Genomic DNA, 72,089 nt, shown 5'->3' on the forward strand with positions numbered 1-72,089 from the left:
TACTGGGCTGTGGTCCATTCAGAAAGGGGCCACAGAAGTAGTCGGTGAGCGTGCATGTGCACACAGCTCCACTTATGCGTGGTACGGGTGGGAGAGTGCATGCTTGCACAGCTCCATTTGTGCGAGCGGCAAGCACGTGTCTGCTGCTTGCACAAATGTGCACCGCTTCTTCTTCCACCGCTCACACAGAACCATCCCCTTTCCACTCCACCCCCACACCAGTCGGCACAGCCAGAAAGATTGGAGACTGCTGCCTTTTTGAGTATTGAATGTCTTCCTTACATGGAAGCAGCATGGAATTGATAATGTGCTTTGTCAACTCTTTGAAACCACACAGATTTTCTGCATGCAAATCTGTCCCTAACCTGGTCTTTCAGGACTTCCAATGATGTAATCATCACTATCACTAAATGAATCCACCTTATTGCTGGTTATCCTCTTCTATTCTTCCTTCATATTTCCTGCATTAGAGCCTTCTCTACTGAGCTATGATTTCGCACAATTCACCCGAAAATAAGATGGCACAGAAGTAGGCGGCATAGAAGGTCAACCTCAAATATATATTGCTGTTGATAAAAGGTCATGGAATCTCAATGAGGTGCATGTAAAGTATTTTTTTTTGAGTGATGCATTTATTTGTCTCACCAGATGCTGGTTTAGAAATTGTGGGAAGCAGAATATTAAGACCATGGCTGTGTAGCGCTGATACTGCAGTTTCCAGTATGCCAAAGTAGCGTTAGGGATAGGAATTCTGAAAGTGTGTGTCTGGGAAAACCAAGTTGGAAACAAACATGGAACGGGGATTGAAATGGTTTCGGTCAAAGGGCTCTTTAGCGATAACAGACAAAAGATCATTTGCAGAATCTTTTTCCTCCAATTTAAATTTTATTAAAAGAGTTCTAAGGTACTGCGTACAGTACATGATATTTATTACCAAAATTATTAACAAATATACAAAACTTATATATGGAATATTTATTACATCCTTTTATTCCTCTATAATACTGCATTTGTTCAAGTAGGTCACCTACAGTGTAAACTTCCCTCAGTTTGATCTTGACTAGTTTGGGAAAGGCCCTCTAACATCATGTAGATATGAAATTAAAACTTTATTTGGCTTTGACTGGTAACATCTGATTCTTGCATTTGGCACGTGGAAGAAGTATCTACAGTGCAGAAAGGAAGCGTTATTTTTATGATTTGATTTTGAATCGTAGTTTTTAAAAGCTGAGGATAGAGACTCCTCATACATTAATTTGATATTAGTAATAATGCATATGACACATGGGTCAGTCATTCTCCCTTCCACTTCACTTAAACCATTTGCTCTTTAACCTCTTCATTAGGACTTGCTGGTAAAAAAAAGAATCTTCTGCTTTATTAATGTCTTCCTGTATTCTCTGACAAACCTTTCTTTTATAAACAAAGAGGAAGAAATCATTTACTGCAGATGGCTTTCTACACACAATTCCATGTGAATTGAAATGTATAGATTTTTACACGCAGATGTAAAAAAGTTAATAAGTGGTCCATGGAAGTGAGTGCGTGCTTGTGTCTTAAATCAGCAAGATAATAATGTCATTCTAATCCAGAACCAAATGTTCATGGGTCATCTTTGAAAGAAAATAATAAAAAAAAATCCCATGAAATTCTTCCCACCTGTCTTTCTCTCCTGTTTATCATCGTTTACAAATGTAGCTTAAAGTAATTTCATAAAGCTGATCCAGAGAGTGCTTTGATTTATTCAAACTCTTCTGCATTCTCCCTCAAGCATCATATTGCTAATTGTAGGAGGCCATCCCACCAATGTCTCATATCAGACGAGTAAAAGTTTAGATGGCGGCATTTGAGTATCAAGTACTTGGCTTTTTCAGTTACCAAAGAGTCCCACTCCCCTCTGTGGCACCATACATTTCCGCCAGCTTCCTAAAGCGTGGTCCCCAGTCTGTCAGATAGTCATAGCTCTGTTCTGAGTCCGTAGTTACAGACTGTAAGGAGCTGAGCGATTCGGCCACTGAGCCATTGCCCTCAAACATATAGGTCTGGAGAGAATCGAAAGGAGGTGCCCAGAGGTCCATGTCTGCTTCATAGAGTTTGGCCAATACATAGCTGTGAACACTGCTGTCCATTGTGCAGGCCTGAGGAACGTATCTTGAGAGGCTTTCAATCTCTGGCATCATGTCTTGTCGGTTCTTCATGAACGCTTGGGCCTCTCTGGGATTCCACAGGGCAGAAATGTCAAAAGCTTCCGTATCTTCTTCCCCTCCGCCTTCGTCGTCATATCGGACAATATTTTCATGGATATTCTCTTCCTCATCAAGCATGTAAGGCTGCTTCCGGTGTCTTTTCATGGATAGGATCAGTAGCACCAGAACTAAAGGTAATGACCGAAATAGAAATACTTAGACAGCAATTTTTCTTCACTCAAGACAAATCAATATGAAATATTTTATACGTAATGGTAATCAAAAAAGTCTACTCCCCCCGCCTCAAAATTTCTACCGCTATAGACTTACAACAGTTCATTTAGTGACAGTTCAAAGTTACACCACCACTGAAAGAAATGACTTAGGACCGATTTTCACACTTATGACCACCACAGCATCCCTATGACCACATGATCAAAATTCAGGTACTTGACGACTGACTCATATTTATGACGGTTGCAGTGTCCTGGGGTCATGTGACCACCTTTCGCGACCTTCTGACAAGCAAACTCAATGGGGAAGCCAAATTCACTTAACAACCTTCTTACTAAGTTAACAACTGCACCGATTCACTTAACAACGGTGGCAAGAAAAGGTGCAAAATGAGGCAAAACTCACTTAACACAAAGGTTTCACTTAGCAACAGAAATCTTGGGCTCTATTGTGGTCGTAAATCGAGGACTACCTGCAGTGATTAGTATTACAGCCCAACAAATCTCGCCCCTTCCCTTTTTTTGCCTGAAGAATATTAGATTTGTTTGTGAGATGGTATGTATCAGAGGTGGTATTCAGCAGGTTCTGACCAGTTCTGGAGAACTGGTAGTGAAAATTTTGAGTAGTTCGGAGAACTGGTAAATACCACCTCTGAATGGCCCCGTCCCCATCTATTCTCTGCCTTCAGAGTCCCAGCTGATTGAGAGGAAATGGGGATTTTGCAGTAACCTTCCCCTGGAGTGGGGAGGGAATGGAGATTTTACAGTATCCTTCCCCTGGAGTGGGGTGGGAATGGAGATTTTACAGTATCCTTCCCCTGCCACGCCCACCAAGCCATGCCCGCCAAGTCGAGCCACACCCACCAAGCCACGCCCACAGAACTGGTAGTAAAAAAAATTGAATCCTACCACTGGTATGTATACTTACCAAGCAAAACAAAAATGCAAGCTAGAATGGCAATCAAAGCTCCTCTGCTCAGGCTGACAGGGAGTACGTAGGCTTCTGCATTACAGGACATCACAAGACCCTTTTCATCACAACTGCAAACATGAATGGTTACTGTTCCAGTACTGCTTAGCACAGGACGTCCATTATCAGCTATTAAGATGGGAAGATAAAAGGTATTCTGTTCATGTTGCCGAAATCCTGATCTCTTGGTTAAAATCCAAGCTGTGTTGTCTAAAGAGAAGGAGAAAGAGAGAGAAAGAAAGAAAGAAAGAAAGAAGAAAGAAAAACCAATATTTATTCACAATGCTAAAATATCAAATACGCATATTAGAAAACTGATTTTTGGTTTAGTTTTGTAAACTTAACAGTAGTATGTTTATTTTTATCTACAGGTTCAACGTTAACTACTTTTGGAATATGCAATTGTTTGCAAGTTACTGCAGACTTTTGGTGACACACGTTCTTTGGAAGCTGGCTTGTTCATATCCATGCCATGGATATTATTGCTTGTGAAAACATTTATTTATTTGCTCAATTTATATGGCCTCCTGATAGCCAGGTGATTTTGTTCGTGACCTTTGTTTGTGACCTTAGATATATCATTTCACCTGTATTTCAGACAATGAACGTAAGTTGCACATAAGAAAATTGAATGAAAAGAGCAAATTAAAAGATGGCGGGGCGTGAAAAGGAAGGAAGGAGGAGGAGAAAGGAGAGAAAGAAAGAGTGAAATAGTGCATTAAATTTCAGAATTTCAGCTTAAATATCCTGTGCTCTTTTCTTGTAAGTGAAACTATCTGGAAGTTTTGGGAACCAAGATAGTAGATTGAACTTTAGCTGTGATAAAACATTTTAATGTCTTTAACAGATTAACAGAGTTGGAAGGGACCTTATAGGTCAACTAGTCTAACCCCCCACTCAAGCAGGAGACTCTACACCATTTGTGACAAATGGCAGTCCAATCTTGAAAGTCTCAAGTGATGAAGCTCCCACAACCTCCGAAGGCAAGCCATTCCATTGGTTGATTGTTCTCACTATCATAAAGTTCCTCCTCATTTCTAGTTTGAATCTCTCCTTGGTCAGTTTCCATCCATTATTCTTTGTCTGGCCTTCAGGTGCCTCTCTGCAGCAGCCCCTCAAATATTGGAACACTGCTATCATGTCTCCCCTAGTCCTTCTCTTCACTCAACTAGTTATGCCCAGTTTCTGTCTTATTTTATTCTAAGCTATTTATCCCTTCTTAATATGCATATCCATCATTCTGAGACCCCTGTTAAAAATAATGAAGGAAAGTTTATTGGATAAAATACGAGAGTTAACGAAAATAGAGGGAATTAAAATTAGACAATATGAGTACAAAGTTAGAGCTTTTGCAGACGACTTGGTGGTTACTTTAACAAATCCTATAAATTCAACTAGATCTTTGTTGGAAACAATTGATAAATATGGAAAGGTATCAGGATTTAAAATAAATCAGAATAAAACAAAAGTGATAATCAAAAATATGTCTAAACAACAGAAACAAAAACTAGAGGAAATAACAGGATTTGAGGTGGTAAAAAAGGTTAAATACTTAGGGTTTATATTAGCTCATCGAACAAGAAACTTTATAAGAATAATTATGACTTGCTATGGCAAAACGTTCAGAATGATATGAGTGTCTGGAAAAAATTGCAGCTATCGCTATTGGGAATAATTGCGGCTATCAAAATGAATGTGTTACCTAGATTTTTGTTTCTGTTCCAGATGATACCAATAATTAAGAAAGATAAAAATTTGGAGGATTGGCAGATTGGGATTAATAAATTTATATGGCAAGGTAAAAAGGTGAGGGTTAAAATGAAAATAATTCAGGACTCACGGGAAAGAGGTGGCCTAAAAATGCCTAATTTTAAACTATATTATGAAGCAGTAGCCCTTTCAGTAATAAGTGACTGGTTTAATTTAACGGAGGAAAGAATTTTGAATATAGAAGGTTATGACTTGTTATATGGATGGCATGCATATTTATTTTATGAAAAAAAAGTGGATAGGGCTTTTAAGAATCATGTGTTGAGAAGTGCTCTTTTGCGGGTCTGGAAAAAATATTCTTATAAACTAGACTATAAGATTCCTATATGGGCGAGCCCCAGACATGCAATAGAGAATATAAATATAGAACAGAAACAGGAAATGATTACTTATAAAGAACTTTTGTATGCTGAAGGAGGTAGATTGCAATTAAAATCATTACAGGTATTAAATGAAGAAGGGAGGAATTATACTTGGTTTCAATATGGGCAACTAAGTGCTAGATGGAAAGAAGATAAAAAAATTGGTATAATGCAAAGGGAGGAAGCAAATTAGAAATCAGACCCAAGAGCATATAAAGAGATTGTATAATGTGTTGCTTGAAATAGATTCGGAAAAGGATTTGGTAAAGGACTGTATGATAAAATGGGCACAGAATATTCAGGAACCAATAATGTTGGAAACATGGGAGAAAATCTGGGTTAGAAATGTTAAGTTTACACAAGCACAGAATTTAAGGGAAAATTTTTATAAGATGTTTTATAGATGGCACTTAGATCCCAAAAAATTATCATGTATGTATCCTGATATCCAAGCGAAATGTTGGAGGTGTGACTGTGATGACGCTACATATTTTCATATTTGGTGGACTTGCAAGAAAATTAAGGCCTTTTGGATAAGAATTTGGTGGATTATTCAAAATGTACTGAAGAAGAAGATAAAGTTCCTGCCGCAATTTTTCCTTTTGGGAATTATAACGGATTGTACAGGGATTGAGACTAAATGGATTCTGAATTTAATAACAGCAGCAAGGCAGTTGATTGGACAATATTGGAAGAAAAAAGAGTTATCTACAATAGAAGAATGGATATTGAAAGTTACTAACTTGGCTGAGATGGCTAAAATCTCAGCTTTTTTGAAAGACAACACGCAGGAAAGATATTTAATTGAATGGAAAAAATGGATTGATTATTTACAAAACAGATATCAGATTAAGAAATATCAGATTGCCTTTGAATAATTAGGAAGTATTATTTTATGTAATGGGGGGGTTGGGAAATGAAAAGATTTGGATAAGGTTAATTGGATTAGAAGGGAAAATTTTACTCTATGTTTGGTTTATGTATAACAATACCTTGTGATTGACCCGGGAAGCCGGGTGTGTGTGTGTGTGTGTGAAGGGAGGGGGGAAGGGCGTTTGTGGGGGGGAGGGGGGTGGAAAGGGGGAAAATGTTTTTGCTTGTTAAAACTTTTTCAATAATAATAAAAAAATAATAATGAAGGAATTTTTATCAGCCAGAAGAATAAAAAGTTCTGGATCTGAAAGCAATAGCACCAATAGGGAGATCCAGAACTTTTTATTCTTCTGGCTGATAAAAATTGATGTGCCTGAAAACTGCTTTTTGACAACAAACCTCTCTTGTCATTCCTAATTAAGATGCTGAAATACAGAGGCAAAAGAGAGAACCCCCCCCCCCATTTCTTCCTGTCTTATACCTGAATGTTGTTTCAACATAATGCCCCAAGTATTAAATGAACCTATATCACAAATTTTTTAATGATGACTTCTTTCAAGCTCATCAGTAGTTGAAAGTTTAAGGAAAGAAAATAAATAGAATAGAATAGAATAGAATAGAATAGAACAGAACAGAATAGAATAGAATTTTTATTGGCCAAGTGTGATTGGACACACAAGGAATTTGTCTTGGTGCATATGCTCTCAGTGTACATAAAAGAAAAGATACGTTCATCAAGAATTCTAAGGTACAACACTTAATGATAGTCATAGGGTACAAATAAGCAATCAGGAAACAGTATCAATATAAATCATAAGGACACAAGCAATGAAGTTAGAGTCATACAGTCATAAGTGGAAGGAGATGGGTGATGGGAACGATGAGAAGATTAATAATAAATGATTTGACAGTGTTGATGGAATTATTTGTTTAGCAGAGTGATGGCGTTCGGGAAGAAACTGTTCTTGTATCTAGTTGTTCTGGTGTGCAATACTCTGTACCGTTGTTTTGAGGGTAGGAGTTGAAACAGTTTATGTCCAGGATGTGAGGGGTCTGTAAAATAGGAGTCACAAATATGTCCCAGCAAAGCAACATCTTGCAATCTTGTCAACAATTTCCAAATAATAAATCAATAAATAAACTTCATTGCTGTAGACTGATGATGTGAGAAGGCACTTCATTTCTTGAAAAATTATACCTTTCTAAAAATTCCAGTTTTGCCATTTAAATGTAACTAAACTAGTAAAATATGTCATCTTTATCTGACATTGATTTGCACCATTTTGAGTAAGGTTGTTATGGAACAATTAAGTATGTAGAGAAAAAAGCTAGAAAAAATAGGGTTTTTAAAAATTCCTCATGGAGAACATCTATGAAATGTTCTTGGCATCATGTTGAAACGTTTTCCAATAACCCTTGCTTGGCTTTTTGAGATAAGTCCAAGTTAGCTAAATGTGAACTTCTAATTGTGGTGCACATGGGAATACGTTGTGATGGAATCAGTGGTGAATTCCAATTTTTTTTACTACTGATTCTGTGGGTGTGGCGTGGCTTGGTAGGCGTGGCTTGGTGGGCATGGCAGGGGAAGGGTACTGCAAAATCTCCATTCCCATCCCACTCCAAGGGAAGGATACTGCAAAATATCCATTCCCTCCTCACTCCTAGTGGAAGGATATTGCAAAATCTATTCATAAGCAAATGCTCTCACCCAAGATCCAACAAAGGTAGGATTAGCCCTCTACCCATCTCACCACATGGCACCTGAGAAGATTACATCACCCAGAAAGGCTCAACCAAACTTGGACTCAAAACACAGCCTACAGAGTTCCCCCTGCATGGCCCCATGGAAGTCTGACAACCAATCAGAATACAAGCTCAAATTCAAAGCCCAACAGAGGGCATAAAACCAAGGCATTCTCAGCATCTCTGCCCTTTTCTGCTCAGGAACTCAAGCCATGTGATCCCGTCCCCCCATTAAACCATCGTTCCAAACAGTCTCCATGTTTCCAGTGTCTTTTTCCCCACTAAACCCAGATGGACATTTCTTCCAACAGAATCTGACAATGTCCTTTACAAAACCCTTTCCAGATTGAACTGAGGTTGAACTGAGTAGGCTGAAAAGAATCTGTAATTTTTGTGCATGTGTCTTGCTGAACATGCATGGAATAATCACTGCCTGACCACATGCTGAGGCCTATTGTGGATAATTTAGAAATTTAGCAAACTGGTCAGTCCATTTTATAAAGTTTTTTTTTTAAATAATAAATTGAAACAATATGCCAACTCAACTTTCAGACTACGGAGCAATTTACGGAGTAAAATTTACTTTTTCCTTGCTTCTCAGCTGTTGAAATAATGTTCACCATTAGGTGATGCTACAGTGCTGCTTATTTTTATATCATTTTATACATTAATAGCTCATTCATTTCCTCAACTGTTTCATTGAGTTAAAAAAGTAACATCCACTGAACAGGGGGAGGTGTCACCAGGCTCACACAGTCCTAAACGCTTGGGAAGTGTTCGACTAGTGATCTGTGATACGAAATCCAGCATAATTATCTCGTTTGCTGTGTATACTGTCGTTTTGTGTAAATAACATAATAATAATAATAATAATAATAATAATAATAATAATAATAATAATAATAATAATAATAATAATAATAATAATTTAAAAAATGAAAAGTAGAAACTACAACTGGGCAAAAGGAACTTGAGCATGCTCAGAAGCTATTAGAAGTGGGGGAAAACTAGAATTCCCAAAGAAAATGAAGGCAATGGAAGTGAACTGAAAAGGTACTTTTGAAAGGGACATGAGTATATTTGTTACACCTGATTGACTTCTCTAAAAGAAGATGAAACTTTTTCTTGGCTCATGCAGCATTTGTGTAATTCCAGGAAAACAGAAATTGAATTAAGGAGATATAAAGGAAGTGTTGACAAGTTATAATGGCCTTGTTGCACTTTATTTGAACCTGTTAAATTCAAATTCATATTTTCCTAGGACTGCAGTGGTACCTTGCTATTTAACTGCTTTGAAACTCAATGCATTTTGATATGAACATTTTGTCCCAGTATTCATTGTTCGTTCAGTACTCAACGCACAAGCTAGAACATGTTGATGTTAGCTGCCTTGTGAGGTATTACATTATTCTTTATTAGGAAAATCTGCTTGGTACTCATTGTATTTGTACTTACTATGCCTCTCGGAATGAATTAATGATGAGTACCAAGGTACCACTGTACAGAATTGCTTTGTAAGCCAAGAGCCAAAAAAAAAAAAAAAAGGCTTCATTAAGGAGGAAGTGCCACCAGGTGCAGGAAATTTTCCCACACTTTCTTTGAAGCCTCTTTTCTGCTTTGGATTGCATTCCACCCGAACGAAGAAAATCTGAAATAATAGGCAATGACCTTTTCTGATTTAGGAAAAGTCCAGAGAAAGCTCAGGCAGGATTAAGAAAAAGAAATGAAACAATATTCATTTGGACCTCTCTTTCCCTCTGTCTTGTCACCAATTTATTACTGAAAATACCTACAATGATAAAAAGCTTTGGATTTTTGGCCTTCGCTCAATGTTGGAAACAGCCAGGTACACCCGCAGAGAAACTTGTCATACAAAAGGTCATGAATTGCACAGAAATGGAAAAATTAATGCTGAGTTTAAAAGATAAAGAGGTATTGATATTTTACAATGTATGGGAACAGTAGTATAACTGGATAGAACGGAGATAGATTAACGGTAGATAGTTATTAAGTAATAGATAAAATAAGAATGTAAATACACTCAATTTAGTTTTTGTAAATAACGCACGAATTATTATCACATGAAAAACATCACAAATAGCTGTTGTTGAGTGATATAATTTTTTATGTTTTTAATGTAATAAAAGTTTAATAAAGTGTATTTTTTTTTAAAAAGCTTTGGATTTGCGCAACCTTGTTATTGTTTCTCAAAAGAAAAGGCTGTATCACTGCCCTGCCCCCCTCTTTGTAACTTTCTGAAAAACGAAATGAAACATTTATTTAATGGCTACTTTTAAGAAGAAGGTGTCATTTATTATTTGCAATGGCTGGCTCATGAAGCAGTTTTAAATGGAGCTTCTGCAATTCAACCTACTTCAGAAGATATTAATTAGCCAAACAAATTGATGCCTAGTTCAATTACCTTGATTGTCCCTAAGAGTAAAATTGGGGTTATTTGCTGTCTCCGGAGCCAAGCTGTAGTAGAAGTGCTGTCCCTCTTGTGGGTCATCTTGGTCCACTGCACTTACTGTCTGGATCAGCTATAGGACAGAAGAACAAAACAATTGATTAATGACAATTTCAGTGGAGATAAATGCTTTTAAGAATTAATCTGAAAGCAAAATAAACATAGCTTTTAAATACTACAGGAGTAGTAGTTGAAAAGGAAGCAGAGAGCTATGATGGCAGTAAAAACATTGCAGGGATTAGTGGTTAAGAAAAAAACAAAAGTTTTTCCTCAGGAGTTGTTTTGCTTCATGTGAGAAGGACAAATTTGCATGGTCCATGCCTCAATGAAAGAGCACACGGTTTGTATACAGATAATCCGTGCAAAAAAATCAACTAGTAAGGTAAGGCTAGGAAAGAGTATCTATTGTATACTAGCTGGTAACCTGGCATTGCCTGAGTATTTATAGACATCAAAGCCTTTGTCTGACAGGGAACCATTGAGCGGGGCCTTTCTTCCCCCTATCTCATGCTCACCATCCCCGCCCTCTACCTTCTCTATCCTATGTGATCCTCTTTCTGACCCTGTCTATGGACCTGGCACTTTGCCTCAAATCCATTAGGCACTTCCCCATTGCTTCACTGGAGGGAGAACATCATGGCTGCCTTTCCAGAGGAAGCTGCGAAGGAACTGACATCACAAACAATTGCTGCTCTAGGATGCCGCACTTGCTCTCCTTAACAGTCTAGGTGTTCCACAGTTATGCTGGAACACAGACACAGACATACACACACACACACCGGGGTGTCTTACCCCCACAGTATTTATTTCCAGATAGTAAGTCATCTGTGTACCAAGTTTGGTTGAAATTGCTTGAAGCGTTCCAGGGTTATGCTGGAACATACATACATACATATATAGATAGAAGATTGCACTTTTCTACACTATGTTACACTATACTACTCTACATTATCATATTGTCACCCTATCATATTATATATACTATAGATATCCTATTCAATTGGCATCCCCCCCCCCCGCATTTGAAGATTTTTGGGTTTTTGTCCTCAAGCTCTGGTGTGTGGACACTTGACAGCTTGGAACAAGTATGTGGAAAGGCTTCTGAACTAAAATGTGCCTGCATGGATTCTCTCTGGTTGCATACCTCATAAAGCACCTTGGTTTACTGAGGAGCTCCAAAACATGAAGCAAGAATAGAATAGAATAGAATAGAATAGAATAGAATAGAATAGAATAGAATAACAGAGTTGGAAGGGACCTTGGAGGTCTACTAGTCCAACCCCCTGCTTAGGCAGGAAACCCTACACCACTTCAGACAAATAGCTAGCCAATATCTTCTTAAAAACTTCCAGTGTTGGAGCATTCAGAACTTCTGGAGGCAAGTTGTTCCACTGATTAATTGTGCCAACTGTCAGGAAATTTCTCCTTAGTTCTAGGTTGCTTCTCTCCTTGATTAATAATAATAATAATAACAATAATAACAACAACAACAACAAAAGAGTTGGAAAGGACCTTGGAGGTCTTCTAGTCCAACCCCCTGCCCAGACAGAAAACCCTACTTCATTTCAGACAAATGGTTATCCAACATTTTCTTAAAAATTTTGTGTTGGAGCATTTACAACTTCTGCAGGCAAGTTGTTCCACTGATTAATTGTTCTGTCAGGAAATTTCTCCTTAGTTCTAAGTTGCATCTTTCCTTGATTAGTTTCCACCCATTGCTTCTTGTTCTACCCTCAGGTGCTTTGGAGAATAGTTTGACCCTCTCTCTTTGTGGCAACCCCTGAGATATTGGAACACTGCTATCATGTCTCCCCTAGTCCTTCTTTTCATTAAACTTGGTATACCGAGTTCCTGCAACCGTTCTTCATATGTTTTATCCTCCAGTCCCCTAATCATCTTTGTTGCTCTTCTCTGCACTCTTTCTAGAGTCTCAACATCTTTTTTACATCGTGGCGACCAAAACTGAATGCAATATTCCAAGTGTGGCCTTACCAAGGCATTATAAAGTGGTATTAACACTTCACGTGATCTTGATTCTATCCCTCTGTTTATGCAATCCAGAACTGTGTTGGCTTTTTTGGCAGCTGCTGCACACTGCTGGCTCATATCTAAATGGTTGTCCACTAGGACTCCAAGATCCCTCTCACAGTTACTACTATTGAGCAAGGTACCACATATCTGGTACCTGTGCATTTTGTTTTTTGGGCCTAAATGTATAACCTTACTTTTTTCACTGTTGAATTTCATTTTGTTAGATAGCGCCCAATGTTCTAGTCTGTCAAGATCTTTCTGTATCTTGAGCCTAGTTAGTTTCCGCCCATTGCTTCTTGTTCTACCTCAGATGCTTTGGAGAATAGCTTGACTCCCTCTTCTTTGTGGCAGCACCTGAGATATTGGAACACTGCTATCACATCACCCCTAGTTTGTGAGTGACCAAAACATGTGGGAAGAATTTGAACTGTTGAATCTGAGGAAATGGACCGGGTCCTTGCTGCTATGAGCGCTGCAATCTATGTTTTGAACTCTTGCCCCTTGTGGCTGGTTAAGGCTTCCAGGAAAATGGCATGTAATTAGGTCCAACCAGTGATTCACTCTTTGAGTTTTTATTACTGTTTTGTGAGCCCCTTGAACTTGTAACAAATAAGACAGGCAAGTCATTTAAATATGTCTCCCTCTCTCTGTCTCTATACCTTGGGAAGAAGCTTCCAGTTAGTGAAGATAGGATTAGGCCCAATGAAAATCGATTCTTGACTAATAAGCCATAACCTGATAGGTTGAATGCAGATTAATTATTCTTAGAGAAGACATTAAAAATGGGATATCAATTATTTGGGACACATTGATTTCAATATGTTTATTCTAAACCCCAAGTAATTTCAAGTAAAATCCAATATCCTTTCAAGAAAATTTTGATTACATGCACAGAATACACTTTTCTTCTGAAATCTATTTGAGAAGACACACGAATGTATTACAGCAACAATATACTTTTTTTAACCACTGTAAATGTCAGTATTATCTTTTCTCTAATCAATTTAGCTTGCCATACTTCTCACAATACTTCCAATTAGACCTACAATTTTTTAAAAAGGGGTTATAATAATTATTGGAATAATTATTCCCAAAATATTGAAAATGCCTTGAACATAGGCTCATTTACTGATTTAAATATTTTAAATGCATATAAATACATATTTTTATATTTTGATGTATATATTTATATTAATATTAGGTAACATGTAAAGCAAATCTAAAGGTAAAGACAAAAAAGATCAAAACAAGGAAAGAAGAAGAAACAATTGCAAGAAAAGAAAAAAGCAACTTCACTTTAATAGATATTAACAAGTCTATTATCTCTCCTCTCTCTTAACTCTTCCACAAATTCTTTTAAACCTTTATTTATTTCTCATCTGTTTCAATCATTAAATCCATAAATCATTTCATTTTTTGTTCTTTTAGTAATAATCCACAAAACGGTGCCAGTCTTTTAAAAAAGTACTTATTGTTTTCCGCCTGATTATTTATTTATTTATTTATTTATTTGATTTGATTTTTATACCGCCCTTCTCCCGAAGGACTCAGGGCGGTGTACAGGCAAAATAAAACAGATAGTAGAATATACAATTTAAAATACGATTAAAAATTTTAAAATTTTATTTTAAAATTGGCCTGGAAGTATACAATGAACTAAAAACCCCATTTAAAATTAGTTAATAAAAGTTAAAATTTAGTAAAATTCAGTTTAAGCCAGCCCCGCGCGAATAAAAAGATATGTCTTCAGTTCGCGACGGAATGTCCGAAGGTCAGGTATTTGGCGTAAACCCGGGGGAAGTTCGTTCCAGAGTGTGGAAGCCCCCACAGAGAAGGACCTTCCCCTGGGGGCCGCCAGCCGACATTGCTTGGCGGACGGCACCCTGAGAAGTCCCTCCCTGTGAGAGCGTACGGGTCGGTGGGAGGCATGAGGTAACAGCAGGCGGTCCCGTAAGTACCCAGGCCCTAAGCCATTAAAATGTCGGTATTGTTATTACTGCTAGTTCTGACACATTTACAGTTCATTCTTCCATTGTAGGAATTTCATCTTTATGCATATAATAATCTTGCTGGCATTATCAAATTGATATAAACAGATAGCTGAAAAATCCCATGAATTTATGGGAAATAATATTTATATTAATTATAATGTTAATAATGCATATTACTTCTGCATTGATATGTCACATGTGTATATGAAAAACTTTAGAATTCTTTATTCATATATTTTATTAATCTACATACCACCAGGTAGTGAATGACTCTGGATAGTTCATGATAAAAAACACTAAAAACAAGAAAAAAGAAAACTTACATCCCACCAACTCCCCCGTCTCCTAAAATAGGACAAAAACCTAGGACAACTAGGACTACAAAACCAACATTGGACTAGAGCAGGGGTGTCAAACTCAATTTCATTGAGGGCCTCATAGGGTTGTGTTTGACCTTGGGGGGGCTGGGAGGGGGGGCGTGGCCAGGATGGGCATGGCCAGCTCGACGTCACTTGTATACGGGTGCTTGTGGCGGCTCAAGCTCCATTTTTGCTGGCAGACGGCTTCAGGAGGTTGTTCCAGCTGAAAATGGAGCTCAGGAGGGCTGCACATGGGCCGGTCCTTGTTTCCAGGGCAGCCCTTAGGCCAGATCTAAGCACCCCACGGGCCGGATATGGCCCGTGGGCCTTGAGTTTGACACCCCTGGGTTAGAGGGCAGGTGATTAGCAAGGATCCAAACCAGTGGTGACATCCAATTTTTTTTACTACTGGTTCTGTGGGCGTGGCTTGGTGGACGTGGCAGGGGAAGGATACTGCAAAATCTCCATTCGCACCCCACTCTGGGACCAGCCAGAGGTATTTGCCGGTTCTCCGAACTACTCAAAATTTTTGCTACTGGTTCTCCGAACTGCTCAAAATTTCTGCTACCAGTTCTCCTGTCAGAACCTGCTGGATTTCACCCCGATCCAAACTCCTAAACATCTGTCATGTTTAGTCTGCAGCTTGAAGATAATGTGCTATTGGAAAGAAATAGCGGCCCTAGATTTAAAATCCTTTATCAAAATGTATCTACTCAACCTTTAGAAATATCTCTTCGTTGACACCATGGAAAGACTGATCAATATGATTTCTTTCGAACAAAATGTCAATCTATTTAAAGGCAGAGTTACTTTTACATATCTATTGCACCTTCCTCCCTTTTTTGTATATTCTAGATATAAAATATATATTTTAAAATTTCTGCTTCCTTTGCCACAGTTTGGAGGATATAATAAGAAATTAATTTTACTGCTTCTTTGCTGTTCTTTTAAATATTGCAGTGGATTTAATTTAATATTTAAATTAGATAATTAAATTAAATACTAAATTACATAGTATTATATTCTACTGAAATTGTAATGGGAAGGGACATACATGTAGACTTAGCAATATTCTCATTCCTTGCACTCATAAGCTACTGTACCCTTTGCAATCTACTTCAGACGTTTCCGAGACTGCAGCTCATATCTATACAAGATTAGGTTAGGGATAAAGGTCATAGACAATGGTTACCAGTTTTAAATATAAAATACTGTTTCAGCTTCTCACCTGTCCAACTTTTGCATTTTCACAGACAAATGCCTCATAGAACCTGGGAAATTCTGGTACGTTGTCATTTACATCCAGGACTCTTATTGTTACTGAAACACTGCCAACCTGTGAAGGATTGTCTGAAAGGAGATAAGAGTGAATTAATATTAGAGATGTTCTGCCTGAGCATAAATTAATCCTGACTTGCATGAAAGAGCTCTGGAGAATGCACTGCTCAGATATAGAAGATAGTATTTTACTGTATTAAGACTTCTGACTGGTGGCGTCTTAAGACAGCTTTCTCTGTCATTGCCCCTGATCTACACAACATGTTGCTCCCAGAGGTGAAGATGGCCAGTTTGGAGACCTGGGTCTGCCAACTAGCAGGAAGAACAGCGTGCAACCTTGGGATAGCTTAGTGGCTTGAGGGTGCTCCCTCTACCTTTTATCTTGCCTCTAAACTTGTTCTTAATACTGTTTTTAACCCTGTTTTAATCCTATTTTTGGGGGTTTATAGCTTTTGATTGTAAACTTCCCAGAATCAGTGAGATATCTAAATTTGACAAATAAAGACATATACTTTTCAAGTTATAATTTTATCTGTATTTTATCTACTAGATATGTAGATATAGTTAATCAGTCAGTTTTTTAAAAATATTTTTTAATATAAATTGTTCATTGTATTTGCTTCTTGGATGGTGAAATAGTTAAACATCCCTTTGTCTGTCTGATTTATGTTAAGTCCCATAATTTAATTTTGTTAACTATTAAACAGTGATTAGACTGCAGTTAGGCTATTTCAGTAAGGGAAGTGGTGGCTCAATGGCTAAGACACTGAGCTTGTTGATTGAAAGGTCGGCAGTTCAGCAGTTCGAATCCCTAGTGCTGTGTAATGGGGTGAACTCCAGTTACTTGTGCCAGCTTCTGCCAACCTAGCAGTTTGAAAGCACCTAAAAATGCAAGTAGAAAAATAGGGACCACCTTTGGTGGGAAGGTAACAGTATTCCGTGCGCCTTGGGCATTTAGTCATGCCGGCCACATGACCACAGAGATGTCTTCATACAGCACTGGCTCTGTGGCTTTGAAATGGAGATGAGTCCCCTAGAGCTGGGAATGACTAGCACATATGTGCGAGGGGAACTTTTACCTTAGGCTATTTGAAATATTTTTAGATTTTTTTTAAAAAAAACATTTTATTCTAAAACTAATATAACTTTATATATGTTGGGCAGTTTGTGATTTGCCCTTGTGATAATAGGGCTGTGCTAGTGATAGTCATATACACAATGGGAACAAGTGGTAGGATTTATCAACAAGGATTTTAAATAACACAGATTAGTAGGAATGAACCATTCTGAATACTCATCAGTTTCAACTCACAAATATGCACAAAAAAACTTGCATTTTGGAATGTAGTATCCAAGAAAGTGTGCTGTATTTGGAAAACTACACAAATGGAATAATAACTGGAGTTGGGTGACCAATACATTAACAATATTAATGACAGGTCCTTGGGAAGGACTCAATAGGTGGATAAAAAAAGCCAAGTCTAAACATTTGGCTGACTGTGCAACCAATCATAATAATAATAAATTAGAAGAATTGCAACTTTTCAAACCTATTACTTCTATGTAGGGTACTAATTTGATGTCAAAATAGTTTAAATATTTTTCTTGAATTGTACAAACGAAAATAGTTTACTATATATTTTCCACATGAAGGTGTTAATATCTAAATGGGATACTTCAACATAATCTTTGCTGGCCAGAAGCTTATCATCAGCTTTTTGCAAACGAACAGATAATATTATAGAGTTTTAACAGCCTAAGTATCATAACAGTGGGATTTTTTTCCCTACACAATATTCACCATGTGATGTAATAAGATCATATAATAATTTTCCTTCTCAAAATGTGACTGTATCTCATGGGATGTTTAAGTAAGCAATAAATCAGCAGGAACTAAGGCATCCATATTTTAAAGACATTTTCTGTGTCCACTGAGGGTGGTATCAGCTGTTAAATCACTAGTACTAAGCTGGGAAGCAGTTGTACATACAACTCACAGCATAGTGATATCATGTTTGAAAGGGAATTCCACTGTATAGCAAAGTGAGAACTAAGTTTGGAGTAAGTTGTTTTAATTTGGTGATTTGTCCAATTCCACTCATGAGGGAAATGTGTTCAGAAATATTGCTCTAATTCTAAAGCAGAAATGAACCAAAACTTTGGACAGTACTTTTGAAATCCTTGCAAGTAGCTTTTTCTGTCCCAAATTAGGTTTATTTATTATTTATTTTTTAAAGCATTTCGTAGGACAATTAAAACAAACAAACAATTGTTTGCTCAAAGAGGTTTTCAATCAGAGGTTGAATTTATTAGCAATCCCCTGAGTCAGCTAATCTTTGATATTTTTTTCTCCCCTGATAAACTCTCTAATATTCAGAGCCTCTGTTCTGCAACTAATAATTCTTGGAGAGAGTATGTATAGGTAGCTCTTATCTGAACTGTATTTCAGACAAATGTCAAAATCTCCCTTACGCCATAATTCTCTTGAATGTTAACTATTTGAGCAACCATACTTCATACTGCTCCCAGGGGTATACAGATTAAATTCTAACTTCATTAATTTGCATATACACACATGGGTTTTATAAATATGCACTGGCTTCTTAATTGCAGATGGAATTGGGAGGCTGGTTTTAAATCCTGATCAAATGGAGCCCAGGTTAACTGTAGTTAAGATTAGCTCAAATATATCTTCTCACTGAGGCCAGGACACTCCAGAGGAAAGGGAACAGGAGTTGGCAGATACAAGTCTGAAGCTTGGCTTTCATCACTGCTGAATGGAAACTATGTTATTTCTGCTTGGTATAATATGTGATGTCTCCTTTGTTGTCCCTCTTCTGCCTGCATTGCTACTTTCCCAATTGTAACATTGCTAGTGACTTTTCTCTAGGATAATGTGTGACAAAGCCTAACAGATTTTCTATATCTTGACATTGCCCTTGGACAAGGTTTGGAATTAGGGAGGAAAACAAAATTGGAGCGCTGCTACTTTAATACTGGAACAGATAAGGATGACTGTGTTACTGAATAGCTGTGAAGAAGATCAAAGCTGTATCCCAGAGACATGGCTCAAATATGGTGCTGTTCAGACTTGTTGGTGTTATGGTTTAGCTAACATATGTACATTGGAGCTTTCATTAGAAACGCAAAAGGGAAATGATTCTATTTTTCCTTGTTTCTTTTCTTTCTTCTACTATGAGCATAAACATACTTGTTTTCCTTCCAGAAAAGTAAAAAAAAATGTATAACCTTAGAATAGGGGTGTCAAACTGGCAGCCCGTGGGGTTTCAAACTGGCAGCCCGTGGGCCGGATGTGTCACATGCAGGCCACGCCCACCCCAGCTCCGCGAAGGGGGAAAATGTCACAATACATCACGTGATGCTGCCAGTTTGATACCTATACCTTAGAACACTGAGTTGGAAGGGACTTTGGAAGTCATCTAGTCCAACCCATTGTTTGAGCAGGAGAGTCTATACCCGTGATGGCGAACCTATGGCATGAGTGCCAGAGGTGGCACACAGAGCCCTTTCTATGGGCACATGCACTGTTGCCAGTTGCTGTTCTGGTTTACGGTATGCGCATGCGCGTGCCAGCCACCCAGTCTTCAGATTTCCAGGGCTCCGGCATGCTTGAAGACCAGGTGGCCAGTGCACATGCGTGCACTAAAAACCCAAAGACCAGGTAGCCAGTGCGCATGCTGGTCTTTGAGTTTCCGGAGCTCTGGCACATATATGCACAGATGCGCATATGCATTCCAGTTTGGCCACTCAGTGCCGAAAAGGTTCGTCATCACTGGTCTATACCATTTCTCTTCTTGAAAGCCCCCAGTGATATACGGTGATATAGCCTTGCTGTACAGAAACACACACACAGGTAAACACAGAGTCCTTTGGAGTTGGGTGGCCAATAAATTTAAATAAATAATAATTTGATTGCCGTACTCATTTCTACACCTAGCACACTGATATTGTGCCATGAAATGTCTTCTCGATCCAGAGGTCTTGCAGTCATCAGAGCACCTGTTATAATGTCCACATAAAAGAAGCGTCCAGGATCACTGCTTCGATCAATGGAGTATCTGTAGAAGTTCACATTTAAAAAAACAATGTTGTAGTTAGAACCTGCCATTACAAATTGAGGTGTAATTTAGTTTCATCACTATTTTTTTTTTTAGCTCTGTGGACTTAACAGTAATTCAGTTCAGATGCTAATTTATACGTGTAGTTTACTGGCTCAATCACCTAATCCCTGAAAAATCTTTTAACATTGACTTGTGCAGTAGGAGTCGAAGAAATAATGCTAGTTCGCTTTAGATTCCACTTTCTCATCTCCTTTAGCAAAGAAAGACATATATGTGCTTTGCTGGTTGGACTAATACAAGGAAGAGTGTTTAATTCTAGTTATTAAATTTTAAAAAGGGTAAAAAATTCACATCCATATTAAATTAAGAAATATAAAATTATTGAATATTTCTTAGACTTTCTTTGAGAAAAAATAAGAGGCATTGCTCTTTTTTTTTTTTAGAATTTAGGACAATGGAAAACAATTACGATGAGCAGAATTAGCAGTTGGTAACATTAGGAAGAATTAGATATCTTTCTTTGTTTGGTAATTGACCTTTGGAGACATGAAAAGCAGTAAATATTCATAGTGTGTCTAGGGTGGGAAAAAAGCATTATTTAGTACAGTATGCAAACGTGCTAATGAAATAACCACACCAATCACAGTGGGACTTGCTTCTAAATATTCATGAATTTACTCAGGGCAGTAAAAGTGAAATCTTATTCATGCAATACAATTCCACAATGTTTCTACAAATTAAGCACCGATAGTTTCAGTGTGAAATAGGATGGCAGTTTCAAAATCACACAGTTGTGCATCTGCTGATACCAAAACCAAATTCTACAGTGTACTCAAAAAGTGGTCATTTAAGTTTTCATTAAAAATGTAAAACATGAAAATCCATTCCCTAACAAACTCCTCTGAGCATATTTCAGAATCAAGATGCATAAAATAGCTGTTGCATAATCTTGAAAAGACTAAATACACAGTAATTACTGAATCAAGGAATTGGAAATTATTTTAACTCCCAGATACAAGAAATTCCATATTATGCCATGTCAATCCTAAGGGAAACCATCTGCCATCAGCTTCTAAATCCATTCTGATATCCTGGTTAAGGCACCATGCTAGAAACCAGGAGACTGAGAATGCTAGTTCTTCCTTAGGCATGAAACCCAGCTGGGTGACTTTGAGCTAGTCATGCCTAACTCAACTCATAGGGTTGTTGTTATAAGGAAAATAGGAAGAGGGATGAGAAGTATTACGTATTAGTCAGTTATTAGATTAGGGCTATTTATCAAAATAATAAAGATGAGCTATAAATAAAATAAATTAACATAAATTAAAAAGGGTATATTAGAGGATAGCTCATCCCCAATAAATCCCACTCAATAAAATTGAATTTATTCTTGAATAAACATTCATAAAATTGAATATTCAAAATAAATGATCATCTTTAGAACGAGGCAAGGTAATTAGACGAAACTCTCTAAATGCATCATGTCCCTTTTTAACGGGAAAAGTATAGCTTTTACCATTTCAATAATAAAAGATTTTTATAATAACTGAAAACAGAATGCAGTAGCATTCATATTTTATTTTCAATAAAATGCAGCTTCTTTAAAAAATAATCCATATACATTTGTGAATCTTTGATTTTAAGTGTTATATCTTGGAACTTCAATGGATTGCAGAGTTGTAGGCTGTACCTTATAAGATGCACTGGAGTATAAGACGCAGCTTAGTTTTTGGGGAGGAAAATAGGAAAAAAAAATCTGCCTACTAGGTATTCATCTGGCTAGTGTCCTTAGTCTGGTCAGCTTCAGCACATTAGTTTGCTAGTTTTTATTTCCTGCTTGGGGATAAAAAAACAGCTTCTAAAGCACAGCTGATCTTTGGTGAGAGAAGCAATGGGAAAAGCAGGCAAAGCACGGAGATCGCGTCATATGCTAGCGCCTCATTAGGGCTGAAAAAAAACTTCACGGCTGAGAGTCAGAGGGAGCAGGCAAATTGCTTCACTTGCCAGTGCCTCATTAGGGCTGAAAAAAAGCTTCCCAGCTGAGAGTCAGAGGGAGCAGGGGAAGATCGCGTCACTGAAAAAAACACAGCTGAGAGTTGGAGGTAGATCTAGCACCCCCTTAGGGCTGAAAAAAAAAAAGCTTTGAAAAAGCTACATTCAGAGTATAAGATGCACCCAAATTTCCAGCCTCTTTTAGGAGGGGAAAAAGTGCATCTTATACTCCGAAAAATACAGTAATATGAAATAAGCACAACTTTTTGACTAGAATATTAGTTTAATGTTTGAGATATAAGAGCACAATCAAGCCAAAGTTTAAAGTGAGAACACATTTCTTACATTTATTCCACTGGGTGCCAATGAAATTAAACAAGTTTTAACTTTGGCTGGACTGTATCCAAGATCTTTACAATTCCAAATTAATTCTCTGCTTAGCTGACTGTCATCAAGAAAAGCTTGTCACTGTTGGGGACAAAGTAATTTTCAGGAGACTATTCATCCAAGAAACTTCTTTCTCACTTTGTCTTCTAAATCCCCCTCCCCCTTTTTTTGAATTAGTAACATTTTGTGTATGGCATCATTTCTTCCCCAGATTCTTTAAGGAAGGTTAGCTCAGTGAAAAATGGTTCTGAAGAGCCATTTTGGCCCCATTGCTTTTAAATGAATGGATTATGGAATCTGAGTTGAATTGACTTCCTGACTTTACATGGTATTACTTTGCAAAGTACATCATTTACTTTGAATATAGGAAGCAATATAAAATATCATGGTGTTGCTTCTAAGGTTGCTGCTATTTATTTCAGTTTGTCCAGGGCTCAATATTTTTACCTATCAGCATTTAAAATAGGTTCAGACTGCTAAATAGATAAGAAGATAGGATATCTGCAAGCAGATTTTGTATAATGGTATGTGAGAATGACCTTGGGAAACAAAAGGAAGAGCAGCAGAGTAAGCAATGGTGAGACAAGTGGCATCTGAGTAAACATCTCAAAAAGGACCTTCCCTAGTTTCTTGGCAAGGCAAAGGGGCAGAGATGTACTTTGAGCCTTGCAAGGTATTCCAGACATGAAGCATAGTTCTAACCTCATTGTAAAGTTATGTTAACAGAATCTTTCTCCTACACTCCATCTCTGGCTCAGTACTTTCCAATAAATCATAAGGAAACGTAATCTGCACTGGCTCCCGGTAGTCTTCCGGGTTCACTTCAAGCTACTTGTTATCACCTTTAAAACGCTCCATGGCTTAGGGCCGGGATATTTACGGGACTGCCTACTGCCACCATTAGCCTCTCACCGACCAGTGCGCTCTCACAGAGAGGGCCTCCTCCGGATACCGTCAGCTAAACAATGTCGGCTGACGACCTTCAGGGGGAGGGCCTTCTCTGTGGGGGCCCCTACCCTCTGGAACAAGCTCCCTCTGGGGCTTCGTCAACTCCCCGATCTCAGATCCTTCCGCCATGAGCTGAAGACGTTGCTGTTTCAAAGAGCAGGACTAGCTTGAACGTAGTTTTAAATTGGGGTTTTTAAATCAGGGGTTTTAAATGGGGTTTTAAATTTGTATTTAAAAGTTTTAGGGCATCAATTGAATTTAATTTTCTATTCTTTTTTGCTGTTTTATATGTATTATATGTTTTTCTGTTGTTTTATTGGCTGTGAACTGCCCTGAGTCCTTCGGGAGATGGGCGGTATACAAATATAATAAATAATAATAATAATAATTAATCTCACAGATTTGATTATAGAGTGCTTCAGTATTTAGGCCAAAGTCTATCTTGTGATAAATCTATAGAGTATGTACCTATCCTTTTGAATAATTTTTAGAGAAAGCTAGGTTGTGAGTAGTGTGAGTTCAAATAGTGCAAAATTCATTTCAACGTGATTTATAAGTTGATAACGGCTCATATTTAATAAGAGCCAAAATTCAGTTAGTGTCAGGCTAGCACAGGCAGAGTTGTGGCTAGCACATGAGCAGTTGCAATTTGGGTTTGAGATGCAAATCATTGTTTGTGCAAAATGAAAAAAGAGGAGGCTAATTTTGAAGAACTGTAGCAGAATGTAGGAATCAGCTGGTACTCTTTGGATACAGATTTATTCTTTTTTTACTGGTATATAGGATTAATAAATATATCAAAATGTATGTTTAAAAATTTTAATTGTCTATTTCCACTGAGCTGGAACCAATTTCCTCATTTTCCACAGAAATATCGCTTTGATTAGTCAGGATTCAAATAATGTGACTATTTTGTGGGATTCATTAACCACATTAATTGAGACTTAATTGTACAAACACACATACTGTAAAATGTAGAATCCCATCTACTGGGATCACATAACACCTATTTTCTACTTTCGTTGCCAGTTTGTCTTTAATATGTAGTTCATTGTTTTTAACTGTCATAAATGGTTTGGGACTGGGTTAACAAATCATCTTTTTTCATGTAAATCTACTCTATCCTTCAAGATCAGTTTTTAATCTTCTCTTGCAAAAGCAATTCCTACAATTCCTACAATCATAACATTCCCCTCTTTTTCGTTCTAAAAGTTGATATTTTAATTAAAGGATACCAGAAGAAAAAGGAGTGAAACATCTGAATATTTTGGGTTTTTTATAGTAATATATTCTAGATCTGGAATTTATTACCTTAACACACACATACAAACAGGCCTTATAAAATTTATGATCACCCTGGATGTATCTTCACCTGTTGACATATAGACAACTGCATGTTCAACCTTACTGTTGATATCTACACAACAAAGATCCTGTTATCGAAGGATACCTGATTGCATGGAAGTGACCATGAATCAAATTGTATATAGAAGTTTTTTCTATTAGATTTATATATAATCCCTAGTTTATTAATAAACACCATATAACACTTTAACATAATCAGCTACAAAAGATTGTTGTAAAATGACACAATGTATCTGCCAAAGAAGAAAATATTGCTTTGTTGTTTGATTTGTAAAAATGTTGCCTTTTTCCAGAAAAAATTGGTTACCTATTTTCAAAAAAGCCATTTGTTAACATTGAAATACTGGTAATATACTTTTTTCTAATTTCTCACTCTTTCCTTTTCTAGGGATTTGTACATTTTTTTTAGGAGTGTATCCTTTGGGATAGCCTGGTGATAGCCAGACAAGGCCACATACTATGTTTGCCCATCAAAGACATGACAAGAGATGGATTGCACAAACTATGCTATCAGCTAGAACTGTGATGGCAACCTATGGCACGCGTGCCACAGGTGGCACGTGGAGCGATATTGGTGGGCACGCGAGCTCAGCTCCTTTTTGGGCCTTCTGGGCCCACTGGAAGTAGGGAAACAGACTGTTTCCTGCCGCTGGAGGGCCGGGGTGGTGGTGTGGAAGGCCTGTTTTTTGCTCTCCCCAGGCTCCAGAGCCTTTCTAGGAGTTTGGGGAGGACAAATACGACCTTCCCCATCCCCGTGGATGGCCTGTTTGCTGACTTCCGGTCCCACCAGAAGTTGGCAAACGGGCCGTTTCCGGCCTCCAGAGGGCCTCCAAGGAGGTGGGGAAGGCCGTTTTTGCCCTCCTCAGTCTCCTAGAAAGGTTCTGGAGCCTGGGGTGAGCCAAAAATGGGCCTACCAGGCCCACCGTGCTATCGCGTGCCAAAAGTGTGGGGGGGGAAGCACACACAGGCAGGGGGAGCGCACATATGTGCAGGGTGGGGCACATAGAATTATGGGTTTGGGCACGCACGTGACCGTCCCCCCTGCTTTTGGCATGCAATGGCAAAAAGGTTAACCATCACTGAGCTAGAATACTGATTGCATAAACTATGTTTTCATCACATAAAATCTCGTTGATATTCCATAGTGGCCTACAAGTTCCATGCTATCTATACTACAATGGTAGTAGATTAGCTTTCATGTATTGGAAAGACACAGGTCTGAATAAATGTTGATTAGGAATTGAATGAATAATATGATGATGATTTTGCTGAATAAACTGGCCCCGAGCAATAGAAGAATTGCGATATCGTATTCCATTTGTCATTGTGAACGCCTATTAGTCAAGCAAACTGAGAAACTGAGGATTTCATATAATGGACAATTAGAAAGATTAAGGAGAAAAATAATTAAAACCTGATTGAATTGTTGATCACATCAGGGTCCTTGGCGTTTATCATTTGTATGGTGGTCCCGATGTCCACATCTTCAGGCACTTCCACAAAATAAAAACTAGGCTCAAAAACTGGTGGCTCATCAACATCTTCCACACTGATATGCACAGTTGTCGTGTCACGGAATGGACCTAGATTCAAGAAACGCATTTCAAGGTGTGGATTTGCACCTTCTACTTTTAAAGTGTAACTTTTCTTGGTCTCAAAGCTCAGTGGCTGAAAAAAGAGGAAGAAATAGAAGACAAATCATAAAGCAATCTCTGCAACTGAAATGAAGCTTTTCCTCCTAGTTATCAATATCATTTAAAAAAAAAAAGCATTCCAATTGAATTTCTACTTCAATCTTTTAATCTTTTAATTAATCTTTTAATCAATCTTTTAATCGTCTCATAGTTCCCATCACCAATCTCTTTCCACTTATGACTGTATGACTATAACTTGTTGCTGGCAATCCTTATGATTTATATTGATATATTGACCATCAATTGTGTTGTAAATGTTGTACCTTGATGAACGTATCTTTTCTTTTATGTACACTGAGAGCATATGCACCAAGACAAATTCCTTGTGTGTCCAATCACACTTGGCCAATAAAATTCTATTCTGTTCTGTTCTGTTCTGTTCTGTTCTATTCTATTCTATTCTATTCTATTCTATTCTATTCTATTCTATTCTATTCTATTCTATTCTATCTATACTGTGGAACTGTCTAAGCTTATCCATACATGGTGTTGGAGAGATCTGTTTCACTCTGTCATTTAAATGTTTTGGGATCTATAGTTCTTCCCATTCTGTTAATGAAAAAATAATGGCATGGGTTTTGGTAAATTCCTGCTCAAAAGCAAGCCAGGTACAGTTCTAACGAACCACACTGGTTAAACCAGGGGTGAAATCCAGCAGGTTCTAACAGGTTCTGGAGAACAGGTAGCGGAAAATTTGAGTAGTTCAGAGAACTGGCAAATACCACCTCTGGCTGCCCCCAGAATGGGGTGAGTATGGAGATTTTGCAATATCCTTCCCTGCCACGCCCACAAAGCCACGCCCACAGAACCGGAAGGGAATTTTTACAAATTTCACCCTTGGGTTAAACACAATAAAATAACTATTCTACCAGGACTAGAGTTTAGAAAATAATGTTTTATCATCTTTGGTGGACCTGTAAGAAAGCTAATGAAGTTTGGAATCAAATATTTATGTGGATTCAGCAAATTTTGAAAATAGATGTAGAATTGAAACTGGAAGATTTTCTTTTAGGGATGGCAAATAAGCAGCTGGAAAGAAATCTTGGGACTTTGTTTTTATATATGACAATGGCAGCAAGGTTGCTGCATGCCAAAGATGGAAAGATACAACCACAATGGAAAAATAGATTTTGAAATTAATAGAGATAGCCAAGATGGCGAAATGACTGTTTTGCTTAGAGACAATGATTTGACTAAGTTTTTTTTAATGACTTGGAGACTTAGATTTCTTACAAGTCAAGAAGAAAAATCAGCTTTTGACTATAGGACTTCAAGATTCGATTCGATTCGATCGGGTTAGAGAAATATTGTAGCTTTTTAAAATATATAGTTATTCACACATTTGACAATTTATTGTCCAATAATTTATTTGGCAATAATAGTATATTCATTTTTTAATTTTACAATTAAATTTAAATTAAATTTTAATATAGTAAAATTAAGAGAAGAATATTTTCTGACTGTTGCTGTTTTAGAAAGTTGGTTACTAGTACTCTAAGATATTGATATTATTAGATTAAATTTAGAGAGAGGTTATTGAACTGTTATTATCTCCAGACTTAAAGAAAGTTGGAGGTTATCTTTGTTGCAAATATGTTTGCAGTGGCTTATTTTTTGTCACTTTTAATTCGTTTTGATATTCCTTTTCCCATTTATGTTAGTTTGTATTTTAATGTTTGACTTTGAAATTTAATAAAGATTTTATTTTAAAAAAGGATTAGTAGAAGCAATCACATTAAGAATATACCAGAAGTGTATAGTGTATAGGCTGCACATTTTTACATTTTAATGGCTATAATCATCTGTGCTTATATACTATTAATCCCATTGATGTTAATGGAGTTATGCACACGCTTAAGCATTTCAGTGAAACTAATGAGTTTCAAATATATTATGTTTGGTTAGTTTATAAGCCTGCTATTATTATTGCTGAAACTCTTAAAGAGAGAGAGGTCTTTATTACAGAGAAATGGAATAAAATGAAAAGCACATGCTAGGCTCTTCCTTTTGCAGATCAATTTCTGTTCCACGCTGAGCTTTCATGCTTTTTTGTTGGACATATTCTACCTCAGAAGAAAATGACACCAATAATTGTATTGCACTGATACGTAATGTTGTGCTTTTTATGTGTAACAGTAAAAGGATAATTAAAACGAATCCTCGTCAAAACAGCAAAGCAAGTTCTAAGAATGACCAAAGAATCTTCGTAAAAGTGGATGTGGAAATGGAGGTTGTGAAGATCTTATACAAAGTTATGAGGCCTCCAGCTGGTAACTTAATTTCCAAAAATGCAGTGGTTATGTGCTCTTTACTTTTACATAATGGATACTTTGCTGAATATTAGCAAAGTGGAATCCTTTTAATTGGTACAGACCTTGATCAAAACAAAATGCCTGCTAGTTCCAGAAGTTGCCAGTTTAGAAACAGCCTTTTATTTGGAAGAAGTTTATTTTTGTTCTCTAACCATATTTTCACATTCATGCACTAAGCAATGTCAGATCCAAGTTTAATAGAAAATTGTAAGTATGCATTCACATTTCTGTGACAACTACTGTATGTAAGTCGTATGCATATATATGCAAATTGCTTGATACAGTGAATATAACCAAGAATTTGAGAAGTTAAAAGAATACCAGTTCCTCCCAGTCTGGATCATTTCTTTCATCAATGTCCCACTGATAGCTGTTAAGTCTGCCAAAACTTTGCAAACCCTGGTCACAGTCTTATCTGAAGGGAAGACCTAATTATGCTAATCATTTCTTCTGATGGTAATCATGTCCTTTCTGGACAAGATTGCAGGCCTAGTTTGCAAAGTTTGGCCTGGAATCAGAGGTGGGTTTCAGCAGGTTCTGACCAGTTTTGGAGAACCGGTAGCGGAAATTTTGAGTCGTTCAGAGAACGCGTAATAAAAATTCTGATTGGCCCCATCCCCATCTATTCTCTGCCTCCCAAGTCCCAGCTGATCAGGAGCAAATGGGGATTTTGCAGTAACCTTACCCTGGATTGGGGAGGGAATGGAGCTTTTACAGTATACTTCCCCTGGAGTGGGATGGGAATGGAGATTTTACAGTATACTTCCCCTGCCACACTCACCAAGCCATGCCATGCCCACCAAGCAACACCCACGAACCAGTATTAAACATTTTTGAAACCCACCACTTCCTGGAATGCTTACTAGTGACCATGAATAGGCCACTACCTTTCAATCTAGCCCTTCACTTAGACCGTGGAATAAATAAAATGGAAATGAACAGATCCTTCCTTAAACTTACTGCAAAAAAAAAAAGCAATTTGTTTGTCCCTTGGCAAATTAATAGCCTGCATGCAGAATGCCTCACTTGATCAGCACTTAATCTGAAAGATGGAACAAGAGTTATTTCTTGCAATGGTCTGTTTGTGTTTCAGTATGTCAGTAAATCAAATAGCTGGCCAGAAGAGATTTGTCACATATATTCGGAGAGTGCTGCGTTCAAAAGTGTTTGCACACTTTTGAGAAGCAAAATGGATTACCTTTCTCACAGTGATGATGCCAGCTTGGTAATTAAGATCAGTGGTAATATCAAAGACGTCCAGTCCATCCCCATCCACAAAGCTGTATTTCATCTCAGCATTAATACCTTCGTCCAAGTCTTTAGCAAGAACACGACCCACGGTGGAACTGACTGGAGCAGATTCCAGTACACTCATCTGATAATGTTCTGGAGAAATAAACAAGAAAAAGAAAATGATTGCCAACCACAAATCAATTGGGAAATGATCCAAGCGAAGTTAAAACTCCTAAAGATTTCAATGGGAGAATTTAAATAAATGATGTAATAAAAATGAGATACATTTATTATCATAAGCCGTGGGGCTACAATAGCAAGGCGAAACGGTGGTAAATAAATGAGGTGGGTTTTTTTGCATGTGTTTGCAATTGTGTAATCATTCATACCAGTGGTGAAATCCAAATTTTTTTACTACCAGTTCTGTGGGCGTTGCTTGGTGGGCATGGTGTGGCTTGGTAGGCATGGCTTGGTGGGCATGGCAGGAGAAGGATACTGCAAAATCTTGATTCACACCCCTCTCCTGGGGGAAGGATATTGCAAAATCTCCATTCCCACCCCCTCTGGGCTCAGCCAGAGGTGGTATTTGCTGGTTCTCCGAACTGCTCAAAATTTCCGCTACTGGTTCTCCAGAACCTGTCAGAATCTGCTGGATTTCACCCCTGATTCACACACACAGGTCTGTCTCCTGCAAATAGAGCTTGACTGTCTTGATTACAAGAGAGAAATATCTGTATGGCTTTTTTTTTTGACAACAGTATGGAGGTAATTGGTTGCAATTTTCTTTCAGAATTTTTTTTTTTAGCCTACAGCCCTGTCATTTTTGCCTATAGACCTCCCCCCTTTTCTTAGAAAACCCTGAACATTGGGTAAGACTAGGTCCTGGGAACCCTGTAGCTGTTCTGGACTTGGATGCTCTCCTCCCTTCTTTGGCACAATGGCAGGATTAGCCTAGCCTGGGCTGGTGGAAAACATCAAAGGATACCTGTTACAGCAACCAAGGTGCCTGACCCATTTAGAGCCTAGGCCCAAAGTTAAAGCTGCCCAAACAGAAATGTTTTCATAGCCTGTCTTACAGATGCACCTGTGTAAGATTCACTAGGCCCAGCATCAGGCATAGCTCTGAGACTGTCATGGGACAGCTTGGGCAGACTTGTCACCATGGAAGTGACTGCTTTGCTGGTGGAGTTGGTTTTCCTTCTGGCACAGGTGATACTAAAACAAGAGAAGCTGACCTATCTCAGCGGATCCAGGCCACAGAGTAAATAGACACCAAAGAAGTAAGCAGCGCTGCATGGCTTAGGGCCGGGTTACTTATGGGACCGTCTGCTGCCACCGACTGCCTCCCACTGACCCGTGCGCTCTCACAGAGAGGGACTCCTTGGGGTGCCGTCCGCCAGGCAGTGCCGACTGGCGACACCCAGGGGAAGGGCCTTCTCTGTGGGGGCTCCCACCCTCTGGAACAAACTTCCCCCGGGACTCCGTCAACTTCCCGACCTTCGAACCTTTCGCCGCGAGCTTAAGACACATCTATTTATTTGCGCAGGACTGGGCTAGGATGTTAATTTTAATTTAGTTTTTAATGGGGTTTTTGTATTTTAATTATAATTTTAAATTTGGCCTTATTTAATAAGTTTTTTAATTAGTGTTTTATTCTGTATTTATATTTGTGTTTTTGTGTTTTTAATAGGCTGTAAACCGCCCTGAGTCCCTCGGGAGATAGGGCGGTATAAAAATGTGATTAAATAAATAAATAAAAATAAATAAATAACAACAACAACAACAGCAATCATAAGAACAATTTCTTTAGAATGTTTTCAGCACTTTTGTTTGTTTTTCAAACTTTATTAATTCTCAGTCATTTACAGTACTATCCTCTTAAAACCCTGATACTTTCTTCAATAATAGCAGTAGCACTTAGACTTATATACCACTTCACAGTGCTTTACAGCCTTCTCTAAATGGTTTTCAGAGTCAGCATATTGCTCCCAACAATCTAGGCCCTTATTTTATCAACTTCGGAAGGATGGAAGGCTGAGTCAAACCTTGAGCCAGTCAGGATTGAGGGAATTGAACTCCTGGCAAGGTGACCAAAAGTAGCCTGCAATACTGCATTCTAACCACTGTGCCACCATGTCTCTTATTTTATAATACAATTGAAATTACACTACGGAGTGTTCTGCTCCTAATTTCTCCATTTTCAGGGTCACAATCTTCTCATGGTGCCTTTAGTGCCAGGGTTTCTTTATCCCCTGGTTTGACATAAGATGTCGTGGTGGCACAGTGGTTAGAATGCAGTATTGCAGGCTACTTCTGCTGACTGCCAGCAGTTCAGCAGTTCGATTCTCACTGACTCAGAGTTGACTTCAGAGGTGGATTTCAGCAGGTTCTGACCAGTTCTGGAGAACTGGTAATGGAAATTTTGAGTAGTTTGGAGAACCGGTAGTAAAAATTCTGGCCCCACCCCCATCTATTCTCTGCTTCCCAAGTCCCAGCTGATCGGGAGGAAATGGGGATTTTGTAGTAACCTTCTCCTGGAGTGGGGAGGAAATGGAGATTTTACGGTATCCTTCCCCTGCCATGCCCACCAAGGCACGCCCACCAAGCCATGCCATGCCATGCCCATCAAGGCATACCCACAGAACTGGTAGTAAAAAATTTTGAAACCCACCACTGGTTGACTCAGCCTTCCATCCTTCCGAGATGGGTAAAATGAGGAGCCAGATTGTTGGGGGCAATATGCTGACTCTGTAAACAGTTTAGAGGCAGCTATAAAGCACTACAAAGTGGTATATATAGTAAGTCTAAGTGCTATTGCTATGGCAAGTTGCTTTGTTCCCAAACTAATTTCCTTCATTGTCTTCCTTTTCTTCTCTTCCTAACTTCTTGTTGTCATATCTATCATCATTTTTCTTTTGCATCACCCAGGGTGTGTACAATTCCTTTAATTTTCCCCATATTCCTTCTGTTTCATGCCACCTCCTTTTCCTAGAAAAATATGCACAATTTCACATAATGCCGGATCAAGATATTTTGCCAAGACATTTGGGAGGTAAATATTTTAAAGAGCAAGAGGCTTCCATGTTGTTTCAAGCTGTGGCTAAACTCTTTTTCAGCACCTCAGATGATGAATGCTTTTCAGATTATTTTACAAGACTAAATATGTTTCAGGACATATTTTCATTTTCAGGATATCTTTGTATATTTCTTTCTTTCCCACCTTTTGCTTCTTTGTCTTATACTTATAAATTGTAAGCTTTCAGTTCAGGGATTTATCTTGCTGTTACTTTTGACGTGCCTCACCTACTGATAAATCCAAAACAAATACAAACCAGACTTTATTATGCAAAATAAATAAAAATCACTATTTCTGCTTTATACAACGCCTCAAAGATTTTCAGATTATAGCCAATGCTTTCTGGGTAGCAAGAAAATAATAATGTATCAACTGAAGCATGCCTTCAAATTGAGAGATCCATTGAGAAGCTGGAGGACAACAAAATACAAACCATGAACAGTACTTACTCTGTGGAAATCTGGGTGGATTATCATTAACATCAGAGAGAGAAATATTGACTGTGGTTGTTCCGGCTAATCCTCCCAGCTGTCCACCCATGTCTTTGGCTTGGATAATAACTTCATAATATTCTTTTGCTTCTCTGTCCATATTCATTAGTGCTGTCCTAATTAATCCTATGGAAACCACAGAGAATAACACAGGAAAAAAAAAACCCAACTTAATAATCATATGTCAAATTAACTGGAGTTAGCCTTGATTTGAAAATACAGGCAGTTCTTGACTTATGACCACAATCAAATTCCAAATTTCTGTTATTAAGTGAGACATTTGCTAAGTGAGTTTTGCCCCATTATACGACCTTTCTTGCCACCGTTGTTGCATGGATCACTGCAGTTGATAAGTCAGTAACCCAGTTGTTAAGGGAATCTGGCCTTCCCATTGACTTTGCTTGTGTAAAGGTCACAAAAGGTGATCACCTAACCCAGGGGTCTACAAACTTGGCTCTTTTAAGACTTGTGGACTTCAACTCTGGGAACTGAAGTCCACAAGTCTTAAAAGAGCCAAGTTTGCAGACCCCTGATCTAACCTTGGGACACAGCAATGGTCATAAATATGAACCAGTTGACAAGGGTCTGAATTTTGATCATGACTCCATGGGGATGCTGCATTCGTCATAACCGTGAAAAACAACCCTAAATCACTTTTTCCAGTGCTGTTGTAACTTTGAATGGTCACTAACCAAACTGTTATAATTTGAGGACTACCTGCATTGCCTTTTCAAATAATTACTTACAAGATTTCCAGGAAAGAACGATCTTTTTATCAACTGGGGACTGATTTTGTTGATACCATTTCTGATTACTCAAAGCAATTGCTCTGAAGGGTTAGCTCAGACGACAGTGAATTTCTCCAATTAGAGCAGGAAGTCCTGTTTATTTTTGAAGTAGAAGTTAATTTTCAACAGGAAATGTGAAAGAAACATTACAAGCAAGCTTTTCAGTTGGCATTAAGTGGCAATTACTATTTGAAACATTTCATACTTTTTTTTCCTTATCTTCTCAGAGATGCAACACACATTTGCATTTTAACATAATGATTTAAGTCAAATGCTTATTTAATTAATTGTAATGCCATTTCTTTTTAAATAAACATTGTATTTCTGATCTGAACCGCGTGCATAGTTGATGCCATTAGAAAGTCAGTACATTGTTGCTGGATTCATTTAAGAAATTTTGACTGGATGTTCAGGCTGTTACATAGACAATGCTTCAAAACTTCAGTATGAGGCTCCCACGCTGCTTTAAGGGATGCTTACCCCTGGTGAACAATTAAGCCAATTGCAATTAACAAGTATCTCAAGTGAAACAGAATTTGGACCAGCACAATAGAATGGGCAAATCTGCTCTAGAGAATACAAGAAGATGGTAATGTTCATTGAAAGTTTTTCCATCTCTAATTAACATCTGGGTTTGTGGAAACCAGTTTTCTTTTCTGAGAAGTTTACTGAAAGGAAACATGTACAAGGTTGCTCTGAGAAATCCTGCCAAGAGCAAATGATTCTTTTACTGAATCATGTTGCTCTTGGGTATAGAACAGGAGTCAGAAATCCTTAAGGTCTCCTGGCTGTTTCACGGTTGAACAGGATTTAAATGTAGGTTTACAACTTCACCAGTGCTTTTATTTCTATTTTATTTAAGAATGTATGTACAAGTGGCTGCCCCTTTTACATCAGTGAGTTTAGATGGCAAACAGAGGATTAACTCCAACAACAACAAAAAAATAGTAACAGAAACAACAATAACTAATATAACATAGGCCCAGGCCTAAGAATATTAATTCATACAGACCAAACAACAAATATACTTATAGACTGTTTTAATCTTTCAGCCCAAGGCACAAGGAAGCATTCAGGTCTTTGATGCCCTACAAAGGGCCAGAAAGATCAAGATCAGACTGATCTCTTGAGGGATGAGAAGACAATGCTGTTCTATAGGGCAGGTGCTGCAACAGAAAAAGGTACAACCCTTATGTGCCACAAGATGGTATTTCTTGATGGAAGGGACTTGAACTATGCCAATCCTGCAATTTTGGTGAGTTGATCAGAAATCATTTTCCCAAGAGCCATGATGGCAAACCTATGGCACACGTGCCAGAGGTGGCATGCAGTGCCCTCTTTGATGGCACGCGAGCCGTCGCCCCATTTCAAGTCTGCCGCGCATGCACTCGCGCCTCCCGCCAGCCAATGCGGGGGCAGGGGCATGTGCAGGGGGCCCATGCGTGAATGCACGGAGGCGAGGCACGTGTGCATGTGGGGGATGCATGCGTGGGGGCAGGGCGCATGCATGGGGCCACTCACGCATTGCATTTTGGGGGTTTGGGCGCATGCATACCTTGGGCACTCGGTCCGGAAAAGGTTAGCCATCACTGCCCAAGAGTGGCCTGACCTAATATCATGTAGGTGACAACTAATTGAATGACATCTGGAACCTATTGCAGCTTGTAGAACAGAGACATTATGTGGACTCATCATGAAATTAATGCCTTGTGCTACTGCATTCTGAACCAGCTGCAGCTTCTGAAAGCTATTGATGGGCAGCTTCATTTAGAGTGCATTATAGTAATACAGCCTGGAGAGGAGCAAGATACAATTTCTTTTTTTAAAATTTTGCTTTTAGATATTAGTCTACTGGTAACAGTATTACACTGCTGTTCCATCTATATCAGGGGTGGGAAACGATGGTCTTTTTATGACTTGTGGAGTTCAACTCCCAGAATTCCTGAGCCATGCTGCAGTGGTGGGTTCTAGCCGGTGTTACCACTGGTTTGCTTCGTGCACACACTTTGTGCACGATCAGCATTGAATTGCTGAACAGCTGAGGCTCTGCCGTGCCCTTCAGCTGGGCTAAAAATGAAGGAATAAAGATAGGTATAGCACAGGTGTGGGCGTGAGGGCCCAGCTGATGGTCGGAGCGAACTGGTTCGCTCTCACATCAACATTTCCATTACCAGCTCTCCTGAACCGGGGAGAACTGGTAGCAACCCACCACTGCCATGCTGGCTCAGGAATTCTGGGAGTTGAAGTCCACAAGTCATAAAAGGGCCCCAGTTCTTCACCTCTGATCTGTATGATCGGATCTCTGCTTGGCACCTGCCTCTCTCCACCCACCTTGAAAGACATAATAAGCTACAACTTGTAGTGGGAAAACTCTATTTTTATGCCAATCATATTTTGTGTGTGTTTCTTTTAACCTTGATTTCCTCACATACTTTACAGCAATTCTATTAGAGTTTGATACAGCATTTAGTCAAGTTAATAATTCTGTACCCATCTGCCCTTGCTCCCTAACTACTCATATTATTTTGTATCTGTGTGCTCAATACTTTAGAGCTTGGTGCTTTAGTGAAGTACGATGGGGCACATGGTTACTGACCATTTGGCTTTTGATGATGAAGCCCCAGCTGAACACGCCATGACAGCTAAGGATGGATGTAACATTGGGGGATGATTTTGGATGAAATTACCTGTTCTGGAGTCCACAGAGAAATATGGCTGTCCTTGGAGAACACTGTAGACTACTCTGGCACTGTTCCCATAAGTAGGATCATCAGCATCTGTTGCTGTCACTTGGATAACAGAGGTGCCTGACAAAAACAGTGCAGAGCCTTGTTAGATTTGGGGAGAGAAGACACGGAGATCTAACAAGGACCAATGAATTGCAACCTTTCTTATACGAAGATGCTCTTTCTGATCCTTAAGAATGTTGCACTCATGAGTCATTAGCAGTAACGGGAGTGACAGGCATACATTTATTACACATCAAAAAGTGATCTGTAGTGAAACACTATATAAGGTATGAATGCTCTGTTAAATGTGGATCTTTATTTCTTTTGCTTTAAAATGTATATTTAAAGTATACCCATTATTTTATAATTTAAAAAAGAAAAACTGGAGGGAACCTTCAGAAATATTTTTACAAACACCTGTATTTCTGCACGACTATCTGTATATCTGTACTCTTTCTAATCCTACAGGCAAAACAGTGTCACAAAACACAGTTACTTGTAGCTTTATTAGGGTTCCTGTATTGTCAGCTGATGAAAAATATATCTCAACTAATGCAAAGTGCAACGAAAATGAATATACCACTGACTATATTCATCTTGCAATATAATTTTCCTAACGAGAATACAGAACTCTTATTTCTAGAGATGATTTGAACTTAATGTTATATAATACTGTACAAACTTTTTCTTGACGTAGCCGGTCACCCTGGCACAAAAATTTCAGCAGATCATTCACAAAACCTAGATTTGTTCCACAAAGCCAGCCTTTATAACTATCATTCTTCTTCCTGGTTTGTGCTCTGACTTGCCTAAAATTGCAGTCTAGATTGTATATCAATTTTTTATTCTTTCTTTTGCATGGTTGTTGTGCGTCTAAGGTGTTGGACTAGATGTGGAGAGACTTGCAAAAGCTTACTGGATCCAAACTACCTCAAAGAGTGGTTTGAAATAAGAGCAGGAAATATTAGAGGTAATGTCTCAAGCTCTTAAATGAAAGTTGGTATATAAGACAAACAAACAAACCCAACTGTTTTTGTCAAAGAGCCAATATTTATCAACTGTATTTATGTCAGGTTTTAACACATATTACGTTCTTTAAGTTTTCCTTACCCACTGGTGACATTTCAGGAACTGAAGCAACATATGGCCCATCTAGGAATTTGGGTTCATTATCATTGATATCTTGGATTTTGATGATAAATTCAGATTCTGGTTCCATTGGTCTGCCAGTTCGTCTGTCCAAAGCTTGGGCCCTTAAAGTATACTGAGACCTTTCTTCTCGATCTAGTCTCTGAATGGCATGGATATCTCCTGTGGTGTCATCAATAGTAAAAACAATTCCTGCTCCTTCTCCCGAGAGAATATATTTGATTGATCCATCTCCTCTGTCCATATCAGAATGGAGCTACAAAAAGTAATGAAATAGAATTGGTACATGGTACTCATGAGGAGTCTGTTAATGAATTTGCTGCAGGCTGTTTGTGATCATATGATACAAAAGGACCAAGTTTAATTATTGTAATTTTGGCAGCCATTATTATTATTATGGTTGGTCGCACAGTTAGCCAGATGTTTAGATTAGATTTGGCATTTTTATTTATCAATAAAATCCTTCCAAAAATCCTTCCTGTGGTAGGCAGGTATTGCTGATTTATGGTGTTAAACGTATCTTTGCTGTTCCAAGTAAAGCTGCCTTTTGCAATTATTGTTATCATTATTAGAATAGAATAGAATAGAATAGAATAGAATACTTTATTGACCAAGTGTGATTGGACACACAAGGAATTTGTCTTGGTGTATATGCTCTTGGTGTGCATAAAAGAAAAGATACATTCATCAAGAATCATAAGGTACAACACTTAATGATAGTCAATATAAATCTTAAGGATACCAGCAACAAGGTTACAGTCATACAGTCATAAGTGGAAGGAGATGGGTGATAGGAGTGATGAGAAGATTAATAGTAATGCACACTTAGTAACTAGTTTGAAAGTGTTGAGGGAATTATTTGTTTAGCAAAGTGATGATGTTCAGGAAAAAAACTGTTCTTGTGTCTAGTTGTTCTGGTGTGCAGTGCTCTATAGCGTCATTTTGAGGGTAGGAGTTGAAACAGTTTATGTCCAGGATGCGAGGGGTCTGTAAATATTTTCACAGCCCTCTTTTTGACTTGTGCAGAATACAGTATTACTATTATCATCAGCAGCAACAGAAACAGCTTTATGGCATTTGCTTTAGTTGACGAACTGTTTCCTATTCCACATTCCACTGATTCTTAATGATGCAAACTGACATATTGTAAATAATATTTTATAACTGGAGAACTCAATTCTCCAGTTATAAAAGTTATACTCAGAAAAGAGATATATATTCAGGTTCTCTGGGTTAATAGGTTAGAATTAGTAGAGGAGGGAGAAAGAAGAGACATTCATAGCAATGATTAAGTATTCAGATTTATGATTATTCTCAGTGTTTGAGTATAGAACTGAGAATAAATTAAAGAATCATTTTCATAGACTTGTCCTGATATGGAACTGACTGACAAAAGTACAAATAATTTAAAAATTCAAAAATCTAAAACACCCAAATCAGCTGCTGTTCATGAGCAACTGAAACAGGAAAAAATACCAAGTCTTATTAGCTGTGAGATAAATAATAATAATTTGTGATCATCCCCACCAAATAAACAATATAAAAATATACATTACAGATTTTGCATTCCTTTCGTGCCGTATCTTCTCCACCCTGTGAAGTTTTTGTATAAGCTTTAGATTGCAAGTTTTTTGGACTAGAGAGTGCCTTCTTATGATGCTGAAAATGTCATGTCCCTTAATGGTAGCCAAAGCCTTATGCCATCTGGCAACCTTCCATCATCCTCTGCAAATATAGTTGCTATGAATGATCGCCATCGCTCTCCAAAAGCACACTGAAGCTGTCAGGCTGGGCAACTTTGCCGTAGCATAACTATGAAATGTAACTGAAGGGGTGAGCTATAAATAAAAGCTGGCACAATTCTACGGAACAAGATGCGATGAGGGACACTCAGAACAGGGAACACATTAAATGAATGGCTGTTACTAATTCCTACAGAGGACAGGAATGTACGGTATTTAGGAAAAATATTGTAAAAGAAGTGGAATATGCCTACTACTGTCTTGAATGGATGACTTAACTATCATTAGTAGAGGAGGGAGAAAGAAGAGACATTCATAGCAATGATTAAGTATTCAGATTTATGATTATTCTCAGTGTTTGAGTATAGAACTAAGAATAAATTAAAGAATCATTTTCATAGACTGACAAAAGTACAAATAATTTAAAAAGTCAAAAATCTAAAACACCCAAACCAGCTGCTGTTCATGAGCAACTGAACTGAACACTAATAGAAATCCCATAGAGAAGGAGCCAAGACTTCCAATTCCCCCTGGAAGTCAAAGGTTATAAAACATATACATATACATACATACATACACGCATGCGCGCGTGCACACACACACACACACAAATAATATTTGCTTCTAAAAGAGTGATCCTGGCTAAATTCTATCCAAAGCAGTTGCTTCTTTGCATTATATTATTATATTATTATTATGCATTATATACAACTAGACTCAAGAACAGTTTTTTCCTGGGGGCCATCACTCTGCTAAACAAATAATTCCCTCAACACTGTCAGACTATTTACTGAATCTGCACTACTATTAATCGTCTCATAGTTCCCATCACCAATCTCTTTCCACTTATGACTGTATGACTATAACTTGTTGCTGGCAATCCTTATGATTTATATTGATATATTGACCATCAATTGTGTTGTAAATGTTGTACCTTGATGAACGTATCTTTTCTTTTATGTACACTGAGAGCATATGCACCAAGACAAATTCCTTGTGTGTCCAATCACACTTGGCCAATAAAAAATTCTATTCTATTCTATTCTATTTTTTCCAGGACCTGAAGTCCATTCACTATGGGGCATAGTAAAATTTATGAATGTATATCCATTCCTATTATATCTCCATCTCTTTATCTCTATCTCTATGATCTCTGTATTAATTTTACCTGATTTATTTAAATTGTGTTTTAATATATAAGAATAAATTCAAGTTATTCGCACATCATTTTCTTGGCAAATAAAGAATGGGCTGATTATGATATTGATTAATTTGGAAAAACTGACATAAGCGGGATCCATTTTATAACATACTGTACATATAAATATTTACAGGAAGTATAGGAACACAGCACAAAAATTACTTTAAAAGAATAGTAAAATATACATTTTTCTCCCTTTTAATGGCCCTATAATCCCTTGCATCAGGATGGCATTTGGGTGACTGATTGGAGCTGAGCATTTACTGGCTGGATGCCCTTTCTGACACCTATGTGGAGCTCACAGCAGATATTTTCTCTTTGTGCCCAGAGTGAGAAATATCTGCCACTATCTAGGATCAAACTCACAGCCTCCTGATTGTGAGGTGAGAACTCCACCTCTAGGCCACTATGCCGCTCTCAGAAAAGGATACAACAATAAATAGAGTTAAAAAAACATGCATAAGTAAATGCACATATCCCCATCCCCCTCACACACACCTGTCTTAATTAAAGCAAAACTATGCAGCAATGGTGAAATGTAAAATTTGTTACTGTGGGTACTGTACTGTTCTGTGGGTGTGGCTTGATGATGATGGTGTAATGTTACTGGGTAGGTGTGGCCAACTTTTTTTTTTACTTTTAAAAGCATTTTTTTGTCTTTAAAAGAAAAAAAGCCTCTGACGATCAGGCAACTCAGCTGGGATTATCAGAGGAGCCTTTTAAAAGCATTTTTTTTACAACCTCTTCGGCCAAAGACGTTATTAAAAAAATGCTGAGCCGCGCGATCATCAGAGGCTTTTTTTTTACTTTTAAAAGCATTTTTTTGGCCGAAGAAAAAATGCTTTTAAAAGAAAAAAAAACAAAAAAACCTCTGATGATCACGTGGCTCAGCTGGGCATGGGTGGGCAGGCAGGGATTTTTGCTACTGGTTCTTCAAACCACCCACTGCCATTGCTACTGATCAGGCGATCCGGTCCGAACTGGGAGCATTTCACCCCCGTTATGCAGGTTTAAAATATAGGAAAGTAAAAAAGCTTAAATTGTCTTTGCTTGACACTAAGGGAATAGCATAATGGGAAGTTAGGGAAGTTTCTTAAGGGAAATGTTTCAGCAATATGACATGACTCAGAAAGACTATTATCTAATGATGACTTATCACATCTCTGGAGGCATCTAAATACCATAGAAGAAACTTTGAGGTCTGTCTCAAGGAAAGGGCAGGTAAAGGGTGATATGGGAACACCCCATAGCTTGGATTTGGAGAAGTATACAGTTCTTGATCTACAATGCCCTTGATGGTGAAGAAAAAACAAAGCACTGGAGCTAGGAAAAAGCACTAAAATTTTCCACATTATTGTCCTTTTCCTTTCCCCATCACTCCAAATTGCAATTACCTAGTGAATCATAAAAATATACACATGAAATAAGTAATTAAAAAAACCAAAGCTGCTATGTGGTCGACATATTTGATCCCAAAGCTATTGCTTCTTTGCATTGTAATATCCCACTCCTAATCAGTAGTTCTTAGTTATTCAAGATTAAATCTAAAGTACAAAAATAACAATGTGGCAGTGAATTTATTTCACAGAATATACCGTAGTTAAGCTAAGAAGAAATGATAAAGTTATAATGTGGACATTATTAAAAACAACAACAAGATAAGGTAAATACAATTGTTTGGGACATCTTTATGCACTCGCACACTGCTACAGATGATAACATGTTAAGGGAAGTTAATGAATTAACACATTGCACAGTAATTAATTAGTTCTGAGTACACTTTGATAATCTGGGAGGCGAAAACATAGATCAGCAAAATCTATCTTTTACGAAAACAAGAACAATTCAATTAATAACATGCTCACCGTTTCCTTGGAAAAATCGTTGAATAAATATTAAACGTACATAATTTGTGGCTTGATTAAAAAGTTTGTGGAGCCACAATTAGCAACGGAAGACTGAATAGACATTGTGTTTGCCTTTTCAGAGTTCACATGCATTGATAGAAAAAAAAAGTTGAAAAACAAGGAGTAAACACTGCTCTTTTTATTGAATTTAGAAGATGTCTAGCAATGCGACTGAATCTCAAGGTCTACAAAGGAAGACCCATTTGCATATTAATCCTGGCTACAATAACCTCATCCTATACCCTTAGTTGGATTTTACAATTTCTTGCTTTCACTTGTATATAATTCTAGGGTTATTTTTGTTTTTTTACAAAACCATTTGGTAAGTATAAAATAAATAAATAGAAATAGAAATGCAGCTCCTAAGTAGCTCATGAATAGGCAGCTGAAAACCTTAGGGCACTGATGTTAAAACAGTGCACACTGTAACACGTCGGTTTAATTTTTGTTACAAATTATGCGCTGAAACACTATAATGCTGCAAAACAAATTAAAGAAAGCCTCCCAACCTCTCCATCCTTCCTGCCTCTCATTAGAGTGGATTATTTTAGAGCAGTTGGGTTGTTTAGCAAATAGTTTATGCATTTAAAGTATTTATACAGTCACCCATCTTATAGCAATGGCGCCCAATCAAAATTTAAAACATGCATCTTGTCTGTACTACTTAATACCTCTGCAAAACTCTGTCCAGAAAAAAATATATCTCTGAACGCCATAAAATACTTTTAAAACCAAACTCCTTTAAAAACAAACAAAGATATTTTGATTACTGTAAAAATATTTCTGTGGAATGAGGTGAATGAAGAAACAGCTAAAGCTGCAGCGCAAGAGAAGTCTAAATGGGAACACAGTTTTTTCCCCTTAGAACTACAAGCTTCACAATGAGACCAATTCTTTCATGTTAATACTCATCAGTTCAACATCTCTTCCCGGTGTTCCAAGAATAGAATCTACTCATCTGGCACAGACTTCTAGAGGAGGTCCTGTTGAAGGTCCTTGCTCTTTGTAAAATAAATGGGGGATGGACCAATTAATATACCTTCTCAAGAGTGCGCTTTTAGCTATCAGCGTTATTTGGTGAACCATCAAACATAGCAGTAGTTGGTGTTGCTATATTATTTGTGTTGATATCATATATTAAATTGTTGTTCACTGCCCAGAATTTTTATAGATTGCTAAATCTATAAATGAAGACTCTAGAAAGAATGGGGAGAAGAGCAACAAAGATGATTAGGAGGCTGAAGGCTAAAACATATGAAGAACAGTTGCAGGAATTGGGTATGTCTAGTTTAATGAAAAGAAGGACTGGGGTGACCTGATAGCAGTGTTCCAATATCTCAGGGGCTACCACAAAGAAGAAGGAGTCAAGCTATTCTCCAAAGCACCTGAGGGCAGGACAAGAAGCAATAGGTGGAAACTCATCAAGGAGAGAAGCAACTTAGAACTAAGAAATGTCCTGACAGAACAATTAATCAGTGGAACAACTTGCCTCCAGAAGTTGTGAATGCTCCAACACTGAAACTTTTAAAGAAGACCTTGGATAACCATTTGAAGTGGTGTAGGGTTTCCTGCCTAAGCAGGGGGTTGGACTAGAAGACTTCCAAGTCTTTTATTCCAACTCTGTTATTCTATTCTATTCTATTCCAACTCTGTTTATTCTATTCTATTCTATTCTATTCTATTCTATTCTATTCTATTCTATTCTATTCTATTCTATTCTATTCTATTCCATTCCATTCCATTCTACTCTACTCTACTCTACTCTATTCTATTCTAAATAACCACTGCCTGTGAGCAAGACGCCCCCATTTGCTTGGTCTGTAAGCAAAAGCAGGTGAAAAAGCTAAAAGGAAATACTGTTTGGCTATCTCCTGGGCCTTTAGTGTTGAGACACTCGACTTATGTCACAACAGATGGATAAAATCAAACTTTATTTAAAAAAAAAACAGGGAAAGAAAGAATATAAATATCCCCTTTTAAGTAGCATGTAGAAACATTCAGCAGCAAAGGATATGACAAGTATGGAGCTGTTCAACATCAAAAGACCCTCCAGTAGAAAAATGGGCAGAATCTAATGCTTGGAGCTGTTCACAGGATAATAGATCTACTATTACTATAGAAGGAACTCTGATGTAAAGACTTGCTAATTTGCTTAAGACATACAAGGAGTAAGCATGTGTAGAGATCATAATAATCAGTAACAACAGATTAATTATTTAGCTTTGTCTATCCCATGCTGGAGAGGCTCAGAAGAATCTTAGGGCTGCTGAGGTCAAAGAGGGCCAAGAGGGATACTCTAGCTCAGGGGTCTGCAACCTTAAACACTCAAAGAGCCATTTGGATCTGTTTTTCACGGAAAAGAAAACACCAGGAGCCACAAAACCTGGGTGTGCATGGCCAACTCAACATCACTCCCACCCAGTCACATGACCACCACCCCCAGCCAAACCTACATAGGTTTTGTGGCTCCCTGTGTTTTCTTTTTTGTGGAAAACAGGTCTCTGTCTCTCTGTCTCTCTTTCTCACGATATGTGTGTCTCTTCTCTATCTTTCTCTCTGTGTGTCTTCTCTCTCTCTCTCTCTCTCCCTCCCTCCTTCCCTCTCTCTCTCTCCCCTGGGGGAGGGAAGGAACCCCTGAATTGGTGCTAGGTGGTGGGAATCTGACATCCAAAGAGAGAGAAAACCAACAAGTGAGTGCATGTTTGTAAAGCAGCCCCCTGCATCCATGTGCAAGAGCAGGTTGCTGCAAGAATACATGTTTGGCTATAAAAGACAGCTCTTCCTTATTGAATGTGTGTGTTTGCACAAGAACAGACAGCATAATGTAACTTGCCATGCAGGTGCAAAGCCACTTATCTGGGACAAATCAAGCACATAAACAATTCTTGGGTGCCTGGCAAGGTCCGCTGAGCCAGGCACAGATAGAAACAGATTGTTACACTCATCCAGTACTCGGTCTCCAGGATGAGCCAATGCATGAATGGAGTGACAGGAGCCGCAGCATCTCCGAAGCAGATCAGGTGCAGGGCAACCAAGGAATGCGCTGGCAACTGTGGACTCCCCCCCCTTACATCCAAGCCACGACCCACGCGCTTGGCAGCCACAGGCCTGTTGCCTCCCCCGCCACAGGAGAAGGCTGGGAGAAATGCACACATCTTGAATCTGTGCACGTCAGTCGCTCTGGCGCTGCCGCCGCTTCAGAGCCCGCTGAGGATGGCAGACTAGCAGTGCACTGACCATCAGCTGGGAGGAGGGAGAGGGGGGCATCACAGCAATTGACATCTGGGAGGTGAGAGCAAGCCACTAGAAGAAGTGCCCGCAGGACCCAGCGAGTACAGGGATGCTTCACTCCCACTCTGGAATTCTCAGGGCAGGCGAGGAGTGACTGAGAGGGGAGGGTGAGGGGCGAGGCCTGCCAGTGGCAGGATCACCTGATATGGAGCCAAAGCAGAGGGGCAAAAGAGCACATGCAGCTCTAGAGTCATGGGTTGCCGACATCTGCTCTACTTTGTTTTGATTCCATCAGAGGGTAGTCTAAACCAGCGGTCACCAACTGGTGGTCCATGGACGACTGGTGGTCCGCGAGAACATTTTGGTGGTCCGCCGAAAAAATATTTGCATTTTTTATATTGTACTAAATCAGGGGTCCTCAAACTACGGCCCCTGGGCTGGATACATACAATGAACATTTGTGGTTGCTACAGAGAGTCTCCCCCTTCGGGGTCATTTTGTGTGGGTCAGAGGGGGACAGAAATTCGGACTTGGGGTCTGCTTCGGCCTCCTGGTGTGGGGCTTTGGGTGAAGGCTGGAGGGAAATGCTCCTGGTGGCAAAGAACCGGAGGGCCTTTTTCCAGTGGGACTGCATCATGGCCTGAAACTGGCTGACCATTTCAGCCCACTGAGTTCCAGGCACCGGCACCTGTCCTTGCACTCCTGCAAGTCTTCTCTCTGCTTGTAAAGCCTATGCTCATAGTCCTCAGTGAGGTGCTTCTGCTGAGCCTCCTTCTCGGCAAGATCCAATTTGAACTGAGCTGTTTTGCCAACTCTTTCTCATGGAGGCTGCTTAGCTCCAACAACTGCTTCCTGTAGGGGGCCTAAGGAGGCTGGGCGGGGGGGGGGCGAGGAGTGGCTGAGAGGGAGGGGCAAGTACAGGCTGGCAAGGCGCCCCTCGATGTGACATCCAGTTGCCCACGCCCACCCAGTCACATGACCACTTACCCATGCCCACCCAGCCAGTCATTAGGCAGATCATATTAGTGGTCCACAGGATTTAAAATTATGAATTTAGTGGTCCCTGAGGTCCAAAAGGTTGGGGACCCCTGGTCTAAACCAACGTAGTTCTGTATCCCAGTCTGAAATCCAATTGAAAAGAGTCCAGATACCCACAGTATTTCTACCAGTATCCTCTGAAAGAGTGCTAACCATCTTCTCAACAATCTTCCATAAAAATGGAAAGTTTTAGTCTCTGTAGAGACTAAGAAAGATTATGTTGACAGAGATATGCAGGAACTGTTACCTAGATAAAAAGTATTAGGGTTAGTGTTAGTGTTAGGGTTAGGTTAAACATTTTTAAAGTCCAGAATAAGATATCTTTCAGAAACAACTCAGGCAGATAGCTACCTAATTCACTGAACGATAAGGAGGAAGTTAGACTTTCAATATCTGTAATCATAGCCAATCTCAATAGAAGTAGTTTTAACATTCCTGTAACACTGATTTTCTGGACTGATCTATCTAGTGCGACTGGCAGAGACTGACCAATAATTGTCCATCACTGGGGATACAGCAGTGGTTTCTTAAGGACAGGATGGAGCATTGCTTCTTTATGAGGTAGCACAAGCTACCCACTCTCTCAAGGAGGGATTTACCACTGCCTGGATCTCACCATGTGGTCTCCTGGGTTATTTTGACCAGTTTGGGGGGGGCATGACTGTAATTGTACCCACAGATCCAAAGAGTCCTTGGGACTCACAGGTTTGAGCTATTTTCAGCTAACCAAGTCAGACCGGACCAGGCCTCAGTCAACTTCAAAGAAGCTGCATACTCTAGCTCTTAATGGATACAAAGAACTTTATGCAATAGATGCCTTTGCAGAGCACTGGTAGACATTCCTTTGGCCCCTTCTTTACCAGGATTATCTGCAGATGAGATAAGAGCAGAAAAGGAACCATATTTTCTTTCAGTGATTACCTCACAGTAAATCTGAATATGATTTTACCTGTATCTTTTTTTTTAAATTTGCATTTATATCCCGCCCTTCTCCAAAGACTCAGGGCGGCTTACACTATGTTAAGCAATAGTCTTCATCCATTTGAATATTATATACAAAGTCAACTTATTGCCCCCAACAATCTGGGTCCTCATTTTACCTACCTTATAAAGGATGGAAGGCTGAGTCAACCTTGGGCCTGGTGGACTTGAACTTGCAGTAATTGCAAGCAGCTGTGTTAATAACAGACTGTCTTAGTCCGTTGAGCCACCAGAGGCCCCTATCTAATCATATTTGGTCCGTCCTCTTCCTCCAATGCTCTAAGGTTCTCTTTTATCCTTTTATCTCTCATTGTTCTGCAGAGAACCATTCAGAGAGTCCATTCAGGCACAATCTGATATCTGACATCATTGTGCCCTCTTTCCAAGCAGGGACTATGGCCTCAAAAGAACCAAAAGAATCACAGCCTTAAAAATATCCCCATATTCCCTGTGAAACCTTTTTACAGTGAGGAAAGACTACAGAGGACTTCAAAGTTGACAAATAGTGATCTAACCATGACAAAGGAGTATAGTTAATATCATCCAACTCCAGATATCACGGTCACTACCCTGATATAAAAGCAGGTCTAATTATGTGACTATTTATGTGAGCCAGGCTTTTAATAATCCATGTCAGGTCTATTGTTGCTATATGCCATGGACTCCTGGGTTTCCTATGACTGCATATCCAAATTAAAGGAAAATGAAAATATACAGTATGAACATCTGGGCAATTCTGTTGCTAACCAGCCACAGTGGAGAACAGCTTTTTTTCAAGAAAAGAGGTAAATAGAGTCTCTTTCCTTTTCTGTCCTCAGACTGAGGCAGGGTGAAATGCTCTGAAGTTTGCTACTGGTTCACTTTGCACGTGTCTGGGTGCTTTGCATGCCTGTGCACCACAGGCGCTAAGAAGCCTTTACTGAGTCTAAAAAGGTAAGTTGAACAGTGAGAGGGGGGGAACAGTTGTGCCACCTGATTTAGATTCGCTAGAAAGCAGAATTTCCTCACCAGCTGATTGTTGGAACTTTTTTTTCCTTTTTAAAGCATTTTTTTACTACCGGTTCCAATCATGTGGCACAGCTGATTGTCGCACAGCTAATTGTTGGAACTTTATTTTTTTTTATTTTTTAAAGCATTTTTTTACTACCGATTCTGGTGAACCGGTAGTAAAAAATGCTTAAAAAGTAAAAAAAAAAAAGTTCCAACAATTAGCTGTGCAACAATCAGCTGTGCCGCACGATCATCGGAACTTTCTTTTTACTTTTTAAAGCATTTTTTACTATTGGTTTGGGTGAACCGGCCCTAATTGGTAGCATTTCACCCCTGGACTGAGGTTCTGGGAATTTATATTAGTGCATTTTATGACTCATTGAAGGGCCAATTGTTGGTTTAGCCTAAAGCCCTCTTCTACCTGTTGTTCTCTGCTGGCTTAGGGAAGTGTCTAAATTACCTGAACTGACCATGGGATCAGCTCGATGTTGAAGTCTCTCGCACTTAAATTCCCAGATTTTACCAAACATTTTCAGGAACACTGTAAGTCTATGTTTGGCCACCCCTGAATGCAGCCGTGATTGAGAAAAATTATTTTCCTTATGTTTTTGTATATCTAAGGATAATTTAAACAAGTGTTTTTCAATTTGGAAACTTTAAATCCGTATATGGACTTCAACTTCCAGAATTCCAAAGTTGGCAAGCATTTCTGGGAATTGAAGTCCGCACATCTTAAAGTTAACAAGTTTGGGAAACATTGATTTAAGCACTGCTCCCTATCCCAAGGAGGTTGATTCTGATTTCTGGTCCATTTGTGATGAACATAATGGTGGGGCTTAGACTCAAATCTTAACTTGATTCAACCCCCTAAAATTGCTGTGCTTTCCATTAATTATGACTAAAAAGACAACAAATGGCAATTGCTTTTGTTTTCTCCTGTGTGATACTGCATCTATTTAATCAACTTTCAGCCCAGCCCACATTCCATTAAAAGCAATCTGAAATTGAACTAAATTTGCAGAATTATAGCCTCTCATGAGATTGTAACGCATGCCAAATTGAAGACAAAACATGGGGGGCGGGGGTTTATCATCAGAGAGATTTGCCAATAACATTTTATTTTTTGGCAGAATTGAAAATAATGTTCAAGCAGAATTGACTCTTCTGAGGGGATAAATCTGCCAGGTTTCAGATGATCAGGTTCAAGGATTTAATGTTGCTATCCTGGTTAATGAAAAATGTTATAAGACAAATGTCCAAAAAAAAAATGCAAAAAAGAAAGAAAGAAAGAAAGAAGGAAAGAAAGAAACAGAGAAAAGAGAAAGATATAAAGCTGATTCACAGTAGAGTTTTAAAAATAAATACGTCAAATGGCTTGCTGTGATATTCTTCATTTTCAATTCACTAGTGACTCTTTGATCAATGTATGAAAAGTTTTCAGTCCTGTGGCCCTCAGGCTAATGAATTAATCCTCAGACAGCTCTTGTGATGATTTGCAACCCTTGAACTAAAGGATGGAACATAGAATTGTGTCTCTTCTTTTTCTACAAATGGTCACATCTGTTAGATGCAAGTGAGGGCAATTCTAAACTCTCTGTGGTGGTTCTCATCCAGACGCAGCTTCCTATGTCTATATTTTGCTATATAAAAATGGTCTCATTTTTTTAATTAGGATCCCTTTCATATAATTTACTTGTAGATGAAAATTATAGATATAGAAAATTACTTTTTATAACAATTTAGATACCACAAAAATTCCATTCTGAATTTATGTGTGAATCTGACGTACATCTGACATATGCATATCCTGTTGGGACACCTAAAACACTGAAACAAAAGCTCATGTTCATCTTCTGATTTAGAAGAACCATCAGTTTAAAATTCATAAGACTATCTGGGAAGTAATTTGGAAAGAGAATTTAGTAGCATTGTTGTACTTTACTATAATCAGTGGTGAAATCTGAACTGGTTTGCCACTGGTTTTCTGGCCGCACATTCGCAGTGCGCACCAAATGCGTGCTGTGTGCGCGTGCATGCACAGTGTGCGCCAGACATGCACAATGCACACCAAATGCACACTTCACACACACATATGCACAGTACATGCCAAATGCATGCTGCATCACAAGCATGCGCGGTATGTGTCAAACGCGCGCTTCATGCAGAAAAAGGAGGCTTGGGAAGGTAAGTAGAATAGCAAGGGGGGGAACAGCTGTGCTGCTTTCTAGCGATTTCCTGCTTTCTAGCGATTTTAAATTGCATGGCTGATCGTCGGAAATATCGGTTTGGAGGAACCGGTAGATTATTTTTATTACTGGTTTTATTACTACCAGTTCGTCTGAACCGGTGCGAACCAGTAGCATTTCACCAGTGAATATAATGTCTTAAAATATTGTTGTTTCTTACAAAAGGTTTTGGTGAAGATAAATTCAAGGTTTTACAAGATGTGTAGTTTTTGGGAAACTGACCTTGGTAATGCATTATAATGAATGTTTCTACGCATGCTTGTTGCAGCCTGTTAGCACATGAGTGATTTAAAAAAGTTTATTTTACAATAGCATTCTTATCTCACTGCCTGCACACCACAGAAATATACAGTCACGGTTGGAATATACTTTCTTTTTGATTTACTGACCTTTTGGATTTCAGAAAATTTAGTAGAGAAAGACCCCTCCTCCACCTTTCTAGCACCCCTTTCTCAATTACATATGAATTGACTCAGACCACTAATCCATGTAATCCGGTACCCTCTCTTTTGAGTGACTACAGCTCTCCTAGGCTTTCCTTTCCAACTTTTTTTAACTGGAAATGCTACTCAAGGAATCTTGGACCTGAAACAATACACTGAGGAAATCACTCAAATATTCACATGCAACTTCACTAAAATATTTATTTTAAGTGTGGGAAATCCACCATGAAGAAATGATTTATAGGATTTTTAAAGCTCTGAGGAATCACCTGTGAGCTGGCTTGTGACTGTGGTAATGATCTCCAGTTTACGATACTATTAATTTGATCCAGTTTAGACTAGAGATTAAGGTAGGAGGCGAGAAAGTGGGAGACTGAGAGTTCTAGTGCCACTTTAACCATGAAAGCCAGCTGGGTGACCTTGGACCAGTCACTCTCTCTCAGCCCAACTCACCTCACAGGGTTGTTGTGGGGAAAATAGGAGGAAAAAAGGTGTGTTAGATATGTTAGCTGACTTGAGTTATTTCTAAAAAAACAATAAAGGCAGGATACAAATAAAATAAATCTAATTTCAGAATGGAATAAATTCAGAATTTATCAGGGTTATGATAGGAACAAAAATCTCATGGGTTATTCTTAAACTCACAGGCATATCTTAAACTGTTGTCTATAACCCATTCTTTTTGTACTGACAATACAAAATTGACAATAATGCAATGGTTTTTAGTGAAGAGATTCACTCCATTATGTGTTAAAAAACACAGAGCAAATATGAAATGGTTGCTTTGGAAAAATACTAGGATCATATTGTAAAATGACAAAAAACCCATCGTTTAATGGTGTTCTTTGGGCATATCTATTATTTGACCAGATTGCTGGAATTACAAAAAGTGATTAAGTATATGAATGTTTTTTACCAGACAACTTTGCAAACAAGCAACTTATTCTTCAATGTCTCAGAATAAGAGGTTAAAATTGGAGCCGATTGGCAGTGATAGGAACTACTTGGAAAGAGTCACACTCCCAGTAACAACACACTTCTAGCAATGGTTATAAATCACATTTCCCACTATTGACATATCTGCAACTGCAAAGAAGATAGCTTAATTCTGGACAAATTAATCATGATTGCATATTTTATTGGACTGTAAAATAGTTGGCTGCACAGCCCTTTGAAACCCCCATTTTGTACATCTAAAGCGAGATTGCTAAAATAATTCTTTGCAAACCTCGTTTTGAACTAATTTGCTTCATAACTCCCAGAGTTAGTTGCAAATAAACATTTGCATATAAACATTTAATTATTGAGTAGCCTATACAGTTCCCATATGTAACGACACATTTCTGGGCAGTTTTGAAATGCATTTTAAAAAATTTGACAGAAAATTTGACAGAAACAAGTATTTTAAGAGAAAATATAATTTCAAATGTAGATTTAACTACAACGTAAATGATATGGTAGATAAAATAATTGCAGGTTGATGAAAAAAACAGGATCAAATGTTACGAGTAAACACATGTGTAAGTGACCCAGATTAGAAATCCTAGCCATTCCAAACTGGTACTTTCTACATATGATGAAGATCTAACTTCATATTTTGCACATGACATGGCTAATAGAAGTTGTAATCCAGCACATCTTGATTTGGTTTGGAAAAGCTGACCCACCCACATAGAGCAGCTGTTCCTAGAGGTTTTCAGTCAATGTGTGTTGTTCTCAAAATGCCCAATTCAGAGCTGGCTTAAGTTCTTTGTAGGCTGTAACCTTTCATCCAGCCAGCCAGCCAGCCAGCCATCTTTTTAACTAACATAATATATCCCAATCGTATTGGATTTTGTTTCTAAAAAAGATACATGAAGAAGAGTATCATATATACTCTGAATGCTATTGATAATATAAATGTCGAAAACAAGAAAATGGTATTGTTTTCTCTTATTCTGGAAAATGTCTTTGATAATTTTGAATGGCCTTTTATATTCACAATATTTAATATACTGATGAACTGTAGGGATTTTCTTGCATGGGGCATGGCATTTAGCAAGAATAAGAAGCAAAATGGACTCCCTTTTTCCTCCCTTTTTCTTTCAGCTTTTGCAAGGAAGATATGACAAATAATAATAATCAGGAAACAAACTGGAAAATTAAGAACTACATATTGTGTGCAGGTGAAGTTGCACTTACAACTATTCATCCAAGGGATTCTTTAGAATTAATAAGCTATAAGGTTTGGTATAAGGATATTGAATTAATTAATAGGAACAACACTGAAATGGAGTTTCCCTAAAAAAGAAAAGCAACATTTACAGCAAATGGGATTCAGTATTACCATTAAAGCAGTTAAGTACTTGGGAACTCACTTAATAAAAACAATGAATATTTGTAAAAGAATAATGACTTCCAGACTTAGAAAAATATAATTAAAATTATATTAAATTTATTTAACTTTGTCCTGGAAGAACAGCAGTGGCAAAAATGGATATTTACCAAGTTTTAGTTTTCTATTTGTGGTTCGAACTCTTGTATAAAACTACCAAGCCAGCTTCTAACTTACATCACAGAGTGGATTTTATAACCTTATGTCTGGGTTACTTCTACTGAGAGATCAGGGACTTCCAGACAACTTGCATAAATAGCTTTAGTTTATAGAAATAGAAATGCAAAAACTATAATACATTATACAGTCAAAACCATCAGATTAAAACTATGGAATAAACACAGAAAAAGAATGAGCCCAGATTCATTGGCCCTGCCTCAGTGTTAAATATTTATTTAAGGAAGGTGAATATACAATAATGTAATCAGTGGAGAGAGAATAATTCATACAGAATTATGAATTCCTAATTCTTAATAAGACAAAGATGAAATCCTTTAAGACTCTCTCTTCACAATGGTCAGAGTCATCTTCAAATAAGCAGTATAGTTCAAAAGGAATTGCAAAAACAGGGCAGAATACTTGGACTGACTATGACTTGTAACACATAACTCCTAAAACTCTGCAGAGCTTGCTTACAAGCTGATACTGAAATAATACGTAGAAATTAAATAAGTTAAAGAGTGCATGATTAAATAGATGCAGAACTAAAACAGTATAATTGATATGGAACAATGGGAATATCATGAATTTAACCTAACCCTGATACTGAAAGAAAATTGGGTATAAGTTATTTTACTATTAGTACATTATGCCAGTGCTGATCCTCAAAATAGATAACTCATTTTCTAAAAAGCAATAATCTGGTTGGATTACCTGTTCTTATTCAGCAACAATATTGTAAATAAAAACTAGCTTAAAATCCTGGATGAATTACATTATAAGGAAACCATACCTGATGCAAAAGGCTTAAATGATATGATTAATTTCCTCTTTCTTTACTCTCTGGGATCATTTATTTGTGTTCTAATATGATCAAGAACCTTTCATATTAGAATGCAAATAGATGATCCCAAATTTGTTGCAATTTGTTGTTTGCCATTGGTTAGGAACTGAGGAACATACAAATCAACAAATAGGTTAGAGGAAAAATTAATTCCTGCTTTCCATAGCAATTAATATTTAGGACACTATGATTTTTATTTCACTTCAGCCTTGGCTACAGATACTTGGGCAATGGTTGGGAAATAAATTCTGAATACAGAAACAGTTCTTGTTCAGACTTTCAGAAGGAAGCCAAAACAAGCCACTGCAATCTCTCTGTGTCCCTACTCTCACTTTATCAATCTGTACCAGTTTGTGCACTGACACTGAAGCAGTTCAAATACACGCTGACAGAGATTTTGTTAGCAAGATGTCAATTACAGCTGGTAATTGTCAGTGCTGATCTTTAGGAAAAAGGCAAATCATTGACAAGTCTTTCAACACAGCCATTACTCTCAGTTCAGGGTGACATGAACAGGAAGCTCTCAGATATAAATCAGATATCCACAAATATATATATTGCTGGAGAACAGAACAGAAATCCTATATTCTCCCATCTCTCTCAACTAAAAAAACAACAACACACCTCTTTTGTGAAATTCACAACAAAATTCTAATATTCTTTAAACCATTAACCATCTCATGACTATAGTAGATCTCCGATTCCCCATCCCACATACAGCTCCTTACCTTCCCAACGTACAAAGGATCAGTTCCCGTGTATTCTTCCAGAACAAAGAACTGGTTCCACACCCAACTCCTCTTCATTCGTTGATGAAGAAGCAAGTTGTCCGAGAGACTTTGTCCTTGGCCTTTGCTTGGAGGTCTGCTAGTTCCAGATAATACAGTCGTAATGAGGTTCATCATAAAGCAAAAACTGAGTCCAAGCCACTTCTTTGCATTGTCCATTCTGCTTGATGTCCGCATTTTCATATGAGGATTGTCCTCTAAAGAATCCAATAGATAGGTCCGTGAAACTTCCAAATAAAGCCTTTCAGTGATACTGGGCAACCACCTTAAAGCAGAATAATATCCTGTAAAGTTAAAGAAGATCTACTATCAGCTTTTTGAAAAAAAAACTCTTAAAAAAGAAAAAAGAAAGCTAAGCCATGGAGTATTTGATCTACTCATAAAAATGTAGGCCTGTTGCATATAAAGGAAGTTTCTCGTTTGAAATGAAGGCAATAATTGACTAGCTAGGGAAGAAGACCTTGCTAGGAGAACTGCTGGATTTCACTGTATTATTAATTGACTTGGGTTAACAGATACTTTCTTTGGAAATATTTATGACCAAATGTCTTTGATAGTAGTTACAAGGCGAAATTCTGTTCGTATAAATTATAATTCATAACTAATAACTATGCAATGATTTCTCTTTCTCTCCCTCTCCTCATTTGACTTCTGCAACATTTTCATTGTCACCTACAACATTTTTTTGATCAGTGATATTATAACATTTTGATTTAAATTTAGCAGCTGCCATCTATTTTTCACTTTCATTATTTTTTTAGTAGTCAACCTTCAACCGGTTTAAGCCAGCTTCACATTTTGACTTGCTTTTTGAAAAACCAGTGACATCAGTTAATGCAACATTTCTGGAGTTTTGAATGGTTGGTTAATCATTATATTATCCAAAAAAAGTGTCCGAATATTGAAAGAAGCATCTCCCAATCCGTCCAATGCATATAGTTGTGGGCATAGACCTTAGTGAGCCAACCTATTTTCTTCCTCCTTAAATCTGAAAGACTAATTTGGACCAAGGCATGCTGATCTCCATAGGAGGATGTCTCATCAAAAAAATAATAATAATGTTAAATTAGATGGAGACTTTATTCAGGTCTTACTTTGTGACAGTCTTTTCTTTCACTGTTTTGATGGACTTAATGAGGTGGCCTTGCAATCTTTAGTTGGTCAGTGTAATTTAAGAACATTATTCTTTTGGGGCAAAAGTGTCAAACTTTGTATTTTTGGGGGGGTTAAACACATTCTCAAGAAAGATTATTTTTTTAACGTCCACTAGGATCTAACTCTACTCTTTGTTATGAATTAGGTCAGGGGTGTCAAAGTCACATCATCACAGCAGCATCACGAGACGTATCGGGACTTTTCCCCCTTTTGCTAAACTGGGCATGGGCCTGGCCAGTGTGTGACGCATCTGGGCCATGGGCCGGAAGTTTGACAGTCCTGAATTAGGTTACTGATTTGACTGTCAGTTGGATGAAAAGAGAATTGGCCAATCCTATTCTGCTTTTAAGTAATTTACCCCACCCCCGCAAAATAAATATCATTGTGAAATTGTTATACTACTCTGGAAAAGATGCATATATGCAAGTAGCAGTGGTAGCCTAATCATATTTTATAGGCATGAGAAGTCTGAATGGGCACTGCAATATTGCCTTTTTTTTTTTAAAAAAAAGTGACAAGTTCAATTAGTAGGGAAAAAATCAATTGCAATCATTGTTGATTAAATATTGCTGAATATATTTTGTAAACAGGAGAAGAGTAAGTAGAGGAAATGCATTCAACATGTGTTCTGAAAATTTAGTAATATTTCTGGATGCAACCTGGAATCTTTCCCCATTCTTTTAACCTAAGGCATTGCAGCTATGAGGAAAACAACTCCTATGGTCGAACATTTCAGCATCTAAACCTGTGACTTAGGTTGTTTTCTGCTGCTGTGTGCTAGCTGCTGCCATGAGGCAGAATTAATGGTCTGAGTTTTGAAGGTAAAAAGTAAAAATGTCCAATTTCCATATCTGTTAACACAGACAAGTTGTGTTGAGCTACACATGTTTAAAACTTCAGATTTGTAACTATATTAGAACACCCAGTATTTTGATTCTTTTATCAACAATGCAAGTCAGGAAGTCTTACCAATTCGTTTTCTGCCAGAACTGTCAAAATATGATTCACAGTAATATAGATCTCTCTCTCCCTCTCTTATCTCCTCCCCTTCCAAACTATTAGGACTATACAAAACTTCAAAGGAATGCTTTAATTCAAAGAAGATTGGATCAGATTGCCTTTATTGAATCAGATTTACGAATTGAAACAGACACTCAGTCAATGCAGCAAATCAAAGCAGATAGCTTTAAAGATTTGATGGCTTTTCCACTGCTTCTGTAGTCCTTACAAACAATATACAATGATGCTACAGTTTCACTTCCACATAAGGAGAATGCTAAAGTTTGGTGAGAGATGTGACATGAAATGATAGGCTTTCTGACATTGACCTGTGTCGCTGATTAGTGGATTTCATCACCACATCAAACTCTTGGGTTATCAGAGCTCTTTGGTATGGCAAGCCTTACACATTTTCTTGGTTCTTGAGTTGTTGAACAGGTGCCAGTCACCTGCCTTTGATTTGCTTTCCCTTGGGGTAACAGAATGGTGAAGATTTGTGCAATTCCTAGCAGATTTGGGAGCCCAGCTCTATTCTCAGAACCCTGAATATGGACTTAAAGTTGATGAGCCTAGTATGCACTTTTGGCTTTATCTTCAGGTCTATATGGTTGCAAAAGGCTTAAATCTTTTGATAATAAATCAGTGGGCATCAGAATATCATTTAAGGAATTGGTGCAATTGGTTATTACTTTTAAGAATATGACAGTGGTCTTAAAAGGTTATGAATAGGCTGACATCTTTCTTTGAGGCCTATCTCTGACATACTGTATTTCTCAGTGTATCAGTCTGCCTTTGATCATTAGTTGAAATGGAGCATTGTCCAGAAGCCATAATCCTTTATACTATGTACAAATCTCTCTGCAGCATTTGAAAAGCGATATAAACGCTAGATAACAGGGCAATCAAATGATCCTTCTCTACAAAAAACAAAAAACATTGAGGACTCTTTAGTTTGGAAAATAGGTGACAAGCTATGGTATATGAAAGGGGCGTGCATAAGAGCACAAAAGTGCCTACCGTTCCTGTCCTATTGTTCCCTTCATTATATCAAATTAATATAGCTGATGCTTATTTTTTTTAACTTATATATATATATATATATTCTTCATGATATGTTGTTTTATTTATGACAATGTTTGTGTATACTGTTGTGACAAAATGAAATAAAAAAAAATCAGGCACGGCATAAAATTGTGCAGTCAAGCTAACTAGGAGGAGTTTTGCAAGAGAGATGAGAAAGCAGTTTTTCACATAGCAAGGAATTCATTACCACACGAATGGTGATGGCTGCTAACTTGGTTGTTTTTCAATAGAATTAGATAAATTCATGGGAGACACTTCTATCGAGGTCTTTGGTCTTCGAAACTCGGTGTTACTTTGAGGTTGCAGCTTCCAAATATCATTTGCAAGGAAAAAAATATCAAAGAGGGATATGTCCCCCGTCTCCTAATTGAAAGCTTCCAAAGACATTTGATTAGTTCTCTTTAGAGACAACTTTATAAGATAATTAAGATAAAGTTAACTTTAGAAAAATTGAAACATTGTTAATTATATATTCCATTCATCTTGCAAGTAATAGAGATCTCTGATTTCTGTTAAATATAAACTTAACAATGTCCATGCTCTGGAAACTAATTTTTTTATTTAATTGCACCAGGCAACAAAACTGGAAAGGAAAGAAAAATGTAGTAAGCTATTTGCTTTCAGATTCCAATAAGTGTTTTTGAATTTGCACAGCTTAATATCATGGTTTTTGCTAAGGAAGGTTTTAATCTTCTTATATTTTTATAGTGGAATCATTGACTTGATAACAATAGATGTTAAAATATTATGCTAGTAGTTTCCTGGAGCCAAATGTGGCTGACAATGCTCAATAGTCTAGCCTGGGTTTATAAAGTGCCATCGCAGTATGGCACTAATAATATTAGATTTCCAATAGTTTTAATTCAAAATACATAATTACCATTGTTTCTTTCAGTTGAAATCTTATCAAAGTTTCAAAACTTCCAATGTAGATTTGAGTTTATTGTGTATTTTTTTAAAAATCTCATTTATAAACTTTAGACAGGTGTGATTTATTCAATCCATGTAGCACATGCGTTTATTAATGGTGTGTTGTGTCCCTTATAAATGTTCCATTTTTCTTCTTTTCTCCTTAACTTAGTTCAGAACCACTGGATTAGGCAATTAGAAATTCTTTAAATGTTAGAATATTGTAAATGTGAGGCAGAGGGTTAGAATTAAAGAAGATGATGCATTATCCTTCACTTGTTTAATAGATAACTTCAATTCCTTATCATATTTTTGTTAAAATGAGAGTTTGGTATTTTATTTATTTATTCATTCCCTAAATTGTAATACATGTTATTATATTCCATGAATTCAGATAATCAGACTTTAAGTCATTCACATTTAGCACTTATATGGCTAAAACAATTTCTAGAAAGCTTTCTCATCCAATAAATTGGAACAGCTATTTTGGTTAAGATGGCATTTGATTTTATCTGGTAACATAAACATGAACTGAAAAGAACCAATGACTGAAAAACATGGAGAAAAAAATGACAAATAACAGAGGGGTATCATCTCAAACTGATAACAATCAATAATAAATCCTAAATTATTATTCATTAATAATAGTAATAGTGCTAGTATAAATTAGTTTATCTACACCATTGTTTCTAAACTATTAATCATGTATCATATATGCTACAATGTCCTTCCTTTCAATGACTACTTCAGCTTCAACCACAACAATACACGAGCACACAATAGATTCAAACTTAAAGTGAATCGCTCCAATCTCAATTGCAGAAAATATGACTTCAGTAACAGAGTTGTTAATGCCTGCAATGCACTACCAGACTCCATGGTGTCATCCCAAAATCCCCAAAACTTTAACCTAAGACTGTCTACTGTTGACCTCACCCCATTCCTAAGAGGTCTGTAAGGGGCGTGCATAAGAGCACCAGCGTGCCTACCGTCCCTGTCCTAATGTTCCCTTCAGTTGTATTCATTTTATGTATTCAATTCATGCTTATACTTATATATATATATTATTTAATATGTATTTGACAAAATAAATAAATAAATAAAATAAATAAATAAAATAAATATAAACAAAAGAAAAAAAATAAATTTAGCACACGCACTCCTCAACTTACAATAGTTTGTTTAATGATTATCCAAAGTTACAACAGCCCTGAAAAAAGTGACTTATGACCATTTTTCACACTTACGACCTTTACAGCATCTCCATGATCATGTGTTCAAACTTTGGATACTTGGCAATTCATATTTATGACGGCTGCAGTGTGCAGAGGTCACGTGATCACCTTTTGCGACCTTCTGATGAGCAAAGTCAGTGGGGAAGCTGGATTTACTTAACAATCATTGCTGTGATTCATTTAACAACTGCAGCAAGAAAAGTCATTAAATGAGGCAAAACTCACTTAACAAATGTCTCACTTAGCAACATAAATTTTGGGCTCAATTGTGGTTGTAAGATGAGGACTACCTGTGTGAGATGGAAATAAAAACCTAATGATAAGAATAAATTATTGATACAATAATAAACAATAATGAAGAATGGTAGAAGACTTAGTTTCCAAATAACACTTGGAAAATGTAATGTTGGAAAAGATGGGCTAGAAAATTGGAAGGACTCGTCAGAAGAATGAGGACTAGCTAGAATGAACAGGAAAACCAGGAAGTCATAAAAATACTCCTCTCTACCAAATCTTTCCAAAGGTTCTTGATCAGTTGAGAATCATAAACAAAACAGAACAAGAAACAGTAAAACTTGATGTAAAATCTAATTTCCATCTATTGTGCTTGGATACCTCTTGTTAAACTATCCCTTGTAATTAGGAGATTAATCTATCAATCACTCATTAATGAAAACTGCAATAAAACTGCTGGTCTTTGACTCAAACAAGAAAGCAAAACCATTCAATTACACCCCCACACTTCTTTTTCAGAACTTAGTATGTTTTCCATAAATAAAAAAGCAAAAGAAAACTAGTTACTATTACAATATTTTTGCAGTCCTGCTGTCTATCTTTTTGCAGATTTCTGAAGCATCAATTATTCAGGTGGCCTTGAAATAGTTTAAACAATCTTCTGCTTACCTTGGAGAGCCATATTTTTTTCCCGGATCAGCATAATTTGGTTTGGGATTTGGGATTCATCCAAATCCTATCCACAACCCTAATCCCATGACACAAGGATTTTAAGAGCATAAACCACATAGAGGAGGTGCTTGTCATCTTTTTTGCAAGCAGTCATGTTTACTCAACATCTGTGCATGTCAGTAAAGTTTAAGGTAATAAAGAAAATAAATGATCCAGAATTAAACAAATTCTCATTGGAAAGGGAAGGCTTTAGTTTGTTTGCTTCTGCAGGGAAAAATTAATGGCCACACTTCTTAGTGCGTGGTCAGATTCTTCCACCCAAGAAGACATGAATGTAGAGAAATGGCTTTGGTGGGATTTTCAACAAAAGTCCTCTTTCTTATTAAAGAAATTTCATTCAGATTAAATATAAAACAGCCCAAGTAAAGACTTGCTCAAATTGATCTTAACGGCTGGTAACTTCATAGACATATTGATCTGGTTTTCTTGATAGTAACAGAGTACCTCACCCCATTCCTAAGAGGTCTGTAAGAGGCGTGCATAAGAGCACCAGCGTGCCTACCGTTCCAGTCCTAATGTTCCCTTTGATTGTATCCAATTCGTATGGTTATTTCATGCTTATATATACTGTTGTGTTTGACAAATAAATAAATAAATAAATAAATAAATAAATAAATAAATAAATAAATAAATAAATAAATAAATAAATAAATAAATAAATAAATAAATAAATAAATAAATAAATGCTTTATCACAGCTTTCATCTAGAATCTTTGTTCACCTTCCCACCTTAGAGTAGTATGCTAGGATTTTCTGGCAATCCTGACTTTATTTCTATATCATATGATGTAGTGATTAGGATATTGATTTAGGAATAGAAAGATCCAGGTTCTAGTGTATACAGTTTATGTATGTATGTATATATTTATATGTGTGTGTGCGTATGTATGTATGTATGTATGTGTATATACATATATATATATATATATATATTGAGGTTTTCGCGGGTGTTTGTATGTAGGTCTTTGGTTATTCGGGTTTTCTCCCGCGTAAAATTGGAAGTGTCTTGGCGACGTTTCGACGAAGTCTCATTCGTCATCTTCAGGCTTCAGCTTCATTCTTCTGGGAGCAAGAAGCTCCCAGAAGCACGAAGCTGAAGCCTGAAGATGACAAATGAGACTTTGTCGAAACGTTGCCAAGACACTTCCAATTTTACGCGGGAGAAAACCCAAATAACCAAAGACCTACATATACACACACACACACACACACACACACACACACACACACACACACACACACACATATGTATATGTATATATATGTGTGTGTGTGTGTGTGTGTGTGTATTTTCACACCTATATATATAGACATACCCATATATGTGTATGTATATGTCTGTGTGCAACATTCTAAATATTGTGGTATGACTCAAAATATTCACAAGTATGTACATTAGGAAATTATGTAAAATATATATTAGAAAGAATCACTTGTTGAATGTATGCATATTTAAAAAGTTTATAGGGTTTTATGCATTTTTTTTCTGGCCAAATTTTCTTAATATAGAAATAGAATGAAACAAACATGCAATATCAGAATGATAGACTTAGTTATCCCTCCTAGTACAGCTGAGTGAGAAACTGTACAAAGAAGCAAATATAAGGAAATAAAGCTAAGCAATTTTTTAGGATTTGATTTATAAGGCAACCCTCCTGTATCAATCTGAACTTGTTGATAACACTTCTAGATGTCCTTGTTCTGGGTCCTTCTATTGTCCTAGTAGTAGGTGTCAAATTGATGGCAACTATGACAAAAGTATGCTGCCAGCTGGAATGGCACAGAAGCAGCCATATTCTGGACACTCTCTCTATAATTCCATTAACAAAATGGTCATTTTTGAAATCTCATTGATCATAAAAGCTATATGCTGAGCAGTTCAAGAGAAATAACAAACACTGTCAACAATAATCAAACGTGGGCGCTAATCTTTTCAGATTCTACAAATTCTAGAGGATCTTAAGTATTGCATGCAATTTTCTGTATTCTACTAAGAGCAACCTCCATCGAAGAGAGTAGAATTTACTGTCAGAAAAATATTTCATGATGAAATACATATGATTCAATTATATTAACACCTCTGTTGTGTGAAAGATGGCTTCCTGTTTTCTGAATGCAATTCAAAGCACTGGACCTCGATTTTAAAGCCTTATATGGCACAGTGCCAGGTTTAGAATGGAATAGAATAGAATTTTTTATTGGCCAAATGTGATTGGACACACAAGGAATTTTTCTTGGTATATATGCTCTCGGTGTACAAAAAAGAAAAGATACCTTCATCAAGGTACAACACTTACAACACTTAATAATAGTCATAGGGTAACATTTAACACTTAATGATACAACACTTAATGATAGTCATAGGCTACAAATAAGTAATCAGGAAACAATCAATATCAATATAAATCATAAGAATACAAGCAACAAAGTTACAGTCATACAGTCATAAGTGGAAGGAGATGGTTGATGGGAATGATGAGATTTTTTAAAAAAATTTTTTTTATTGATTTTTTAATTCCACCCCTCCTACACACATACATAGTTTATGAACAGAGTATTGGCCATATCATATCTTATACAGTTTAACATATCCAAATACATTTTATTTTATTACAATTTCTGCCAAAGTATTCTTTTTCCATATTTGGATCGTGTCTTAATATTTCCATGCTCATTTATATAAATCACATCTTCCTTTGCCCTCCAGTTCTAATTTCTCAATTTTTACTAATATTTATTCTCTTTTATTATTTTTAAACTATTTCAATTTTTATGCTGATATATTCAAACATATTCGGGATTATTTTTCTTCCATTTCATCTTTTCCATTTTACAGCAATCTTTCTTCTCCTTCTCCTTCCTCTCCCTCCCTTCTTTTATCCTTCCTATTTTCTTCTCTCCTCTCCTACTCCTTCTCTACTTCCCCTTCCTTTCTCCCCCTCCTTCATTTTTCCTCCCTATCCAACCTTCTCTCTCTCTTATTTCCCCTCCCTTTCTTCCTCTCCTCTTCCCTTTCTTCTTTCTCTCTCCCTCCTTCCCCCTTTCCATCTCTCTCCTTCTTCTTATCCCTCTCTATTGCTGTATTCATTTTCATTTCAATATTTTTAACTATGGTGTCCAAACAACACCGATTTTCCCATTTATTAAGTATATTTCTCAGCATTCCCCCCATATGTTTTAATTATTAACATTGTCTTCATCTTATTCCATTTTTACCTTACAACCTTTTAATTAATACAAACTTCCATCTCTTGTTTTCTTTAAATTCTTATTCATAATTCAGTAATTATTTTTCTCTTCCAATAGGATACATCATTTACTAACATTTCAATTTTATTCCATTTTACATCTCAATTTCAATTATTTTCACTTATACACCATGCTGTCTTTCATATTTCACCTGCTGGACTATTTTTCTTAAACAATATACTTCTTCTTTTTTTACTTCTTTTCAGTTTTATATCTTAATTTCAGTTAACTTCTTTATTCTTTTCTATATTTAAAATATATTTCTTTACCATCCACTATAATTCTCTCACCTTCCATGCATTCTCAGACATATATCCCATTATATCTTTCACATTTCACCTTCTTCTCCATTTTGCATTAAACAGCATATTTCTTTTTTACTTCTTACATTCACTTCATTTCAACCTTTCTTACTTCCTTTTACAATAATCTATATATTTCTTCTAAATTACATCTTACCTAAAATTTCTACAACTATTTTAATTTCTTTTCTGCTATTCATTTTCTACCCCTTTTAAGCATTTTCTTTCAATCTCTCCAAAATTCTATTTCTTCTTCTCCCTTTTTCCCATTCTCTTATTCTCTTCTTTCTCTTTCTTATATCTTCCTTTCCCCTCCTTTCTTCCTCTCCTCTTCCTTTCTTCTTTCTCTCCCTCCTTCCCCTTTCCATCTCTCCTTCTTCTTATCTCTCTCTATTGCTGTATTCATTTTCATTTCAATATTTTTAACTATGGTGTCCAGACAACCCGATTTTCCCATTTATTAAGTATATTTCTCAGCATTCCCCCCATATGTTTTAATTATTAACATTGTCTTCATCTTATTCCATTTTTACCTTACAACCTTTTAATTAATACAAACTTCCATCTCTTGTTTTCTTTAAATTCTTATTCACAATTCAGTAATTATTTTTCTCTTCCAATAGGATACATCATTTACTAACATTTCAATTTTATTCCATTTTACATCTCAATTTCAATTATTTTCACTTATACACCATGCTGTCTTTCATATTTCACCTGCTGGACTATTTTTCTTAAACAATATACTTCTTCTTTTTTTACTTCTTTTCAGTTTTATATCTTAATTTCAGTTAACTTCTTTATTCTTTTCTATATTTAAAATATATTTCTTTACCATCCACTATAATTCTCTCACCTTCCATGCATTCTCAGACATATATCCCATTATATCTTTCACATTTCACCTTCTTCTCCATTTTGCATTAAACAGCATATTTCTTTTTTTTTTACTTCTTACATTCACTTCATTTCAACCTTTCTTACTTCCCTTTTACAATAATTTATATATTTCTTCTAAATTACATCTTATTTAAAATTTCTACAATTATTTTAATTTCTTTTCTGCTATTCATTTTTCTACCCCTTTTAAGCATTTTCTTTCAATCTCTCCAAAATTCTATTTCTTCTTCTCCCTTTTTCCCATTCTCTTATTCTCTTCTTTTTCTCTTTCTTATATCTTCCTTTCCCCCTCCTTTCTTTAATTTTTACTCTTTTGATTTTCCCCCTCAATCTTTCCCCATTTCCTTCTTTTCTTTTCTTTTTTTGAAATATCCTTCCCCCTCTCCATTTCTATTCCATCACTGTCAATCCCAGTGTAATCATCTATGGTTTTATCTTCAATTGTTTCCTTTTCAGCATTGTATTCTTGTTCCTCTTGTTTCTTCCTCATAATCATCTTTTATTTTACTTTTTAGCGAGTTCTCTGCTTCTTTATTTTCCTTAAATGATTCTCTCACCATTTGAAGCATTGTCCTTAATTCCTCATACTCATCCTCCCAACTCTCCATATTCTCAATTTAAGGAGAAAGGATTTTTAAATTTATTATTTTAACTTATATATAGTTCAAATTCAAGTCCAAATATTGTCTCTTTTTTCCTTTTCTATTTCCAAATAATGTCCAGTTCATATGTTTCTTTAAACTGTTCCAATTTAAATCTTTGATCTTTCCAGTCCTTTTTTTGAAGTTATACTGCAGCTGTTTAAACAAACACTCCTCCAGACTTTCCCATGATCCCCTAAGAAATGCAATGTTATTCTCTCCTCCAGCCGATGTCTCTCTCCAATTCACAAATCCCTGACAATAAAATGTCACTTGTTAACCCACAAAGATAATTACTCCGTCTTCCTCAACGAAATTCTTTTGTTAGTAAAAGATACTTTCCCTCAATTTTCTTCTCCTTTTAGTATTTTTAATTTCTTCCAAATCCAATTTTAAATCCAAATGGAAAGTTATTTCTTTTAGGGCTTTAGTCTTAGAGTTCCTCTTTGTTTTTTGTTTCTCTTCACTTTGAATTTCCACGTGCCAATTAGCCACTAATTTCAAGTTGGAAAGTCTTTTCAGCTTTAAGAATTTTTCTTCTTACCTGTGAGTTGGCCCATCATTCACCCGGTAACAATACTCCGTTCAAATTACTGCTCCTGCTCAATTCTTTTGTGTGGCCGCCCCAACTTTGACAGCTCCTAATGGCTGTCTTTCCTCGCTGCTGGGTCAGAGGCTAATGCTGGCGCTCCAGGGAATTTGCAACTTCCCTGTTCACATCAGCCAGTGCCTCCTTTCTTCGCTGTCCCTACAGGACAGTTATGGTCCATTAAGAACCTCCAAATCAGCTGGAATTTCAGTGTTCTCCCCGGAGCACCAGGATTCATGCCATCCCCTCGTGACGCTGGCCACGCCCCCCCCATGATAAGATTAATAGTACTGCAGATTTAGTAAATAGTCTGACAGTGTTGAGGGAATTATTTGTTTAGCAGAGTGATGGCATTCGGGAAAAAACTGTTCTTGTGTCTAGTTGTTCTGGTGTGCAGTGCTCTATAGCGTTGTTTTGAGGGTAGGAGTTGAAACAGTTTATGTCCAGGATATGAGGGGTCTGTAAATATTTCCCACCCTCTTTTTGACTGGTGCAGTATACAGGTCTCAATGGAAGGCAGGTTGGTAGCAATTGTTTTTTCTGCAGTTCTAATTATCCTCTGAAGTCTGTGTCTGTCTTGTTGGGTTATAGTTATAGAGGTGCAGATGAGGCGCAGTTTATCTATGGGACTGCCTTTCCCTAAGGATATCTACACATCCTATCAGGTCAGATAGAGTGGGCCTGCTCCTAGTCCTTTCCCTTAAACATTGCCATCTGATGGATGCTAGAAAGCTACTTAATAGCTAGCCATCTATCAACCAATAAGAAATCACATCCAACCAGGCATCCCATAAATACTATGTATACAATAGCTCAAGGCACACATTCTGGTAGAGAGGAAGGGCTCCAGTATGAGTTTAAAGCTCAGAAGACTAAACCTGTGGTGACCAACCCAGATTGGATCCTGTTAGAATAGAATAGAATAACAGAATTGGAAGGGATCTAGTCCAACCCTCTGCTTAGGCAGGAAACCTTAGGAAGTGTGTCTTTTCAATGGAAGCCCCCTGTCATATAGAACATTCTTCCCTTTGAAGTTTGGCAGACCTTGACTCTCCTAGAATTCTGTAAAGCACTGACTTTCGCCCAAGTGCTGGGAGAAGAGACTATATGACTTAGCACCAGGTTATATTGTTTTTAATGTGCTTAGTTTTATAGTTTTCTTATGGTTTTTATGTTTCTCTCCTTTGATTTTTGATTCAGAGCTGCCCAGAGTTGGCTATAAGATGGGCAAGTGTGTAAATGTTTTAAATAAGCTAAACTAAATAAATCAGCAAAAGATTAATTTTGATTAAATGGATTATACCAGACTTTAAAAAAATCAGCTGCCTTATTGTATGCATTATTTTCTCATTCCTGCCAAATACCAAACATGGGGTAGTTTGCATGCTAATGTGAATGAGTGCAGTAACTTTCAATCTCTTGCTGTGCTTGATGCCCAATGTTTGCTAGTATCATAGGAGCCAATGCTTTCAACATTATCATTATTATCTTTTACTTGGTTTGATTAATTAGCAGAGCAAAGGTAAGATGCACTCCGTATGCATGCATGATTAATGGAGCTATTTATTTAGGTAGTAAAAAGCAATTACTGGCTAATCTATTCCTCTTTGTGTGTTTTTTCTAAAAGTTTCACAGCTCAGTTCAGATATATAAAAAGCACAGCCTGTAGGGACCCAGGAATAAAATGTTTATCCTCCTGATTACAGTGATTCATGTGATTGTGAATTCTATGCAGCCAAAGTTTCCAATCATATAAAGCGATAACCATGTTCAATCTAATAAAAATTAATTTTATGTTAGAGCTTTTCCATCAATATGGTGATGAGGGAACAGAACTGGAGAATCCATCCCTTTTTTCTATCTACACTAAGGATTTAATAAAACTTTAATTAAAGCTTCTGTTACATTGCACATAGTTTTCAATCTTAGGAACTGGTGGGTAATGGCCCTGGAATTATGACTGCTCTAGATAAAACCAACTGCAAATCTCTGTTACATAAAATTGCAAACGGAGGAATCTATGATCCAAATCATAAATCATACCACCAAATCATAAATCTGATCCTTGGGAATGATTCCCTTTCAATTCTAGATCAATTTTTGAAACCTTTGCTACGTTTACTCTATATTTCTATACTCTATACCTATGATGGCGAACCTATGGCACGCGTGCCACAGGTGGCATGCAAAGCCCTTTCTGCAGGCACACCAACTGTTGCCCCAGCCCAGCTCCACTGCACATGCATACGCACCTCCCATCAGCCAGCTGGTCTTTGGGTCTCTGCCACGCATACACGGGGGCGGGGTCTTCCACGATCTCCGCAGGTTCCACCCTCTGCAGGTGCCTATCCATGGCAGGAAGGCAGGAGAAAGCTAGGACATGATGGGGGGAGAAACTTGGAGATTGCGAGCCCCCCCCACCCCATTTTGGGCCTGAAAAGACTCCTGCACCAACCTGGAAGCCAAAACTGGGGCCCGAGGTGCATGCGCGGGGGGCACATGTGCAGGGAACATGCATGCATGTGCGGGGCACAAGTGTGAGGGGGCGCTCACATTGCATTTTAGGGATTGTGGCATGCACGTGTATATTCATGTGTGTGTGTGTGTGCATGCTTTGGCCATTCAGTACCAAAAAGATTAACCATCACTGCTCTATACTCTATACTTCATCTTTCTCTCTTTGAATCTCAAGTCCATTCAACTTTGACCACACATAGAAAAAAAGCCCCTTGACCTCAAATGCATATAGGCCTTAAGCCCCCTCCCCCCAATGTATTCAATCTCTCTATATTCTCCCCTTCATCACTGGTATCAACAGCCTTTCAATATGAATTAGAGCCTTGCTGAATGACAGAAGAAAATACCTGAATGAAATTAGAGAAAGTGCATTTAATTTATTTTACAAAAATTTCCAGTGATTTTCCTTTTGGCCAAAATCTTTCAGACCCTGATCCACTTGCTTGAAATATTCAGTGAAAAATATCAGACATAATAATATCTTATATTATCAGATAGTCATAATAAAAGTATGTTATGTTCAACAGCTTCAATTAATTATTTAAAAAGTTTCTTTCAGACACCCTTCTATTCCAAAACAACTGGCTTGGCCTTGATTTCTCCACATATTGTTTCTTTCTTTCTTTCTTTATGTGGTGTTAGATGAAGTGAGAAAGATGAGAAAACTAAGTTGGAAAGCAAAATTGAATGTTTGACCTAATCCCACAGGCACTAGGTTTTTTTTTAAGAGACCAACAAGTTTGAACATGTCAATAAACCTACTGCACTAGGTAGAGACTCTACAGTACTCTTTAATCATGCTCTTTTTGCCACAAGTAGAATAGAAGCAAGTTAATGCTGAATCCTTAAAATACTTATGAACATTGGTTCAGACTGACAACATTCGGGTAATGGTTATGCAGATAGTTGGTGCCCAGATTCTCCATTATGAGTGAAGATACGATCTACTATAATAGATCATAGGAAGGCTCTAAGAAAGAAAACCAGAAAGTTTCTGCCCTACTGTACCTGGAGTTATATTGGTTCTAAATAATAATAATAATTAAAAAAAAACCCAGTGTTGTGCAAATTCTTGTACTTCTATTTCATTT

At 37.5% G+C, this 72,089-nt stretch overlaps 1 protein-coding gene across 1 annotated transcript; it reads right to left on the reverse strand.

Moving 5' to 3' along the window:
* Positions 1–1,874: 1,874 nt before the first annotated feature.
* On the reverse strand, positions 1,875–56,636 carry CDH20 (cadherin 20). The gene is made up of 11 exons (XM_058175968.1): positions 56,394–56,636; positions 38,471–38,765; positions 37,319–37,438; positions 33,802–33,969; positions 30,242–30,429; positions 26,452–26,705; positions 20,206–20,342; positions 16,214–16,335; positions 10,560–10,677; positions 3,348–3,599; positions 1,875–2,374 (listed from the first exon to the last, which is right to left on the reverse strand). The coding sequence occupies exons 1-11, from the start codon at positions 56,634–56,636 to the stop codon at positions 1,875–1,877; spliced, it is 2,397 nt and encodes a 798-aa protein (XP_058031951.1).
* Between the last annotated feature and the right edge of the window lie 15,453 nt (positions 56,637–72,089).

The sequence above is a fragment of the Ahaetulla prasina genome, chromosome 3, assembly GCF_028640845.1.
Source record: "Ahaetulla prasina isolate Xishuangbanna chromosome 3, ASM2864084v1, whole genome shotgun sequence".
In the NCBI taxonomy this organism is placed as follows: Eukaryota; Metazoa; Chordata; class Lepidosauria; order Squamata; family Colubridae; genus Ahaetulla; species Ahaetulla prasina.

Coding starts and splice junctions, on each gene's coding strand:
- CDH20 (XM_058175968.1), bottom strand. CDS start 56,636: ATGAAAATGCGGACATCAAGCAGAATGGACAATGCAAAGAAGTGGCTT. Junction 30,430..33,801: donor TCCACCCAGATTTCCACAGA/GTAAGTACTGTT, acceptor TTATTTCTCCAG/AACATTATCAGATGAGTGTA. Junction 16,336..20,205: donor TGTGCTAGGTGTAGAAATGA/GTACGGCAATCA, acceptor ATCTCCTTTCAG/ACAATCCTTCACAGGTTGGC.